Source organism: Diospyros lotus, chromosome 5 (assembly GCF_014633365.1).
Source record: "Diospyros lotus cultivar Yz01 chromosome 5, ASM1463336v1, whole genome shotgun sequence".
Classification (NCBI taxonomy): Eukaryota; Viridiplantae; Streptophyta; class Magnoliopsida; order Ericales; family Ebenaceae; genus Diospyros; species Diospyros lotus.
In genome coordinates, this window is record NC_068342.1 from 17,760,177 (window position 1) to 17,832,265 (window position 72,089).

At 35.7% G+C, this 72,089-nt stretch overlaps 2 protein-coding genes, 1 long non-coding RNA gene and 1 other non-coding gene across 12 annotated transcripts; 1 reads left to right on the forward strand and 3 right to left on the reverse strand.

The window, feature by feature from the left end:
* Positions 1-1,313: 1,313 nt before the first annotated feature.
* On the reverse strand, positions 1,314-19,210 carry LOC127801627 (uncharacterized). 7 transcript variants are annotated; one of them, XR_008023098.1, is made up of 8 exons: positions 19,051-19,210; positions 17,808-18,945; positions 9,743-9,808; positions 5,905-6,319; positions 4,898-5,164; positions 4,512-4,599; positions 3,000-3,147; positions 1,314-1,874 (listed from the first exon to the last, which is right to left on the reverse strand). It is a non-coding gene; the product is annotated as an uncharacterized LOC127801627 (long non-coding RNA). The 7 variants fall into 7 exon arrangements; XR_008023100.1 differs by having other exon boundaries at positions 18,809-18,945; positions 19,051-19,209; XR_008023099.1 differs by having other exon boundaries at positions 18,770-18,945; positions 19,051-19,209.
* A 7,979-nt stretch (positions 19,211-27,189) lies between these two features.
* On the forward strand, positions 27,190-27,333 carry LOC127802931 (small nucleolar RNA snoR145). Its single transcript, XR_008023381.1, has one exon. It is a non-coding gene; the product is annotated as a small nucleolar RNA snoR145 (small nucleolar RNA).
* A 949-nt stretch (positions 27,334-28,282) lies between these two features.
* On the reverse strand, positions 28,283-41,112 carry LOC127802798 (U11/U12 small nuclear ribonucleoprotein 59 kDa protein). 3 transcript variants are annotated; one of them, XR_008023347.1, is made up of 10 exons: positions 40,692-41,112; positions 39,984-40,323; positions 39,786-39,869; positions 36,470-36,535; positions 31,799-31,871; positions 30,825-31,213; positions 30,386-30,426; positions 29,438-29,580; positions 29,063-29,101; positions 28,283-28,627 (listed from the first exon to the last, which is right to left on the reverse strand). XR_008023347.1 is itself a non-coding variant. In XM_052338824.1 (8 exons), the coding sequence occupies exons 1-8, from the start codon at positions 40,886-40,888 to the stop codon at positions 29,502-29,504; spliced, it is 1,269 nt and encodes a 422-aa protein (XP_052194784.1). In that variant the 5' UTR covers positions 40,889-41,112; the 3' UTR covers positions 29,314-29,501. The 3 variants fall into 3 exon arrangements, 1 of the variants encoding a protein (XP_052194784.1); XR_008023348.1 differs by lacking the exon at positions 29,063-29,101; XM_052338824.1 differs by lacking the exons at positions 28,283-28,627; positions 29,063-29,101 and having other exon boundaries at positions 29,314-29,580.
* Positions 41,113-59,788: 18,676 nt separating this feature from the next.
* Positions 59,789-61,014, reverse strand: LOC127802546 (probable membrane-associated kinase regulator 6). Its single transcript, XM_052338398.1, has 2 exons — positions 60,205-61,014; positions 59,789-60,095 (listed from the first exon to the last, which is right to left on the reverse strand). Exons 1-2 carry the CDS (start codon positions 60,956-60,958, stop codon positions 60,088-60,090), a joined length of 762 nt encoding a protein of 253 aa, XP_052194358.1. The 5' UTR covers positions 60,959-61,014; the 3' UTR covers positions 59,789-60,087.
* Positions 61,015-72,089: the final 11,075 nt, after the last annotated feature.

Genomic DNA, 72,089 nt, shown 5'->3' on the forward strand with positions numbered 1-72,089 from the left:
TCAATGACTAGAAACGACTAGAAACGACGGAAAGAGGTAGTGATGGTGGCTGCCAAATATACACAAAGGCGGTGGTCGTTGATTGGTGGTTTGACGACTTATCATTTGAGAAAGATAGAGATATTTGAAAAAAAAAATGAGTAGATTAGAGAAGATCCAGCATGGTGATGATTGTAATGGTTGTCAATAACATAGAAATAGAGAAAAAATTGATGGGGTTGTGATGGCGACGAACTACCATGTCTAAGGAATGGAGAGGTAGAGTGGTGATAATAACAATGTAATGGCTCTGGTGCTAGACAGAGAAGCAAAGTAGGTTAAAAATGTAGTTTTATAGTAATGGCAAATAATGGCAATAGGTTGGCGACAAATTGAGAAAGAATAAAGATGGTGGTAACGATTTTGCCATCACTATGACGATATGAAGAGAGGTGAGTGGTGGGTTAGCGATGACACCAATAAACGAAAAAAAGTAGCAATAAAGGTTATTGGTGACCTAAGACAAGGCATAAACCATTACCATATGCAATCACACCCCTTCATTTCATTTCATCTCATCTCATCGCCAACATCACATTCATCCCTTCATTTCCACATATCTCATTATTCACCACCATTGTAATTCCCATCTCTATTTCTTTCTTTGCCATCAAGGGTCGCTACACACATTATTGCCTCCATTTTTCGTGCAATTTACTCTTTTTCCCTCTAGTAGATTCATTGCCCTTGATTTTCGCCACCCTAGTCAAACCTTTTTCTCCAATTTACTTGTTTTTCCTGTTTATTCCCCCCGACCTTCTACAATCTCCTCAAAACATTTTGGTCTCAACCATCACCACCATAATATGCGATAAACCCTAAATAAGGTTCAATCTCTCTCTAACAATAATCCATTTGATGCCTTGGATCATGGTTTTTTTTTTTTTTAAATCAAGTACAAGAAAGAAAAATAAAAAATAAAATAACTATTTAAGCATTTTGTTTAACAATAAAAATAGTTATTGTCATTTGTTAAATGTAAAAGAATTTCTTAAAATCTTGCCAAACCACATGATGTTCTCTGCAATTTATTCGACTTTTTTTCAATCTCCTTTGGAATAAGATATATTATAAAAATATAAAAACCCACAAATCTACTGAGATTTTAAATTTCACGATTAAAAAATTCAATTTTTACTTTATTTTAAGTGTTACGTTATCTGCTAGCAACGAAATCTTACTTACGAAACAGCTGAACAAAGTTAAGATGCAAAACGGCGGAAAAAAATAAAATAACTATATCCACAGAGCCTTCACTGCTCGTCTCTGCGAAATCAGCCAAAAAGGGACTACACTAGGGTTTCGTTGAGGAGAAGACAAAGCAAATGGTTCCATACCACCTTCTCTGGTTAACGAAGATATACACAAAATAAAGGATTTGAATTCCTTAATGCTAATCTAAACAAGGTAAAAGAGAGATTAAAATATCCACAAAACAACTGGGCTTGACAGCAGTTTAACTACTTCTAGGAAGACAAAGCAACCATATTTTAATTCCACAGTAAACAATAAGGCAGAAGCTGCAGAACGAAGCTCTGATGCATAGCAAGAAGCTATTTCCCTACCCGCATAGAGAATAGATACAAATTTCCCATTCATGGCCAATCAAAAGTTAAGACAGACACCAATTCTTAGATCTCACCCACTGTCGATAAGAATTAGGTTTATATCCACCAGGAACATAGTGAAGGAGGTGGCAGTTTCCGAAATGGACAGCCAGCAGTGCTTAAAAACTTTGTTCATGGCTTGGATTTGCTTCCTATACCAGTTGGAGAGGATTCTAGCGAGTTCTTCAAGCAGCTTCACGCCTAGCTCTCCTTCAAGTATCAAAGCAGCTAAATACTGATTGTCAGAGATCCAAACAGTGAAACAAGACTTCAAACAACCACCAAAAACTTAAAAAGAGTATAAAAGGTGAAGAAACAAACAAAAATCCCCTTGAAACTAGATGGAAATCAAAGTCTACAGTACACATCCAAAGATGCAGGCAAAAACCCCAGTATGGTTTTGCAAACAATGAGAGAGAGAGAGAGAGGCCTATGGTTTAGCAAAAAAGAAAGGAAGCGTATCATTTCAAAAGATCCATTTCAAGAACAATTTATCTCCCTTCTAACCACAAAACTTGTAGTGCCTGCAATACTGGCAACTTAGATATATTTCTATATTCCGTGTTCTTTACTTCAATTCGTTCCAGGTAAAACAAATCACTTGCAAATGAAAGCCCATAATGAGTAAAATAATAGAACGGCCGCTCTTGGATTCTGCTGCATAAGATAATTACTGGAATGGAACTCATTCCAGCACCAACGGAAATGTGGTATGGTACACTACATGCTGCAACAATTGACAGGACACATTGGTGTAAATCACTATTTAAAAATACTCCTACAAATTTCTTATGTATAAAATTTAAAAATTGTTTTATGTTGTTAAAAGTAAACTTATCCTATGTCGCTATCAATTAAAAATTGCCCATAAAAACTATCAGCCAAAGAAAGAAAAATTTGTCGACAAGAAGCATCTTCAAGCAATTTGTTTTCCTACAACAAATTAATACAATATAGTGATATACAACATATAATAACTGCAATTTTAAGAATTGAGAATATTTTTTGAAAAATAATATTAATCTGAAGACTGACACATTTGATTTCATTCATTTCACACATTTGTGAAAAGAGACAGAATCTTTGGGATTTTTTCATTCTTTATAACCGGTTATCCGTGTTATTTCACTTTACATGAGAATAACATGTTAAAATTATTTTTTTTGCAGGTGCATGAATGAGAACATAGGTGGCTCAACCACTCAAAGCAAATAACTTCATTATTTCTAGTTTCTACCATGTCCTACAAAATAGAAAATTCAGCATCTCATGTAATTGCCAATTCAATAACACAACCAGTAATGCAAAGCAGTGATTAAACTAAACAACCATATTTTCTATATCTATTCTTACCTGATAGTAGACAAACGAAACTTGCTGATTTGATCAAAATGAATTCTTGTTTGTTTTGACTAAAGAGTTATGGATGTCTGGTTGTACCATAACCATCAATGCCATATGGAATGAGCTTTCCTCCAGCCGCGTTTATAGCAAAATCCCCCTACACCAAAAGTAGGAGCATGAGAAAAGGTCAACAGGGCAAAAGATTAAGCATCAAAATAAAATTTCTTTAGGTTCATTTTGTCTTGAGTAGATGCCTATTCAACAACAGAAGGAATTCCAAGTAGAGGGATTCATATGGAACAGCACATTGAAATTAAGCCTACCAATAAGGTAATTTAATCCCAATCAGCACATATGGATAGAGTAAAAACTCTACAGCCTATAAATCTATGGAAGCATGGTAATACTTGACCAACTCTATCATCAAACTATACCATATCTAAAAGGTGATTGCAATCCCATGAAGCTCTGTACAAATTTGATGAATCCAAGAAATTAATAATCTGATGTGAAGGTTCAACCATGGGCAGGATCACTTATGGGAGGATCCATAATTGGAAATATAGATTGGAACTAACAATCGGTTTTGCTTTCGATTACTCAATATAGCATGCCTCTTGCAAGAGGCTACATTAAATGGGCTAGATAAATGGCATTTCGTGCCTTGTCAAAATGAACTTTTTTGTGAGTTTGCACTAAACATGGAAAAAACAAAGAGAGAAACCACGGGCTTAAAGGCAAATTATTCCAAAAGGAAAGTTAACGTGCAAAAAAGTAAAACTTGTTGCAACTCATTATCAATTAAAAAATGCCCATAAAAAGCTATAAGCTAAAAGAAAGACAAATTTATTAACAAGAAGCAACATGATGCAGAGAACATCGTGCAAGGATAAGAGACCTCCATGGTAACATTGCAGGTGAGAGATTCTACAAGCGAGCAAAGGCCACAGCACAACAGCCTTTTCAGTAGCTGGTGGTACAGCTGAAGTTGTGTTGGAGGAAACCGAGTGATGAGGCTGGAGGAGGGGGGACAACTGAAGACGTGTTGGAGGAAACCAAGTGATAAGGCTGGAGGAGGGGGGGCAGCCAAAGAAAGCGGTGGTAGCACAGGGACACGTCATGTAAAATTCATATTGGGTGGAGGAGAGCAGTTGAAGATGATGGTTGGTAATAAGAACAACATGCCGAATACTAGATTTGTTGTTGGTGGTGCAGCATCATTTTCTTCTCACGCAACCAGGTGATGGTGATGATGTACCTCGAGGTGGGTATATATCCAAATGTAGTCATGATAGTGGTGATATTTCTTTTTCTAGTTTTATTTTCAAAAAGATGTGGACGAAGGAGAAGCAAGTTGTTATACCATGCACAAATTATTGCAAATTCTCCTATAAGTACCTTGGGTTAGTAGGTCAAGGAGTTTGCAAAGAAAATACTATAAACCATGCAGGATATGTTAATTTACAGACAAAATCCAAGAAAAGAGCGCTGAAGATTTGGCTGCGTTTGACTTTTGATCACCTGCTCAATTTCCCGGAGAGTATGGGATAGCTTGTATTTCCTTCAAGGTAGAACGGGAACCATGAGAACAGGGGAGTCTATGGCATCCCTGTTGACAGTAGAAGCTTAGATTTATCAAAATTAAACTTGAAAAACAAAAAGTTCAAAAAGAAGCTTTAAGCATTGACAAACCCTATTATGGGAAACCAACCCATCCACCATAGGACAATGGCAAAGTAAATTATGACCTTTGATGGGCTGGAATGAACCATTCAATCAAATTCATAATTTTCTCTTGCGCTACCCAGGCTAGTGTTCAGGTTTTATAAATGCTTGAAGAAAGAAAAACACCCACAAAAAGAAAGAAAACAAAATCCATTTTTGATAGGAGAAAAGAAAACCTATACCATATTGACGGATTTCCACAGGCTTTCTTGAACTGTTCCGGCCACTGTGCATGTGGCGCTCGAAGTAGTTCTGGCCAACCACTAGACCCCAATTATTGCCGTCGGTACTCCGAAACCGGCTGGCCTCAGGGATCCATGGCCGCTCTTCCACTTGGGTTAACCTAGAAATTGAGACACCCGACGAATTCCTTTGACCTTCTAAGAAGCAAGCGGTCGATTGTTCGTGACTTCCAATCAATCTGAAACCCTAAAATCTCTCTCCACTCGCTGAAGAACAAGAAAGAGGAGAGTACAATTAAAAACAAGTTCATAAACAATTAGAAAAAGGAAACAAAGAAAGAAAGAATGAAAGAACGAAAGAAATTTATACCACCTCCTCCTCCTCGTTCTCCTCAGTTCTTCCCCCGACCGATGCCAGGGAATCCCGCAACTCTCAACTCAGTTCATTTGGTTTTAACCCAGAAAGATCTATGCATACACGACACGAATTGGGTAAATGTTTTCTTAATTGCATTATCCTCCCCCATGTTTGGTCTATTTCAGCTGGGCCTCTCATTATATATTTCTACTTTTTCCAATACTATATCAAAATTTCCCTTCATTGTATTTGAGAGCTCTTTGTTAGACTTTGACAACATAAGAAAAATAAGAGCTGTACTGTGAAAAACAAATATTTTTTTAATAAGTTTATTGACTATTTTATATGTATTCTAAAATTTTCTAGAGGCAACCATGCAAAACCTATAAATATGGGAGACTATTACCTGTATAAATAATAATACAACTAATGGCACCAAAACAAAGGTATATTCTAGATTATACAAATAATAATATTCCCTTATGATACTCAAAAGCACAAAGGCTAAGGTATGAAAACATTGCCAACCCATGGCAAAGAAGAATCTCATGGGGTGATGCTTTTTGATTTCTCAAATTCCATATTCGAGCCTTAACCAGGAAAGAAAGCTCAACAGTCAGAGCGATTCTGAAAATTAAAAATCACTTACCGCCCTCACGTTTGCAGAAGCACTAGGGATTGAACTGACCACTGAGTCCTCTGATTTACATCTCCTACTGATATCACGGGGCCGAACAGTGAGGGCGCTCGTAATAGTGCGTTAACAAAAAAAAAAAAAACTGCCACCTGAGCAGCTGTGTTAGAATATAAAAAATAGCATTTCAAGACATAGACAACTCCACACCAATGTCAATCCATAGCATAAAACAACCTAAAATAAATCAAAATCACAGAATTATTCCCTACTACTTCCATAACACACAGCAAAAACACACTTCCATGCACAACTACTAGTAGTTCATAGCTCTGACCCACTTCCAGAACAACATTGCTGCTTTTGTTCCTTTTGGCTATTAAAATAAATCATCCGTCGCCAAAGTTCGCCTATGAGACAACATTTTTCCCTGCAAGTAGACATCCCCCTTGAATAATGATTACAACATTAATTTTTGTGACAAGACTAAATAAAAAAAAATCAAAAAGAAAAACTACCCAGCCATGTAAGATTTGCATGTACCGATTCTGTATGTATGTACATGTACCAGTTAGTTCCAAAAATAGTACTTAATAAAATCATGACACGATTATCACAGAGAACACATTCTAGTAGACATACAGTACATTACCACCTTGGCTAAGGCTAAGTGGAATTGCTAAAAGCATTTCATTTAGAATGAATGCTAAAAGAGATTTTGTTAAATTGGTTGCCAAACCTCTAGGCATGTCACTGAATGAATTATTTATTAGGAGAAATCCACAAAGTAAGTATATGTAGGTGTAACCATTATTCATAACGTTATGGAACATTTTTCTAAGCAACGTTTATGTCCAAGTTCTTAACACAAGGTATCTCAAAAACCGTGTGAAACAAGCTTATATCAACCACAAGAAAGAAAAAGAACATGCATGACAAACAGAAAACATCCAAATCATGCGAAAGTATTGCTGATCAACCATGGAAGGAGTAAGAACACGCACACAAAATTATTACCTCTAATAAGGATAACCTTACCCTATTAGATGCTAAATTTGCCAAAGTTAAGACTCAAGTGCAGCTGTGGGATAACAATTGGGTGTTTGAAAGGTCAAAAGCATCGTCGAATGCTTCGTTGGAGTGAGATCTCCTCATCTAAAGCAAAGTTGTAGAAAGTGTCTTTTGAGCATTCTCAAACCTTATTTTAGGAAACTCCCATTCATTTGCTTTGAAAATCGTGTGGTTCTATGAAACCATATGCTATGCCTCGAATTTGTAGTCAATCCTATTTTTTATAGGAGCCAGTTGACAATTGAATCCAATTTTTCCTATGAAAGGTAAGAGGATAAGCCAATGAAAAGAAGTGCACAAATAATTCAAAAAAGAAGAAACAAATAAGAGTTATGTTGTCAAATAAGAGTGTGGATTAGATTTTACTAGAATTTGACAAGATAAGAAAATAAAAGTTATATAGTGAGAAAAAAACTCTTAGAATAATACTTGAATTTGTGTTCATTTGTGTAGGATTCATGGTTCATCTGACTGGTTTTACACTAGTTGCTCCATTTTATCTGGACCAGAAACTAATTGTAAATAAGAATATCTTCAACACTAGAAGTCTTTAGTTTTCAATTAGACGTCTTAATAAAGAGAAGCTACATTCTTACTAAGATGTCTAACAAATAGACTGAAAGACATATGAGAGCTCAGATAAGGAACTTTTCCCTTCAAACCTACAATATTTCTAAATTTAGACTTGGGAAGCAAAGGGGTGGGGGTGGGTGCAACAATAAAATTAGAGTAAATTCTTTTTTTTTTTTTCAGTTAAACATGAAAAAAAAAGCTTCTTGGATTATTATTACCCAATATTTTGTAATGCCAGAACTCTAATTTCTCTAAATTTTCTTAAATCAAGTTTTTTTTTGGCTTAGAAAAATGTTGAAGGAATAACTAAGAAAATCTTTGGGGATTGCTTTGGATAGCTAAAGTCACCATCTTGAAATGAAGGTGTAAAACATTCTAAAGAGGAACATTTTAAAACATAAATCCCTAGGATACAAGTGTTTCCTCATAACCTCAGTGAAAGCAACTCTATAACAAACAATAAAAGTGGTACAACATCAAGTTAGAGGCTTTATTGAATTTTCTTTATGAAAAATAAAGGGAAACAAGAAAAAGAAAAACAAGAAAACTGACTAAAAGTTTAAAGCATGAATTGTGAATTATGCCATCAAGTATAGAAATAATGAACCATAGAAGTAGTACAAAACAATTCTTAGTCCAATAAAGCCATCAAATCAGTATGCCAGCATTGTAGAAAACCAAAGCGAAATCATCACATATTAAGAAAGTTTGCTGAGCAGATGGATGAATTTCAAGCATGACATATTCTATAAACCATGTGATTTGAGGTATCACCCCTTTTTATAACATGTCATATTAGCCCAACTTTTCATCTATGCGCAACTCAATCAGCTCAATTCTGTCCAAGGGAAGGGAACATTAAGAAAAAAGGAGAAATTGAATAGACAAAAATAGTAATCTCCTAAAATTTGAATGAGTGAGATGAGAACAAGAAATGTTATATAAATGGATAAAAAGTTAAAAACATAGGAGAAAATAAGAAGTAAGCTAAAAAGAAAGTAATGAATATTATGGTTAGTTAAAGACAGTTTTCTTTTTTAGAAAGAGAAAGAGTGAGAGAGAGAACTATATTTTAACTCGTTAATTTTTCCCTAGAATATTAAAAAAATAGTTGCATTTATATAATAAATGATTTTTAACATGTTCAAAACAATATACATAAATGATAATAGTCAATTTAATTCCTAAAAATAACTGACAGCAAAGGCCACAATCAACTAATGCAAAATTTGGGCTAATAGAAGACAAAATGGCATAAGTTGAATAAGGATCAGTTCAAGCAATACAAGTGATGATTGTCAACATGCTTGTTCATGCGCACACAATACATATTGCATCTACTGCACCTTTTCTAGCCATCCTAGTTTCGCTCATATATTATTGAAAGAACTGTAAAATTTACATGTAGATGCAATCATGTCTATAAACTGATAGTTGAACATCCAAAATTAATGTTTTGGATCCTATTTTAAAAAATGAAAATATAGCCCATGTTACAATGTAACTTTTTTCAACTAATTAAGAAGATCCTGACATAGTTGGTGATATGATAAACAATTATAAAATCATAAAATGACCATTCTTGAATCTAAACTTAAGCCTTTAAAACTTTAAAACTCTCTCGTTAATGCATTCTTTCATCTTCTTAATTTGATTATGGTACCTTTTGATTGTCAAGGAAAGCATGTTGTACTAAATAAGTGGAAGCCCAGTTCATTGTATAAATACAAAAATTCAGTCAAACAAAAATTGCAGCTAAACAAGAACCTTTCTCCATCAAGATGCTATTGAGGAATCATGTGACTAGAAATATTATTGGGTGCAATTTCAACCCACGTGCTCTTTACTATCTGCAATTTGAACCCACAAGCTCCTTACCATTTCCAATAGAGACAAGTTAACCAAGGTTGATTTCCTCCCTCATTGAGAATCTACATAGTGTTGTTCATACCATGCTCACTTCTATTTGTTTATAGACCCATAATGGAGTAGACTATAAACATGTTAACTAGCCAAATCACCAAATAGAAATATGTAGCCTCTTAAAGGCATTAAAGAACCATTTCTTAACTCAAAGGCATGCACATATATATTTATATTGCTACGCAAACCAACAACAAGAAGCATGTGCTGAAAAGAAAAAAGAGAAAACAATAAAAAAAAATGCAAAAATTCAAAAATGCAAATAAAAGAAGGATAAAAATCTTACTATGTGCGTTCTTCACCTGTTGTTGTCCCTGATTCTGGGGACCTCTCTTCCATGCTAGTGCAATATCTGGGAAATGAGAAGAAAGCATTCCTTGTGTTCATATTAGTTAAGAAAAAGTTCAAGTTGTCTAGAACTATGTGGAAGCCTCTCATTCCAATGTATAATTCGGGAAAAAAAAACAAAATTGTCCAAGAAACAAAAGTTGGAGAAAAATAAGAACTGTTCCTTCACGATGCGCAACTTAAACCCTATTGCACTTTACTATTTTTAGTACAGACAACTCAACCAACATCAAGTTCCTCTACTGTTGAGAATCTACATAGCTTTGGTTTTACCATGCTCATTTTCTCTGTCTCTAGACCCATAATAAAGTTAAATAGGACCATGTCAATCAGTCAAATCATCAAAAAGAACTAATGTTGGCCTCTTACAAACATTCCTTCACATAGTGTGTATCCATAAGAGGGAGGGGCTGCCATGGAAATCTATCTTCTTATTTTCTCCAATTATATATCAACAGAAAAAACAAACTAATTTTATATCTGCTCCATTATTCACCACATTATAGGGCCACATGGACTAAGATATAATAATATGTCAACCCCAAAACAGAAACCAACTATTCCTAATCAAAAACAGATATAAAAATAAGCAACCAAAATATATTTTAACTCGTTAGCCTTTTTCACTAGCACAGGAAAGCTGCATTGTGCAATAAAGGATTTCCAACTTCAGTGAAACTAGATACATGAATGATAATTTTCAAACAATTCCTAGAAATAACCAACATCAAAGCCTGCGATAAACTAAGCAAAATTCGACCAAATAGAAGACAAAGCCACACAACCATTCTACCCATCCTTAAAACACAGAGACCAAAAAACAAACTTATTGCTTCGAATGAGAGCATTCTAGATATCACTCCTTCCCCATATTTATAAAAGAAAGATGGGTTTAGAACTGGTAAAATTACATACACACAAAACCATGTATGAAAGTTGATAGCCAAATATTCGAAAACAACATCTTAGATATTATTTTAGGAAAGAAAATATAGCTCATGCTACAATCTAATTTTTGTTACTTCATCCAAATGGAACATCTTTGGTGAGCTTTATATCAATCACGAGCAACCAAATGAGACCCATTTGACTTGTCCCACTGCCTATAACTAAGGGGAGAGACCTATTTACATGTGACTAAATGGTGTCGTGCATGTGAATAAATTTATGCAAGCCCCAAAGATCAACTGCCAAGTGGGAATAATTTCTTTTCCATTCAACATGCCACAACGTCAAGTATCTGTTATGGAAAGGGCAAGAGTCAGAAATGCACTTGCTCACACAATTAATATATAAATGTTGTTTGCCTTTCATGACATGATAACATGAGTCTCATTTTATTTGACGTAGAGAGAAGCCTATTTTTCATAAGAAGCATGTTGAGAACATTTATTTCTTTGCTAACCATAGATGTTCGAGTGTGGGCACAGATAAAATAATAAAACAATCTCTTTTGAATTATCTTGTTAATAAAAGTAATATAACAAGTATTCCACATTTCAAAAGAGAGTAAATGGTTCCATTGGGACTCTTCTAGCCATGCATCCTCCCTCATATATTTTTGAAACAAAAAAAACTATCGTACTCATAAAATTCACATTCATGTACAACCATATTTAGAAACTAGCACTATTTTGGAAAGAAAATATAGGTTATGTTACTGATAAAATATATTCTCTATTCTCCTTATTTATCTTGTATTTTATCTATCTTGTACTTTATCTTTATCTTATTTCTTTTTTGATTAGATTTATTTATTTTTTCTTTGTTGTAATCTAGTCCTATAAAATAGGAATGTAATCACTAAAAACTAGGAGAATTCTTAGGAAACTCTTATATAAATATTTTTCACTCGTATCAATAAAACATACGGGAATACCGCTTCCCTTCCTCCTTTTCTACATGGTATCAGAGCCTCGTTAATAGGCTGATATAGTAAACTCTAGTGCCTTCATTGCACAACCATTTTGTTCTTCCAAAGTGCCTTCATTGCACTGTTCAAGTCGGAACTCCTCTGTCCGGCCATCATCTTGCAGCACCACCACCACCATTAGGTTCGCCATCTCCAGATCGGTCAACCCCAGAAAAATCACCGGCAACCGGAACACCACGCGCCGCCATGCGCCGATCGACGCGCCGCCGTTCAAGCTCGCTCCGACTCCACGCGCCGGCGCGTGAAAGAGCGTCCACGGCCCTTTCGCCTACGGCTTCTCCAGATCTGATCTCCAGCGTCTCTCTAGCCCATCCTTGGTGTCAAAATCTTCCGTTGCTGTCAGTTTGCTTCTTCCGTTGCTGGTGTCAAACTGCCTGTTGCTGTCTTATTTTTCTTTATAGTGATACTGTTGCTGAGTCTTCACCATGATGAACACTTTTGAGACAAAGAACGGTGCTTCATCTGACATGTCAATGGGGAGTTTGTCTAACAGTGACCTTCCAGGGTTACATCAGTCTTATAGGCTTGATGGAAGGAACTACTTACAATGGGCGCAGCTTGTGTGGACTTTCTTGAAAGGAAGAGGAAAGATGGCCCATCTGACCGAGCCTAGTCCAGATGCTAAAGACCCTAATTTTGCTGCATGGGAAGTAGAGGATTCATTGATAATGTCTTGGTTGTGGGGCTCAATGCACCCTAAGGTAAATAAAAATTGCATGTTCTTGTCTACGGCTAAGGAGATTTGGGATACTACAAAGCGTACTTATTCTAAAGTGCAAGATGCCTTGGTTATTTTTGATATCAAGATGAAAATAAGTGTTACTAAACAGGGTTCTCTAACTATCACCGAGTACTATAATAAAATGAATGGATATTGGCTTGAGTTGGATCATTATCAAGATATCAAGATGAAATGTAGTGAAGATGCAGCCACCATAACTGCAATATTTGAAAGAGATAGGGTAGTTGAATTTTTAGCAGGCCTTAATGCTGATTTTGATCAAGTAAGGGTGCAAGTCCTAGGGAAAGACAAAATTCCTTCTTTAAATGAAGTCTTTGCTATTGTTCGTAGTGAGGAGTATAGGAGAATTGTTATGCTAAATGAGACTTCGCTTGAGGGATCTGCAATGGCAACTAACAAGAAAGATGCTTCTCGGTTTAGGTCACAACAAGGTGGGAATGTTTTTAATCCTAAAGCTCAAAATAAAGATGGTTTATGGTGTTCTTTTTGTAAGAAACCCAGGCATACCAGGGAGACATGTTTTAAACTCCATGGAAAAGAAGCAGTACTGAATACGGTAGGAGGAATGAAGAATCTTCAGAATTTTCAACCCTGACAGCAAGTTCAAGCCTATCAAGCTGCCAAAGAGGAAGAGACTGCATTGGAGAAGACAGATTCAGTTACAATTGATTCATCTATCATGACTGAATAGCTTAATGCTGAAGAAATCAGCAAGTTTAAAAGTTTCCTAAAGACTATTCAAGGTGGTTCTTGTTCCATGGCCCAAACAGGTATTTGCTTGAATTCTAAATCTAGTATTGCCTCACATACTATTAGGAATAATCTATGGATTCTGGATTCGGGGGCTACTGATCATATGGCCTTTGATATAAATGTCTTCGATTCCTATACCCCACTAAGTAGCTCCAAAAAGATAACGGTGGCCAATGGTAATACAATTCCTATAGCTGGACATGGTAATGTAAATTTTAATTTCTCATTGCCTATGCAACATGTTCTTCATGTCCCAAATCTTTCTAGAAACTTGATTTCTGTTCATAAGCTAATCAAGGATCTAAATTGTTGCGTTGTCTTTTTCCCAAACAAATGTGAATTTCAGGCTCTGGACACGGGAAAGAAGATTGGAGTTGGTGAGGAATGGAATGGGTTGTATTTTCTGAAGACATGCAGTGCTGATCTTAAGGGGGAGATACCTTCAGCCTACTCTTCTCAGCTAGCTTCAGCTTCTTTGACTCCTATTCAACCAACTGTTTCAATTAATGATTTTTGGCTTCAACATTGTCGTTTAGGGCACCCTGCTATTAGTACTATGTAGTCTATGTTTCCAACTATGCTTAGAAACTTGGACATTTCTAATCTTCATTGTGATGTGTGTGAACTTTCTAAACATCATAGAGTTTCATATCCTGTGAGTAACAATTTATCTTCTCTTCCATTTACTTTGATTCACTCGGATGTGTGGGGACCATCTAAAATTCCTAATTGTTCTGGGGCTAGGTGGTTTGTTACCTTTATTGATGATTGTACAAGAACAACTTGGGTTTATCTCTTAAAGAATAAGGCTGCTATTAGTTCTATCTTGCCTATTTTCTATAAGATGATATCTACTCAATTTGGGTCTAAAATTAAAAAATTCCGAACTGATAATGCAAGAGACTACTTTAATCATCACTTGCATAACTTCTTCCAGCAAGAAGGTATAATTCATGAGTCTTCATGTGTTGATACTCCTCAACATAATGGTGTAGCAGAAAGAAAAATGAGACATTTGCTCAATGTTACTAGAGCTCTCTTACTACATCATTTTGTCCCTAAGTTTTTTTGGGGGGAGGCAGTTTTGACTGCTGCCTACCTAATTAACTGAGTTCCTTTTACTCTTCTAAAACATCAAAGCCCAATTCAGTGCTTGTCCACCTATTTTCCAGCAGTGTTTTCTCATACTCCTCTTCCTTTGAGAGTTTTTGGTTGTGTTGCTTTTGTCCATGTATCCAAACATCATAGGGATAAACTGGACCCTCGAGCCCTCAAATGTGTGTTTCTTGGTTATTCGCCCACTCAAAAAAGGTATAAGTGTTATCACCCTGCTACTAGAAAATTTTATGTGACCAAAGATGTTACATTTGTTGAAAATCAGTCATTCTTTGGTCCTCCTAGTGCTGATATTCAAGATACATATATATCTTGGGCTGATATAAATAATGATCTTCCCATTTTGGAAACCTCTCATGATTTGCAGATTCATGCTCCATCTAACCTCCAGAAGAACAGCTGCCATCCACTCTAATTCGATTTAAAGGATCTCCCTATGTATTTAAGAGAAGAACACAACAACAGTGGCCCATTCCAGAACCTCTTCCAGCACCAGTTTCCTCTCCTAATCCAGGTAATGAAACCTCACGTTGTTGTCCCTCTGATTCTCAGCCCAATTCTGCCACATCTAATTCACTACCTGCATCAATTACTAATGACCTTGATCTACCAATTGCCCTTCGCAAGGGGAGCAGAAGTTGCACCCAACACCCTTTGGCCAATTATATGTCCTATCACCGCTTATCTCCAAATCATAAGGCTTTTTTGACTTCCTTAGACACAATTCCTATTCCTAAGACAGTTAATGAGGCTTTCCAAGATCAGAATTGGGTTCAAGCAATGCAAGAGGAGATGAGGGCCTTAGAAAAAAAATCAGACATGGGACATTGTCCCTAAGCCAAAGGGAGTCAAGCCCGTAGGTTGCTGATGGGTTTTTAACCTCAAATATAATGCAGATGGGTCCCTAGAAAGGTATAAGGCAAAGCTAGTTGCTAAGGGATACACACAAACTTATGGTATTGATTACCTAGAAACTTTTGCTCCGGTAGCCAAAATGTCAACTATGCGTATCCTATTAGCCCTGGCAGCGCACTATGGCTGGAAGTTGCACCAATTTGATGTAAAAAATGACTTTTTGCATGGAGATTTAGAGGAAGAGGTGTTCATGGAACCTCCTCCTGGCTTTGATAAAGGGTTGCCCGGACAGGTATGCAAATTAAGAAAAGCTCTTTATGGCCTTAAACAATCTCCTCGGGCCTGGTTTGATCGTTTTTCTAAAGCCATGAGACATACGGATTATTCTCAAAGTAGGGGTGATCACACTCTTTTCTTTAAGCATTCTTGCGGGGGAAGGGTAACAGTTCTTTTGGTTTATGTGGATGATATTATTGTCACTGGAAACGACTGTGAGGAGCAAGTACAACTTAAGGATAATCTGTCCAAGACTTTTGAAATTAAAGATCTTGGCATTTTGAAATATTTTTTGGGTATAGAGGTAGCTTATTCTAAAGCAGGTATCTTCTTATCCCAAAGAAAATATATTCTTGATCTATTGCATGAGACAGGTTTGCTAGGTGGCAAAGGTGCACGTACTCCATTGGAATTTAATGTTAAACTATGTGATCAAGGTAAACCGGTGGATAAAGGGAGGTATCAACGATTGGTCGGCAGACTAATCTACTTATCTCACACCAGACCAAATATTGCCTTCGTAGTAAGTTTGGTTAGTCGGTTCATGCATTGTCCTACAGAAGATCATATGCAAGCTGTACGACGAATTCTGTGCTATTTAAAGACAACTCCAGGTAAAGGAATCTTGTTTAAAGCTGGGACAGATTTGGATATCACAGGATACACTGATGCCGACTATAGAGGGTCTTTGGTTGACAGACGTTCTACCACAGGTTATTGTGTCTTCTTAGGTGGAAATTTGGTTTCCTGGAGGAGTAAAAAGCAAGGGGTAGTCGCGCGATCAAGTGCGGAAGCCGAATTTCGGGCACTAGCAATGGGCCTATGTGAGTTGCTGTGGTTGCGAATTATTTTGGAAGATTTGAGGATTTTCAGCCATGGGCCAATTAAATTGTGTTGTGATAATAAGTCAGTTATAAGTATAGCCCATAATCCTGTGCAGCATGATCGCACCAAACATGTGGAGATAGATAAACATTTTATTAAGGAAAAATTGGAAGCCGGATTGATTTGCATTCCGTATGTGTCTTCGGAAGAACAGCTGGCTGATTGTTTGACCAAAGGGCTGCCTCCTAAACGGTTTGAAGACTTGGTGTGCAAGCTAGGGATGGTTGATATCCATTCCCCAGCTTGTGGGGGAGTGATAAAATATATTCTCTATTCTCCTCATTTATATTCTCCTTATTTATCTTGTATTTTATCTATCTTGTACTTTATCTTTATCTTATTTCTTTATTGATTAGATTTATTTGTTTTTTCTTTGTTGTAATCTAGTCTTATAAAATAAGAATGTAATTACTAAAAACTAGGAGAATTCTTAGGAAACTCTTGTATAAATATTTTTCACTCGTATCAATAAAACATACGGGAATACCGCTTCCCTTCCTCCTTTTCTACAGTTACAATACAAACTTTTGTTGCCGATTTGATAAATAGTTACACAACCATAAAATCACCATTCTTTAATTTAAACTTAAGTCCTGTCGATGTATTCTTTCACTTTTCTAATTCAATTACACTGCTTTTTTGTCTTAGGTCAATTACACTACCTTTCAATAGGCAAGAACAAAGATCATGTTTTACAAAACCAAGTGGAAGCCTTCTCATTCCCTTTTATAATTGAAAAAACTAACAGTCTCATGAACAAACATTGCAGTAATACCTTTCCTCCATCAGGATGCTAGGAAGAATCATGCAAACATAAATATTTATTGGTGCAATTTGTCCCATCAGCTTTTTACATGGCCAGCCTCCTCCCTTATTGAGAATCTATATAATTGTGCTTGTACAATACTCATTCTACCTATCTTTGGACTCATAACGTACCTAAATAGAACCATGCTAATTAATCAAATCACCACAATATAACTATATAACCTTATACGGTCATTTCTAAACATGTATTCTATCCCCATAGGGACTGTCATGGAAGTCCACCTTTGTTTCTTCAATTATTTATTTTAAAAGGAGGAAAACTCATATTGTATTTAGTCCATATTTCAAACATTGTAGGGCGTCCATTGACTAGGATCTAAAAGCATGTCAATCGCAAAACAGAAAACGGCACTTCAAAATCAAATCCCATTCCTTAAATGTGCGTGCATAATCAATGTGCAACACCCTTATTAATTTCAAAGAAGACTAAAGCTTGATGCAGAAGGATTTAAAATTGCAAAACCTCCCTTCACTCAAAGGTATGTACACATTCATAGATGTGTGTAATTATGTTACAAAAGAAACCAACAAGCATTTACTCTAAAGCAACAGGAGAAGAAAATAACACAAAATGTGAAAAGAATTCAAAAATAGAAAGAGGATAAAAAATCTTACTATGTGAGTTTTTAGCCTTTGCCATTCCTAATTTTGAGTAACTCTCCTCCACTGTGGGTGTGATTTCAACAGAGACAGGAGAGAATTATTGGCAGGGATTTTAGTGTACTGGTGGGCTAAGAACTTTCAATTTTCATTTATCTCTCCCATCCCAAATTTGGTCTATTTTGATAGTGCCTTTTATATTTTAAAAATTAGGATAAGTAGCACATATAATCCATACACCCCACTATGCCAAGCAATTGGAAATCATTAGAATGTCATGCTCTGCTATACAAGCAGCAGATCCCATTTTACAACTATAGAACTTGTATAGAATCGGCTGTAATTCATCATTTACAACTACTATAAAACTTTACAAGATTGTACACTAAGCCCAATTAGAAAAAGGGAGTTTTTCAAATAGCCAAAACAAGAAGAATAAATAAATGCCGAAAACAACTAAATTTGGTAGTTTGAAGCCATTGGTATGGAAGCACAAACACAAAATATAAATCACAACCCCTTCAAAAGCATTCATATTTTCTAACTTGAATAAAGTTGTATATATACAAATTTCCCGTTTATGGTCACATAGAAAATTTAGACTTATACCAACTCTGACATCTCACTATCTATGAGAATTACCTATTTGAAGCCATTGATACCCCAAAACAGAATAGAAAATACAATTGACGGCCTTTTCAAAAGCTTTCATATTTTCCTACTCGTACAAATCATAGATATGGATTTTCCAATCACGAACTATGAAATAGGGTTTAGTCTCAGGTTCATTAGTAGTGTAGTGTCTTCATCCTCGGTAGCCTGGTTTACCCTATATGCAGGTAGATGGAGGAGAGACATCAACCCAAGCAGTAAGCTTGGGATACTCCTTCAAAGCCAGCAACAGGTAACCTTGAAACTGATTCTTCAATTCTAATCAGTACCAAGGTAAAGGCCATAGAAGAGAAAAAAAAATCAACCTACTTGGAGTGATAGCAAAGGTTGTCCTTTTCTACAACCTTTGTTATCACTTGCCAACTTGACCTATTGCTGAGCTTCAATGCAAATGTGGTAAATCATTGATTCAATGCTTAGAAATAAGCAGTTCCTCCCTTTTTTACTCGAAATCTGGATGAGTATGGCCATAGATTGGTTCCTGGATCACGCCATACAAACAATTAGATGAAATCATAGAAAACCAAAATCTACATTCAAAGGCAATTTACTTGAAAAAAATAGGGTAGAAAGCAAATCGACGAACCAGATAAATACCCGAGGGGGGGAAAAACTAGGATTGGTCATTGGAGTTGGGAATAATGGACGATTGATGTGTCTCACGTCCATTATCTAACCCTAACCCTAACCCTAACCCTAACCCTAAGCCGATTAGAAGCAAGTCCCTAATTCGATCGCGTGATCATGAAGATAACGTTCCCTTATTGTTAAAACCAAGCCCAAACCCTGAGAATTCTCGGTGTGAAGTCGCTCACCCCGGGTGCTCCCCACACTCGGCTCGATAGGACGTGAGAGGAGATTAATCATGGTGATCCAGCCGGACGCAGTGGCTAGACCCAGTCTCACCGCGTACAAGGAGCCCCCCTCACTTTGGAGAGAGGTACCCTCACACTGCCACTTGCTAGACTCGATCCTCGATCTTGGTCCAAGATTCACCACGAAAAGCATTTTGTACTCCCTTCTTAACCAACTGGATTGCCCGTGTAGGCCTAACCCTGAGAATTCTCAATTCAACCCAACGTGAACCTTTTATAAGGACTCTGACCAGAATGTTTTAAGTAATATTTTGAAATATTACCAGAATCTTCTCCAAGATTTCTAAAATTCTGGAGGATTCTAATTTTGAAGCATTTTCTAAATGTTCAAAGTAAGAAAAAATAATAATCTATAACCTTTTCACTTTTGAAATAAATTTCATTATGACTTTGTGATATATACATATATATATTATTTTATCATATTTTTTCATGATGAAAATGAATTATTATTTATTTTTTATAAATCAACAATTTAAAATCATATAAAAAAAAGAATGGGTGAGATATGCGTGCATGTTGTGCGGAAAAGCTGTCTCCGTCAATACATGCAAAATTTGTTATAAATGCGTTGTGTAATGTATTTATATCGTACGAAAACAGAGATAATAAATAAATATAATATAAAATAAAAAACAAAAAAATAAAAATTTTAAAATAATTGAAAATGAAAATACGGGAAAAATATTTAAATAAAAAATATATAAAAATCTTTTTACAAAAAATAAATTTTAATATAAAAAATAATTATTCAATCAATTACTTACAAAAATAAATACACTCATAAAAATAAAAGAAATCCCAAATACACAACAGAGAAACATACATTCATAAATATACTCACCCACAGCTATATACATATGTATACATATGTATACATATACTTACAACTATATATTATAATTATACATATACTCATATATAACAATCGTTGGTCACCGATCAGATGAGAAAAGATGGACGAAGTTGTGATCACCAGTTGAAGAGCAAGGAGATGGTGGTTGTTATGGTTTTCGGTCATTGGCAAGAAGACGAATAAATGATGGAACGATGAGAAGACAGAAGAATGGCAATAGAACGATAGAACCACGATGAGAAGATAGAATGACAACGATGGTGATAGAGGAAGTTAGGGCTAGAGATTTTCCAAAATGAAGAAGAAAGAACAAGATTCAAGTTTAAACTTGAATCTTAATTAGAGACGAAAAAGATCATTGTTACAGGAAACACGTTTATAAAATTATTTTAAAATTGCATAATAATCTTGAAATGTTTTCAAAATTACAAAAAAATGGCATGCAAATATTTTTTTAGTGTTTCTTAACATTTCGGAGAACGAAAAGTTTTGAAAACAACAAAACAACATTGTTTCAATTCTCTCAAGTGAGAGACTCTACCTCAATTTATAGCACCCCTCATTTTTCCCATAAAAAGCCAATTACTATGAAGAATTTGTGTTTAATTTTTATTCTTGAAACTTTCCTTTCTCATGAATTATGCTTAGATATACATGTGAAAAAGGAAGAAAATGAAGGGGTCAATAGGAGATGGCTTCCAAGCTAGGCCTCACCATGGTTTCGAAATCGAACTATCCATAAACAGTTTTGATTTTGGTTCCTTGATGGTTTTGTTCCGGTTCCCAAGGATTTTGGTTCTAGTTTGAACCAATTTAATAAAAAGTGAAAGATCACTCAAGAGGTGGTTGAATTGGGTGTTTTGAATAAATTTTTATGATAATTAATAAAATATCTATTTTAATTGATTTATAATAATATTTTCCTCAACATAAAAGGTGCAACATATCAATATAAAATTATATCGAGTAAACTATCATTCATAGATATTATCCAAACATATTTTAGATATAAAATATATACATATCGAAAAGCAATTGCATTTTAAAAAATGACAAAGAGACTGATATGATTCCAACTTATAAGGATCATTTTCTTTTTCTAAAATTTATCTTTAATTTTAACAGAAAACTTATGATTTGAAAAGTATGTATAAAAGTAGTGATGTTAAAGATCTTTTCATGTTTGCAATGAAAATTGAAACAGTTATACTGGATACTAATGAACTGAATTTAAATGAGAAATCACTATATGGAAGATAAAGAATAATATCATTAAAAATAAGAAATAAACCACATGAACACAACATTTTTGAGTGGTTCAACCAATATGCCTAGTCTACTACTTTAGCTTCCTACTAAAGATTTTAAAAACATCCACTAAGGAATTTTAGCTTTTAAGGATCAACTATAACACATACATAATTTTTACATATTCAATTGAAACCTTCATTTTTCATGGGCTAAGTAAGAACCCTAGCTTTTATAGGAACGATTGTAACCTTTGTTTTTACAAACTAAGTAGTAACCTCTATAGTTGGCCTTTTCACTTTAGGCTCAACCACAACCATTGCCTTTTTAAAGGATCATATGTAACTTATTACAAGTTTCACATAATTTGTGAAAGGATTTCTCAAAAGAAAAATATGAGATAATATAATGATTGCTGACATTCTCTTGAACAAAAGAGAATTTTGATATATGAATGAATAAAAACACTCAACTCTCTTGTTTCTAACTTCTAATTTTAAGAAGATCTTTATAGAACTTGACCAGATAATGGCTTAAAGTGAAAGAATATGAGCATGAAGGATTATCACTCAATCAATGAACTTTGGCCCGAAAGTAATTAGACTTTGTTATGTCTAGATTTAGATTGGTTCTACATACTCACAACTTCTTTTGATTTGACTGATAACAGTCAAATATCTAAAGAAAGATATGCATATTATATTGATGGACATTTTGCACAATATATATAAGCATATTTATCATCTTGTTATAAGAGAACATAATCAAACTTCTTAAAATAAAGAGATAAAGCTCAAACGGTCGAAACAGTCCTTTCTTTCTCCTCTAAGTAATGGCTATATTTTTCAAAATTTGATAGAAGATACTCGACTATCGCATAGGCTTACTTGACTATTATAGCACCTTACTTGATTGTACTTTTCATGTAATCAATTATATGTCATGCTCACTTGAGTCTAACTAAGTCATTACTTGACTAATTCAAAAGCCACAAAGACTTTGCATTATTCACTCAATTACAAGGCTAAGATTACTCGATTAACATAAAACTTCACTTGAGTACCAACATTTGATTACTCAATTGCATTTGAGTCCAGAGATTTAGCCAGAGATCAATCTATCTTCACTTGACTAATACATATATTTACTTGATTTATAAAATACATTAGTCAATTGAAAAATAAGTTTCACTCGAGTATAAAGATGCTCAGATTATATAACTTTAGAAATACTCAATTTTTCAGAAAAGTTCACCTAAGTGATGAAAGATCGTTATTAGATTTCAAAAGCACCATACTCGATTTACGATAGTAGAACTTTGTATAACATACTAGAGTAAGAACTTATAATAATCGATTGGACCAATTCATATACTCGATTGTTTTTTAAAGAATGCTGAGCAATACTCGATTGATTATACTCGATTGATTATAAAGAAGGTTTTTTCACAAATATGTCTTGATAGGTGTTACAGGTATTCCCCGCTCTACTCCTTATAAGTTGAACTTAATTCAGCGGGCCGGCCCAATCGCATAAGGTCCAGTAGACCTCGAGCTGAGCTCATTGAAGTGAGCTCACACATTGTTGGAGCCCTTGCTTGGATGACGGGGCCAAGCGAGCTCCCGGAAATGCCTCTAACTCGTCAGCTTATCCGAGCGAGCTCTTAACTACGTTTCGAGTTAGCTCCCAGCTACTCTTACAGCTCGTGGGCCTAGTCGATCAGTTTGTATAACAAAAAGGTCATACGCCAGAGAATAGTAGTAGGCTAGGGGCAGGTCCAACCTGGCCCCAGTCTTTCGGCCCATCTAATTGGCCCATGTTAGTCCCATCCTGACCCCTTACAACAACATTATTACAGCTTCGTCTGGATTTTCGCGCGTTCACCTTAGATCACATCCTAATTAATGACAGATTCAATCCACATTAATGAAGGTTCCATCAGCACCTTGCTGTTGCATGGGCGTTCCCACCGGCGCTAGGTATTCTGTCCCATCACTTGTAAACGTACAGCACATACAAGAGGACATCTCCTCCTCCCATATATCAACTAGCTCTTCCGAGAGTCATGGTAGGTTTTTTCAGACCAACTTATTGATACTCTGCAATTTTACCTACTCGTTCACTGATTTGAGCATCGGAGTATATTGCAGGGACCAGCCAGCAGACCAAGGAATCGAACCAGATAACCCATTCTTTCTCTCTCGGATTCATTACACCAGTGCGCGCCAACGAATCGAGGTCGACCAATTCCGAACATCGACAATAGATTATATATATTTTAAGGTTGCCTTTGTTAAGGAATCTTGATAGGTTTATCTTTTAGTATGTTTTATCTTTGAGGTTCTCATATGTACTAAACTTGTTTTAGCCATATGCCTTATTGATATGTAGTTTAATATGCTTCATCTTAGGGTTATCCTAAAGTCCTTAGGGTTATCTTAAAGATAATGGATGAGTATGGAGCTCATGATATGCTATGTGTGTGGCAGCATAACTCAAAGTTTAAGAGTAATGTTTTCTATATTTCATATTTGATGTTTAAGTGGTAGACATCAAGATTTTTATGTGGATGATCATATACTCAAGAAAAGGTACTTGAGTTTTGATTTATAAGATTTATTTTGTCTTATCTTTCATATTAAAGTTGTGTTTACAACCTTAGTATATGTGTGTTTAATCCTGCTTTTGCTTATGTGCTTAATATGATAATAAGTTGCTATAAGATTTCAAGAGATATCTTAAGTATCTCAGTGCATTAGTATCATGGATAAATGTCATATATCTTTATGACACTTAGAGTAAGCTTAAGGTTGAGATTATCTTAAGTACTCTATATATGTGAAATAATTTATTAAATCTAAGAGCAATGTGTTTTATTTGATTTCAATTATCTTTGCTCTTGAACAAATGAATATTTGCTTAGACAAGTAATTCTAAGTTCCAAATCATAGAGCCTAAGTTATCTATTTGGTATTAAGTATCAAATTCCTAAGATTCTCAATGTTATGAAATTTAAAACACTTGAAGAATTTATAATATTGAATGCATGTTTCTTGATAAGAAAGATCATTCAAGTATTTATTTTGTTGATTTCAAGCAGCATTTGATTAAGCTACTAAAAGTTCATTTTCTTAGGCTGATAAATTGAGTGCTAGTTAATCACTCAAATAAGAATGTAGATCCATTTAAGGTGCTATCTTAAAGAATCTAGAAATGTTGTATGTATTCCAAGTAATACTTTCTAGCATTGCTCATGTTTAAGTTCAATGCATTTGAGTAATAAAATCCTAAAGTTTCTATCTTTCTAAAAATACTCAATGTATGCATTGGTAATATATGTGTATGATAGCTTAGAGTTTAAAGTATAGAAATTATATATGCTTTGTTTAGCTTATATGTGTTCTTGTTTTTATAAGAATGAATGAAAAATCATGATGCTTAAGCTATAGTGAATTGGATAAATCCTTGTTAAAGAGTTAAGGGAATGGAGTAGGCTGATTGTGCCGAACCACTCTAAAAATCTCTACGTGCTACTTTGTTCATTTCTTTATTTCATTTTATCGCTTTCATTCTTCTTTCAACAATTGTTTTCTTTGAGCAAAATTGTTATTTATTTTATTACTCCCAATAACATATTTCTAAAACTCTAATCAGATAAATCCTTTTTTGTATTAAATATATTTTATATTTATTCTTTTTAGTTTCTATCAAGAATTCATTTGAGACATTAGTTTGAAAATGTCCAAACTATTTTCTTAAAGTCTTTTTAAAAACAAGAATAATTCTTTTTAAACTCAATTCATCCCCTTCTTAGGTGTCCATCAATTATTTCAAACATGTTAAAATTTGGGAGTATAGTCGTATAAACACCCTTTACACCTTAAATGGACAGTAAATATCCTTTCGGTCAGTGTTTACACATCTCAAGCTATTGGTTGAACTTCTTACTTTACAACACACTTTATTCAACACCACCATCTTTGGCGCCACCAGCCATCTTCCTCCTATTCGTTCTTTGCTCAACCTGATACCAACCCGCAATTTCTAGCATCGCGAGTCTCCATTGACTATTGCACTGCTCTGCCATTTCCATTCTCTATGGATTTGAATCCTTCCTCATTTGCTTGGTATATCAACACCTTCAAACCTTTTTGTTTTTTTTGGTCTTCTAACATTTGTTCTATATGATTTTTGTTGAATTAGTCGCATGACTTTCAAATCATTGTATGATTTGTAGCTCGATATTTTGATGTTGAACAAAACACACAATAAATGTTTATGATGATGTATGTGTTAAGTATTTGAACATACTCTCAAGAAATGAATGTTCTTAGACTTTTGTATTCTTAAGTAAAAATAAATAACATATGTAGATTGAGAAATGTTATAATAGATTTCAAAGTATAATTGAATAAAAAATAAAAGTTTCAAGTGTTTGACAATGCATTCGTCGAGTATTACACATGAAAACTTCTATTATTCTTACGCTAATAACATTATTCAAGTATCAAACTTCATTAATTGAGTAATTGTACCGTAACATTACTCAAGTAAACATCCACTATTAAAGAGGATAGTGGATGTTACTTTTTGTTTCTCTTCCTCTACTTTGAAGATATCTATAAAACATTAATTTGAAGGGTTTATTTTATTATACTTTTTCTTTTTCTCATTTTTTTTTGCAGGTAAGCTCAAGATGTTTAGATTTTTTGTTTTTGTTTATGGTGTTTCATTATTTGTAATTTGATTTGTTTTAATGTGGTGAGTGATTTATTGAAAATGTATTAATTTGTATGTTTATTTTTGGTGTATAGTTTCTAATAGAGATTTTTCTTTTGTTTCTGATGGACTTTTTTATTTTGGAACTATAGAAGATTTCTTTAAAAAGTTGTGAAACAATTTTTGAGTTAAATAGAAAATATTTTTTCAATGAGTTATATAAGAAGATTTTTGTTTTTAAATTGCATAAAAATATTCTAATAAATTTGTAAAGTAATTTTTTAAATGGGTCAAGTCTGGGTTTTAGGCCAGACCTGTGTCTAGATGCAACGGGGGTCTGATTCAATTAAACCTGATCCGTTTTTAAATGAGTCGGGTCTGGTCTGGGTCTACGTTTGATGGGTTTGGCCCAAACCCGACTAATTGACACGTCTAGCTGCAACCACGAACGCTATAAAAGCCGAGCGTTGTATCAATTCCTATACTGGGAGAGAGGACTTATAGGTCTAGGGTTTTGCTCTCGCCTTCTCTCTCCATCGTAGCCGCTCGAGCGAGTTTTATGTATTTGTTCTTAGTTAGACCTGTTTAATATACACGGAGAGAGCACGAGATGCGATGAAGAGACCTGAAAGAGAACACATGATTGCGAGATTGCTATAATCTCGCAAGGTGATCCTCTTTACCATGGTTCGTATTCACTGAGCAACCCTCCTCTCCTGCACTTGAACTCATTCAGATGCATTTCTTTCGTTCTTTTTTTCTTTTTTTTTTTTGGTTTATGTTTTTCCTCTCCTTTCTGTGTGTTTGGATTGGTTTGAGTGGCACGAAGGACCTATGGAGGAAGTGCGATATACACATGAGATGCGCTTTCGGCCAAGTTTGCCTTCGGATATTGAATTTGGGAGTATAGATCGCCGAATTCGGGAGTTTAATCATTCGATTCCCTTTCGGTTTCTTTATAGATCTGCGATCTCTATATATGTATTTGTGAAGAAAAACGTAATCTTCATACTAAGGCTGTTTTAAAATGCGAAGGTCCCCTGCAGAGAGGAAAGGGCTCCAAAACGAGACCTCCCTAACACTTGCGACCTTCGCAAAGCTAATCGGCCGAATCGTTGGATGCGCCAATCATCATGGTTTTGGTGCGTCTACATTATTCGGCTATAGTACACCGCTTGCCGTTCATTGTTTTATTAGCTATTTTCTACTAAATTTAGCCCAGAAGCTACGATTTGAATTGGGCGCAAAAGAAGATAAAAAGGAAACTGAATGCCCTGAGTTGAAATGTTAAAAAATATACCTTTTATTTTTTTCACAAAATTGCCGATTCTAGGAATAGCCAGCTGTGGTTATTTAGGTCTGATTTTACAAAAGCAAGGAAAATGAAAATAAAAATAAAATAAACTTATTTCTCATGCAGCAGTCGCATGACTTTTTCTTTTTCTTTCCAAAACTAGTCATATTTGCCGAATTAATTGACATTAAAATTAACCTAGATAAGAGTTTGTTAGATCAGTGAGCAATGGTTTGTCTCAAATTCTTAGGTTCTTGTAAAAAAAAAAAAATGATGGTTCAACTTGAGTTTTATGCTGAAATGAACAAGGAGTAGTATGTCGGAAAATAGTTTTGAGACTAGTACTGATTTAATGGCTCTGATTTTTTTTTTAAATAGTGGCATTAAAAAAAATTATAGTTAGAGACCTTATCATGGTACATAATTGTAATTAACAGATTTAACAGCAGGTATATGACATTCTGCATCTACACAGTGCCTCTGGACGCAGTTGGCAGCAATTTTGAATCATCAACTGAAGATTAGTTTGGTGCTGACACCTTTCCACCCTTTTTTATTACATATAACCCGACTAAAGAGATGTGGTACTGCCTGCAAATGCCCCAGGATGACATGGTTTGAGTCACGGTCCCCAGGATGACATGGTTTGAGTCTCACTAACAATGATTATGCTAATCAAGAAATGAGTTGAAACCCCAAGACATAACACGAATGATTCATAAGGTGAAAAATTACATCCAAAGATACAAGTTCGAGTTATGGTAGCTACAGTATGAGAATTTCATCTTTTTGTAGGGATGGTTCCTTGTGAGCATTATGCATTGTATCTCTTACCTTGGGGACTGCCGTGTTCTATGACTCCTTCTATGTGCGTGGGACAATGTGTGGAGGACCCTTTTAAGGCGAGGGATTTCACCTTCTGCACCTAAAAAATGAGCTGAAATTTTTTGTCGCTGCATTGGGGATTGTGCTAATATATATCTGCTTTCTTTTGTCATTTTTTTTTTTCGGTAGGGCTTCGCATTCACGCGATATGGTAAAAAGGCTGAGGCAAGCACTAGCTTAATTTGGCAGGGAAAGCAGAATGTTTGTTTCTACAGCTTTGCTTTCCCATTTCTCGCTTGTGCTATGAGGCCGCTTGATCGGGCACTATGCTTTCGACATCCGGCACCTGAATAGAACATGAACATTCAATTTTAGTTACTGGCAAGTCAACTGAAACTGGACCAACCTGATAATAAGGATAATGATTTTTTTTTCCCCAAGTTGTAGTTTTAATTGGTGTTTCTACACAACAAAACGTCCATTATTTTGCTCATGTATTAGAATCCGAGTCATGTTGATGGACAAAATGAACTTTTTGTTGTGTAGTAACACCAATTCAGTCTACCATTTCTTAATCTCTATCATTATCTTGAAAACAAAAATAAAAAATAAATAAGTTATACTTAAATCTCCTATGATCTGAACTATTTGTACAAAAATTTTTATGATCTAAAAATGTCGTTATAAGGCTCTCGGAATATGCACGGAAACTTTTAACGGACTATTTGCAATACACTTTCAGAACCATGGCCAATTTTAAGACTGGAACTGCTAGGCATACCTCAGATTTAAACTTCCAATTGATTGCCTTGGAAGAGATCTGCGAGTCAAAGGACTTAAAAAATTCAAGCAATCACGGGGGTTGGCTATTGCATTTTGGATTCTTAGAGTCAAGTTGAGAAGACTGTAAGGAGAGATAGGCCCATCTACAAATGAAACTAACATATGTCGCTCGCATTGTTTTTCCAAATCCGGGGTCATAAGGCTCCGAAACCTATGCACGGTGGTTGTCAAATCCAAATGCACTCATCCTTAAAATAAGCCATCTCAAAGTTATCTTATATTAAAATTCAGAATGCCCTAGACAACACAAAAAGAAAAGGCAAGAAAGAATAAAAGATCTTCAAGCTCAAGGAATTATGTTCAAAATGCATACCAGATACAATAACAGTTATCCATGTCCATTGTAATAACACGAGCACCAACTCGACAATCCAGATTCATTCCCGCCGAACCAGGTAGGATGCCCATATCTCATCTGCCGGAGGTGGTGGCTGAACCCAGTGCCCTGGAATTCGGCTGCATCAAAGCACAAAAAGTTGAGTAATCCAATCTAAGTGAAAACAATAAATTAAGCATATAATATCATGAGTATGATGGCGATTCCTTAAGATGTAAGATTTCCACTAGATGGAACACTGCCATTATGTAGTACCATCTCTCAAGGGCAATGGGGCAAATTCTAGTTAACCATGTCTCTTCAAGGAACCAGAAACTATCAAAAAGAATTGCCAGGAAATACATGACTGCATTCTGGTTAATTTTGCCTTTCAGAAGAAATGCAATTTCTACATCACAAACAGACACCAACTGGTTTCTTAAGTTTCTTCAATTACATGCAAGAATTTGTATATGGCAGGTGGCCCATGTGAGGCATCATAGATGCAGAAGTGATAGCTGTGTTCTTAACTAGCAGAAAGAATTACGGCTGAATCCTGGCAACAAGATAGGCATGAGGTGTTGGTCGTGGATGTGCCAGTGAAGGTTGCTTTATAAGGTTATAGCTTTTCTTTTTCTTTTTTGAGTAGTTAATACAAACAAAGAAAATGCTACATACAAATACAACCCTCGCAGAGGTGGGAACCTAATAAACTGGGACGCCCTTTTTAAAGGAAACACAGGTTTGTATGGGATATGGATGACCTTACAGAAGATACAGGAGGTAGGTTTGGTGCATTTTTGTTGTTTAGGTAATACAGCTTTTCTTTTTGGCTTTACCTTCATGACTACTACATGTCCAATATATAAATATTTGATCCAAGGACTGTCAACATAAAAAGGAAAATGAAACATTTTTGTGGTAAGAAAGAAATTGTGATCTCACCTTCCTCCTGGTCTTATATATTGATCCCACATTCTTCTAACCTGCATCCATGATGAAATCTTTTCAGATCAAAGAATGAGGACTGAAGAGAAACTGAAGAAAAAAACACAAGGTCATAGGAAATTCTAGTATCTGGTAAGAGCAGTGTTGTACATAACAGCAGCAACATGTAAAACCTTAATCCCACTTTGTGCTGTCAGATACATGAATTCTAGCTTGCTGGTGTGCATAATGCACTAAAATGTATACAGTTCGAATAAGAACTATCATACTAAGAAATAGTCGCAGGTAGAAAAGATACCACTTGATGCATAGGCTATTCCATCACAGATATTCACATCATTAGTAACCACATATTCACCCCCCTACTACTGACAACAGATGGAATCAATATAATTATCTTAGCAGAACCCTAAAGCTCAATGACAGTTGAAATTACCTCTATAAGTGTTCCCATGTCCGTATTGCTGCCATGATAATAGTGATAAAACTCAATTGGTAAACTTGCCACAGCATCATATGCCCCACCATGACTTTGTCCTTCTGATCCTCCCTTCCCCAATTCCCTGACATTGACTGCACCTGAGTCATCTCTATTTTCAGTCTCAGCTGTCCTGTCTTGACTATTATCATCTCCACCTTTACTGTCCTTTACAACTTTTGAGTTCGGCACACGACCTTGAATAATTTTTCTAGATTCCTCAGCAGTTGCAATTGCATCCTTAGCAGCATCTGTGTCAGCTGCTGCCATTGCCACACGCTCCTCTTCCTCAACTGCTGCCCGTACTCTTTCAAGGAACTTATCGTCCTCCTCTGGGAGAAAATGGCCTGCACAATAAGGAAACAACCATGATTTAGATCAAATGAAAATCCAGGGGATATAATTGGTTTGATAGAAGATTGAGTTTGTCTTATGAGGACGACATTTAGCTACCTCTTCATGGAGCAAATTGAAAGACCATACAGGCAATAATGTTCATCATTTACATTGGAAGTTATTTAACATGAAAAGTATTAAGTCTCTTGAGAATGAAATTAACAATAAATCTAACAACTTGGAGAAGATTCTATGAGGAGGCACACCTACCCCTATTTCCATATAACCATATAAATTACCTTCAATGTCATGTCACATGTTGAAGTGAAGTAAAAAAAATTATATCTTCTAGTTACAATATTTGTTGAGGTTAAGTCTCAGAAATTGTTCAACCAAATTGTAATAGCAAAAAGAATTATGCAACTGAGCTCATCCATGCGTTCATGTATACTTAGAAAAATTCAAACAATACAAGAAGTGAATGCGGAGATAATTAGTTCCAAAGGAATGAACGAATCTGGAAAAAGGACACAAGAAACACTAAGCCAAGCAACATAGCAAGTAATCTAGTAATATAAATGGAAGGAAAGGCACACCTTGTTTTTTCAATTTTTGGATCCTGAGAGATCGAAGTTCTTGCAACTTCTCGACAATCAATACAAGCTCAAGCTGAAAACCATAATCTTAGTTAGAATTGAGCTCAATAAGGTAAAACATGAAACAACAGCAACAGCAGTAAGCAAATGGAGATAAAACATGGTAACATGACCAATGACGATATTAAAGCCCCAGACGTATGGACATTTCAGCATTACCCTAGGAGGGTTTAAACTGCTCCCAGTTTAATGAAGTTTACTTCACCACTATGTCCACTATATCATTCTACCTTGAGAAAAAAGGGCATAAAAATAAATACAAAAAAGAAAAAAAAAAAAAAACATACAAAAAAAAGTGTATATAGTTATAATGCAGTAGTTACTCTTACCTCTGACCCTCTCCTCCCCAACAGAGCTTTCTTTTTCCTAATGAAGTGTCACAACCCTAGGGTTAGTTAGGGTTGTGATAGGAATTAGGGGAAGAAATCAGAATTGAAGGAAGGGGGAAATCAATAGAAAGAGGGAGAGATATTGAGAGAAAGGGGGGAGAAACAAGAGGGAGATTGGAGAGAGATGTAGAGAGAAATCAGATCTTTCAATCAATCAATTCAATCATAAATTCTCTCCTCTTACAATTGGCCTTTTTATAGGCATAGCTAGATGCTTAACTAATTTCTAACAGCATCCTAACAGCACCCATATGCTTCTAACAACTTGTAAAATATCCCTAACTAATTCTTATACCCTATTACAATAATGCCCCTTTATTGCTCCTAGGGTCATGACAATTCCCCCACCTTGAAAGGTTTCTTGTCCCCAAGAAACTTATTACGTTGAGCTATTCTTATTCATCCAATTCCAGCTTTCTCTATCAGTTTAATGCTTCTTCCCTTCTTTATCCTTCTAGGCTTTTTCCTCTTTCCCTTTCTCTTTTCTTTCTCCTCAGCAACAACAACATTATGTCTTGTTGCCACACCAATGGAAACATGAATAAGCAAAATAGCAAGGGTCTCGGTCCCTTCAACAAAGAATCCCTTCCCTTTCTTCCTTTCATCTTGTTTCGCTTTATCCTTCTGCGTCTTCCATTGCTCCAGATCAGAAACATACTGCTGGAAGGTTTTAGTGTAATCAATTTCATGCAAGCATCCTCCCTTAACCTCTAACCAATCCTGAACTGCCCTCCATTGGTTATCCACTTCGATTAAGGCACAAGTTTCCTCCCAATTGACTGATTTCTTAGTTGGAGTTACCTGATCCATAGTAGGAAATTCAGCAACTCCTTCCATTCTTATTCTTTCAAGAGAAATACATTTAAGATCTCCACAATCTAAAGCTATTGTGGTCGTTTCCATTCCAAGATCTTTGGCTCCCGGATTGCTAGCGAACATCTTAGCTTCATCCTCAACAATTACCTCCTCCAATGATGTCATATTGAGAGTTTTAGCATCTGGATTCTCAGTACCAGTGGGGGTGCTTGAGATGCTGCCAACCGTTGGACTGCCATCCCCCAATTCTTCAATCCCTTCTTCCATGTAATCCTCAGCCCTTTCCACAGCCAAGACCAAGGAAGCAGTATGTTTAGACCCTTCCATATCTTCAGTAGGGGCCTCCTCAAGTGGAAATACTTTTACTTGCTGGTAGTTGAATTTACTTTCAGCAAGGCTCTCCGCCTTCAGCTGCTCCACTTTAAGAAATTCCTCTTTGTTAAAATTTCCTCGATAATTGTCGAAGTATTCTGCGGGGAAGTTGTAATGATACTTCTTAGTCAGTATCATTGCAAACTCTTGCAGCTTCTCGCGGAACATTCGACCGAATTCCTCGCACTCTTCATGTATCCCATTGGTTGTTTCCTTGCGCCTTAGATTGAATTGATTATCCATTTTCTTTTCCCATGTCCCATGATTCCGGCCAAACTCCTCATGGTTTCTGTTATGTTCAACCGAGATTATAGAATTTTGCTTCATGTATGCACTGCCTACCCTAGCTTCATGAGTAGGACACCCCACTGAAAATGCAACCTTCTTTGATTTCCATTGAAGCTCCATTCCAACTGAAAATGAAGAATTATTTTGCTGCAATTGAGGCTCCAATGTCTTATGCGTGCACTGCTTTCCATGGCTGATTTTTCACAAACTGTATACTTCGAAATCTAACATTTCTGCTGTGCAAATAATTCCGGACTTGATTGAATCGGTTCAGCCTCCAGATTCACCTCATGAAATCCCTGAGATCTAGATCTCCTTTGCCTCCAAATCCGATTCAATTCCGATTAACTGAATCGGTAATGGACCTCAATTAATTGGATCGGCTTTGCCTCAATTCACCCTTCTTGCCCAATCATCAACTAATGGTTGGAGGACCCCCACACTCCTCGAGTTCACCTTTCAAATCTGTCTCACTCTTCACCCTCCGACGGACTCTAGTCACCTCGAAACGTTAGTTCACCGTCTGAGTTGGAATCCCCAACCGATCAAAGTGGCAGCATCAACAATGCACTTGATTGAATTTGCGCTCGCCTCCCCTAGAATCGTTTCTCACCGTTTGGGATCGGACTTGCTTGCTTGTGCTCGCCCCACCCAATCACCGTTTGTTTGGGTCGGAATCACCTCCACTCTAATTTGCTAGAATCGCTTATGACTAGCAACTCGCTGATATTCAATAGTGGCATAGGAACTTGCTTCAAAGGCCGCCTGAGTTCTAGCAGAAAAACGATAGGCTCGCCACTAGTCACCCACAACGAACGTTCCTATGTTCGCGTCGCCTCCAACCTGCTACTTGAATTCGCTGGAATGATGCACAACTTCTTGTGATATAATTGGCTACCAAATTTGTTGAAATTGCTTTGCCCTTCCACTTCGGCCAAGAATTACTGCAATTCGTAGCGAAGCATCACCTCTTGCTTCACCTTCCAAGTTTGCCTAGCTTGTTGAAATTCACGGCCAAAATCATTGGCCTGTTCCTCTAGTCTCTACGAGTCTCCTCTACATCAGCTTCACTAATTCGCCTTTATCATCCTCTAGGATCAAGTTAGATTCACTATTTGCACTCGCCTAACAACATCGAGGCCTACGGAAATTGTCGGAGCTCTTGAACTCGTTCAAATCTCCTGAAAGCATTGCTTAACTGGTTCCGCACCTAGTCGTCTTGCTTTGCCTGTCCTAACGTGTTGCTGAGATCGCGAGAATTACCTTTGGAACCATTCATCTTCAATTCCGAATAGAGTTACCAACACTCTTAGCCGAGAGTCACTCTTCCGTGCGTCGGAATCAAATTTTGAGATTCAACTGCATCAGACAACATCTGTCGGAATTTAATCAACAAAGAAAACCGCCGAGGAACGATGCTCTAATAACATTTGTCACAACCCTAGGATTAGTTAGGGTTGTGATAGGAATTGGGGGAAGAAATCAGAATTGAAGGAAGGGAGAAATCAATAGAAAAAGGGAGAGATATTGAGAGAAAGGGGGGAGAAACAAGAGGGAGATTGGAGAGAAATGTAGAGAGAAATTAGATCTTTCAATCAATCAATTTAATCATAAATTCTCTCCTCTTACAATTGGCCTTTTTATAGGCATAGCTAGATGCTTAACTAATTTCTAACAACACCCATGTGCTTCTAACAACTTGTAAAATATCCCTAACTAACTATTATACCCTATTACAATAATGCCCCTTTATTGCTCCTAGGGTCATGACATGAAGTTTCTTGAATTGGACAAGTAAAAGATATTTGATTCTCTAGTCATGAATTTGCTGTTTTTAATTGCAAAAATACAGCAGAATCTATCAACAGCAAAACAAACACAAGCCTTAAACCCACCAAGTAGGGTTGGCTACATGAATTCTAGACTGATATTCTCACCCGCCATGGTAAATTGATTGAAAGGAAATCAGACAGATTATAATTAAGTTAGCCATGCTTACATATAATGTCAGTGATAAATTTTCAATCCACACCAAAAATTAAGATGTAATTTAATTTCTATAGCAGTGGCCGCATTCATTTTTATTTTGCAAAATACAACTTCCGACTTCTGATGATATTTAACTGAATTAAACAAGATAAAACCAGATGTTGGCCATCAATATTACAGCATGTAGATAACAACAAAACTTGCATAGGCAAAAGAGACTATAAAAGTGGTACAATTCCCTACCAAATCTGAGTTGATGCAAAAGTACTACAAGAGAATGCAATAAGTGGAACTTAAAAGAAAGAAAACAAAAGGTCTCAACCAGGCAGAATAGTTGTCTGTTCTCCACAAATAGATTGTTGAATTACTGACTTATAGTAATTACAGAGTGAATTGATAAACAACAATGCAAAATGCAATCAAATAGGAATTGCATAAAGGGGCAGCTGCTCCACAGGCTAAGAAAGTACTCAGTTCAAGTTGAAGCTGCCAGGGATAGAAAGACAAATGTATGTAGATCATACTTGGAATGACGTCATGGCAAAAATTGAAGGAAAGAAACAGTCCTCTATGGACAGATATTGAGCACATAATCTGTACCACCATGTTTATTTGAAGTCAAGAATAGGATGTTTTACAAGGACATCAGATATGCTAACATGCATATGTGAGAAGCTCGTAGATAAAAAATTGGACTATAGAAGCATATTCAGTTGTTCCTACTATAAGTCAGTTCTAATTGTAATGCATCTCTCACCTCAGATTCTAATATCTTTTTCTCTTCTTTTGCTTTGAGTTTTGCAATTTCCTTCATCTTTTCTACCTGCATCCACACAAGCCTCAGTTACCAAAATAAATAAATAAATAAATAATTAAGCATCTGAAAACGAAAAGTAATCTCTATTATTTAGACACATTTCACTGCACCTATGTTTCCATCTAAAAACTAATGTTAGCAATTAATATATTACAATACAAATCTTGAACAGTCAAAAGTAACTTCAGGTATCTCACAAAAAGAGATGATGGTGAGAAAAGAGTTTCCCCAGTGAATAAAGCTCCCCACTTTGCCAGGGTCAGGGGTGGGTTGTTTTTAGCCCTGCATTACCTTAAGTAGATTGTTCCTCCAACTTGAACCCATGACCTTCTAGTTACAAAGGAGCAACCTTACTGTTGCTACTAACTTTCTAGGGCTTCCCTCAAGCAGATAAATGATGGTGAGTTACATGAGTATACTCCAAAATTGCTCCTTATAATATAAATATAAATGGAGGACAAAAAATATAAATGGACAAACAACAAACAATGTATTTATTTTGCCAAATACCAAGAGAGTATTATATCCAACACTGGACATTTTCCTTTCCCGACTTCCTTATCATAAAATGGAGGTAAAAGGATGATAGCAAAGCCCAAGAATCAATTGGTGGGATTTAAAAGGCAAAGAAAACAAATTATTTTCAAGAAAAAGTGTATGGCAGAAGAGATGGAATGGTAAAAGGAAAGGCGAGTTTAATGTGGAATGGGATCGCCACTACAATTGAAACACAAGAAAAACAGTTTTAGAGTCATTATGGAGGCACGGTAAACTAAAAAAAAAAAAATCATGACCAAGAGACTTGCTACATCACTTTGCATGCATGACCTAATGAGAAAATTTGAAGATGAATGTTCTGGCTAAAAAGGAAGCAAAAAATTTATCAGTGAAGTAGAGTCAAAAGCTTATAAAAAATTGTACAACCACAAATTTGACATAAAAATGAATATATATGTATAAGTTGGTCAAAACAAAAGAAAGAAGAATAAGATATTTGAACTAAGTAAACTGTGCACAAGATGAAAACCATAAGATATTGGCAAATGAGGGGGCGATCAAGAATAAATGAAAGAAGTATTTCTTCAAGCTATTCAAATTGAAGAAATTGAGAGAGAGAGGGAGAAGTTGAGTGAAAGAGCCTAAGAATGCAGGAAAACCAAAACCATTTTTCTATTTAGGCATGAGTATATATACATGGAAGACTTTTAACTAATTCTAGGTACAAGTACATATCAGCACTATATTACTAAAGTACAACACCTATAAGCTATTATTCTTAACACAAATATTACGTTGGGTCGTCTTAATAATTCTATAGAATGTAGGAATTAATTCTCTGTTTTATAGACATCTTTGTTAGAAAGAAGTGGAGCAAGCCATGAAAAAGATAATAATGGTAAAGTGATAGGATCCAATGATATTCATATAGAAGCATGGAAATATATGGAAGAAAAATGCATTTTATGACTAACAAAACTATTCAATGTGATCCTTGAATTGAGAATGCTTGACAAATGGAGAAAGAGCACTCGAGTGCCTATTTTCAAGAATCAAGGAGATATTAAAAGTATAACCATAATATGAAACTTTGGATGATGGTGATTGAGCAAATATTAAGAAGAAAAATCAAGGTGTTTGAAGATCAATTTCATTTGATGTTTGATAGGACAACAAAAAAAGTAGATATTTTCTAAGGCGCTTGATGGAAAGGTCTAAGGATAAACAAAATAATAACACATAGTGTCTATATATTTAGAGAAAACTTATGACAAAGTCCCCTAAAGATCTTATAAAGAGTTTTATAAAAAAAAGGAGTCTGAATTGCTTATATATAGGTTGTTAAAGACTTATATGATAGATTAGAAATACATGTTAGAACTTGTGCAAGAGATATTAAGAAATTTTCAGTTGTAGTTGGATATCTTTTTGCTTTAGTGACAGATGAATTCACTAAACACATCCCATTAAAGGTGCATGGGTATATGCTATTTGTAGATGACATTTTCTTTGGGGATGAAATGAAAAAGATGTGCTTGAGGCATGGAAGGACACACCTTAGAATGCAAATACTTTTTAAGTTGATTGAAAGCTGCATATATATCTGTAAGTTTAATAAAATAGAAGTGTTGATGATATTATGATAAGACTTAAAAAGTAAGTCATTTAGAAGAAAATATCAATTCAAATATCTTGGATCAATTATTCAAAAAGATGAAAAATTTATTGAGGATGTTACTCAAAAAATAAAGATCCAATGGTTAAAATAGAGGATTGCTAATGACATTTTATGCAATAATAAAATCCCTTCAAATCTAAAAAGGAAAGTTTTACTAGACGGCTGTAAGACCAACTGTGTTGTATGACACAGAATATTGGCAGTAAAATACTAACTATGCAAAATATGAGTATAAATGGGATATGAATGCTATAGTAGATGTGCAGCCAACAGAAGAGCACAAAAAAAGACCAATAAAATTATTTATAATAAGTTCAGAGTGGCTCTTATTGACGATAAGAAGTGTGAGACACAATTAAAATATTTTGATCATGTGAGAAGACCAATAGATGCTCATGCAAGGAGAGTGGATGGAATTGAAGACCTTAATAATAAAAGACTTAGAGAAAGATCCAGAGAAATTAGGTGAAAAAACTCTTACACATGACATAAGCAATAACGACCTTACAAGAGATATGGCTACATAGATGATTGGTGATGATGAACTAGAATCCATGTGGCTGACTCACTTAGTGGGATTAAAACTTGGTATCTGTTGTTTTAGATTATCACCAAACACTTTCTTTTTCAAAATTATGAACCCATGGATCTTAATTTTGTTAGTCCGCTCTATGGTGCAACAACAAATTCAGTAGTGTAAGTTCAAGTTAATCATGCCAATAGCTGGTTAAATACCCATTCTAATCCAAAGTGGGTGGAATATCCAACTCAACTTTTCCTAAATGGAAACCCAAACAAATTTCTGAAATTATCATTTGAATAAACATCTAGGCAATCAAGGGCACATAAACTACAGAACTTGCACTCACACATATATATGTTGTATAAAATGAAGCAGATGACTACATTGAAATTAGATACCGTGAGACCAACTCCATCATTATCACAACAAATACTATTCAGAATATATATTAATTTCAAAAAGTTGATATAATGAGCTTTGATTTTTAGTACTTCAGGCAATTAACAAGGTCCAATTCCTCTTACATGCAATTACTAAATATCTAGCAAATTTTGTACCTTTCTTTTTGCAATATCTTTTGCAATTTCTCTAGCCCTCCATTCATCAGCTTCTTGATCAGCTTGGTCAAAAAGTTCACGCTCCTAACACCATTTGAAGATATATCCAAGTATAAGCAAACAACAAAATTATTTTCCAAATATTAGTCCAGAAAACAAAAGAGTAAGAGAGCAGGAGCAGATTGATGATGAAGCTACCTTTGCAAGCATTTCTGCAATCCTCTTCCTCTTTCTCTTCCTCCATTTTTTGTTTCGATTGTACTTCTGGATTTTATTAGATAACCTCACCGCTGCAGACTTTTCCTCCCATGGATATTTTTCATCCGCAGCAACTCTAAATGGCTCAAGTTGAGCTCCTAGCTTTGTAATTACAGCATTTGCAGCTTGCAATGAGCGTGAATCTTGTAGTCTCATGTCAATCCTATTATCCTCAAGAAACCTAAAGAGCATTAGCGCTGAGGTCTCGGAAGTATCATCTTCACTCTCCAAAGGTCCTTTACTTTCTTTGATTCTAACCAATGCCTCTAATTCTTTCTGCCTGTTAGAATTAACAGCAATAGTCAATCACCCTATGAATCACAACTCTAAAACCAAGAAAAATTTTCCATCAACAAACACAGGTAGATTAAAGAAATTCAAATTCGTGTTTGGAATGAAACTACTAGGCATACAAAAAAGTTTCTGACAAATATTTCTAGATTCAATCCTTTCATTTTCTTTTAACCATATATTTCCTTCACTTTTATTTGTCCCTCCAAAAATTCCAGAAATCCAAACGCCGCATTCGCGGATGGTCAAATGAGAATAATTTTCTTGACAGACACAATTAGGATACGGAACGAAATTATAACTCCAAAGCCTAACATTCTCTCTTCCTTCTTCTATGAAGTTAAGTTAATTGCTCACATGGCTTTAGCGAGATCGATGGTGTGGCGCAACTCCTTAAGGCGATTCTGCACATTTACGGTGTTCCAGAAAGCGCTGGAAGGCGGAGGAGCTGGAGGCAGCATCGGAAACCACGGTTGAGGAGCGTTTTGAGCGAAGGGAACTGGATTCGTCGGAGCCATCGGATGCATTGGGATCAAAGAGTTACCACTCTGCATTTTGATCCGTCCAGATTCAAAACCTAGCAAAGATGAATTTCCACGGGGCTGATGTAGCAGGAAGAAGAAGTTGGAGCAGGAGTGCCGTCCCTTGGTTTTCACACAGAGAATTGCCGTCTGTTTTGCAGAGAAGCGTGGAAGAGAATTGAAGCTGCGGTTGCACTGCGTTTGGTTCGCCAGTAAGAAGAAAGGGCAAATCAGAGACTGCGCGACCAGGAAGCAAATAAAATAATGGGAAATTTTATTTACAGCCATCAATTTTGTTCTTTGCAATCTATTTTTAATATTTTTAAAATTTTTTTAGATAAAATCTCATATTTATCCTTAATAAATGCTGTACACTCAATCACCTAACATTTACTCTTTCAATCACGCATGCACGCAATTTCTCACCCACCATCACTACAGCCACTTTACTCACCATATCTAAACACCTTTACTCACCCACACCGCGCAGTCATTATTATTCAACATACAACAAGAATTACAAAACAATTATTACTCAACACGAAAGATTGCTAAGCACAGTTCTGCTCGTGATAACCAAGTTAAATATGGAAGATTATCATAAACAAATGCTTACAGAGTTTTACAAAAAAGATAATAACTATTCATGTTCTGGCGAGAAAGAAGATAATGAAATACATGAGGTATTTGAAAATTTATTGTATTTCTAAATTTATTTATAAGCAAAGTTGGGAAACTCTGAAGGATACTCCAAATCCTCGAATTCGGGGAAATCAGTGTGCCCTGAATCCTTCGGTTCAAGGGAGTCAAGTAACCCCGAATCTAATGATTCGGGATATTCATTACTTTAAATTATTTATGTTTTTTATTTACATAATTTTTATTTTTTGTTCATTTCATCAGTCAGCTGTTGAACCGTTTACTAACAATTAGGTATGATACATTATTAAACTTTCATTTAGTTATTATTTGAACAATGTTTTTAAATTATTTATGTTTTTTATTTACATAATTTTTTTTCATTTGAACAATCATTTGATGCTATTGAACCATTTACTACCAATGAGGTATCATACATTTTTATTAAACTTTTATTTCATTATTATTTGAACAATATTTGAATTCTATTTTTTTATCAGTTGTTTAGCAGTAAAGAAGAACTTATTGGATGGGTTAGATAAGTTGGAAAAGAAAATGGAATTATTATCGTGATAAAGGGTTCTGAATGTGGAGGTCCCGGAAGGCCATTTAGAGTTATCTTTGCTTGCGAAAGAGGTGGAAAATATAGACCATAAAAAAAAGAGAATAATCAAGGGAAGAATTAAAACGTAAGTGTACAGGTTCAAAGAAATGTGATTGTCCATTTCAATTAGTTGACCTCAAAATTTTAGACGAAAAATGGAAGTTAAAGATTACATGTGGATTTCACAATCATGCACTATCAACTCAACTTGAGGGTTATTCATATGCAGGGCGGCTTACAGAAGAAAAGAAAAAAATATTGAATACAATGTCTAATAATCTTATGAAGCCTGGAAATATTTTGATGGCTATAAAGGCACAAGACGATAGAAACGTCATTACTATCAAAACTATATATAATGCACGTCAAAGATATAGACTTATAGAGAAAGGTTGTAAAATGCAAAGTGACCAAATGGTCCTTGCTTTATTGAAAAAGGTAAGGGCAATTAGGGAATTTCATAAATGGTTATTATTATAAATGAATTTATAGATATTATGGAGTAGAAAGGAAAATGAAAAAGAAAAGAAAAAGAGGTAAATGACCAAAAGGGGTTTAATGAGTTATGGATTGTGTTTAAAAGAAATGGGCAAAATGGTAATTTAGCCAAGGGGAGTGGTTGGAAATCTGATGGGCGGACATCTCTCCCCCATGCTCCTTTCATTTCCTTGTTCCTTTTTCTCTTTTCTCTTTCCCTCTTCTCCCGATCAATCTTCTTCTTCTTCTTTCTTCTTCTTCTTCTTCCATTTTCAATCTCTATTGAAGCTTCAAAGGTGAAGTTGCAGCTGGGTGCATTCTTCTCCATTGGGTTTTCTTCATCAAAGGCAAGTTCTTCTTGCATCTCTTTTTAGTTATGCAAGTCTATCTTCTATTTTCTTTTACATTGCAAGTTCCCGTTGATTTCTTTCTTGTTAATGCAAGTTTGGATTCTCTTTCTCTTGGGTCATTTTTGTGAGTTTTCATTAGGGTTTAGTTCACCCTAAATTCTCAAAGGAATGACACTTGATTGATTAGGAATGTTAGAGGAGCAAGATTTGGTGTATCTTGCTTGGGGTGTTGATTTTTGTGGGTTGTCGTAATGATTTTTAAGTTTCAGGCCTCTGTTGGTAGACCAAGTTTTTCTGTCAGTCGACCAAGTATGTGTTTTGTTCTTCAGTCGGTCGACCAAGCATTTCGATCGGTCGACCAAGTAAGTATTTTGTTCTTTGGTTGGTCGACCAAGCATTTCTATTGGTCGACCAAGTATATGTTTTGCCTTCTGTTAGTCGACCAAGTGGTTCAGTCGGTCGACCAAGTGTTTTAGTCAGTTGACCATGTGGGCTGTTAGTCGACCAAGTGATTTCAGTCGGTCGACCAAGTGACAATATAAGCCTCTGTTAGTCGACCAAGTGATTTCAGTCGGTCGACCAAGTGAAAATATAAGCCTCTATTAGTCGACCAAGTGATTTCAGTCGATCGACCAAGTGACAATTTAAGCTTCTGTTAGTTGACCAAGTGTTCTTATTCGGTCGACCAAGTCCCTATTTAGTCGACCAAGTCTTTTTCATCGGTCGACCAAGCCTACAGTCGGTTGACTAACTCTTTTATTCGGTCAACCAACAGAATGCATTGATCATTTCTTTGTAGTCCGATTCTTTTCTAACGCTTGTAATTCTTCCCCAAAACTCTTGTGATGTTCTAGTTGGCCTCAAAAATCATCTCGTCGATATGTAAATGTTCCCAAAAAAAAAATGGGGAAGTTATTTAATGGTGGGAATTAAAAATGAAAATCGTGAGTTTTAATGGTGAATTTATGTAATCAATTTATTTGACCTTGGAAAATGGGTATGAAAAAGAATCTCAATGAATATTACCAAATCATATGATGAAAATATTATTGACTCATGAGAAAATAAAACCTTGATATGTTTAAAGTGTGCATGATGTCCATGATGAGAACATTTCTAATAATGAAGCATGCCAATATGTTACTTGAAAACCTTCATGAGTATTGCATAGTACTATCAATTGTGATATGGAAAATGAATCTCAAATAAGGATGCGAAATCATGTGATGAAAATACCATTGGCTCATGTGAAGATATAGTCTTGAAATGTTTAAATGCGCATGATGATTATGAGGAGAACATTGCTAATAATGTAGCATGTTTGATATGCTTACTTGAAACCTACATGAGCATTGCATGGTATTATTATTTGCGCACTTATTATTTTGTGCGACGGTTACGTACCGCGGGTTGAGAAAAGGATATCCTAAAGAGCGCCTGACGTGGGAAAGGTGGCCATAGACCCGGTCAACGATGCTCAAGCCAAGTGAATGGCTAAATGATTTTTCTATGTATATGTATGCATGCATGTGAATGAAAGGCCTTGAGGGCCGATATGCTCCATGGAAAATTATATATTCATGAGAAATGAAATGATGCATAAAATGCATAATGCCAATAGCATGAAAATGATAACGATTGAAAATTGAAATGATGCATGAATTGCATAATGCCAATAGCATGAAAATGATCATAATGATTGAGAAATGAAATGATGCATGAATTGCATAATGCCAATGGCATGGAAATGATCATAATGATTGAGAAATGAAATGATGCATGAAATGCATAATGACAACGGCATGGGAATAATAATAGTAATGGGATCTAATGGAAAATGTTACTCGTACTTGGGAAGTCGGGTTTATTCCATTTTGGTTTATCCATACCTTGACTCTATTGTCTTTATTGTTGTAAATATATACTTGTTGAGCTTTGTGGCTCACCTTGCTTATTCCTGTCATTCCAGGTATGGGATAAGCTATTGTTGAGGGCGAGTCCAATGAGGCTAGAGCCCGGGTTTAGTTGTGTACAGGGATGTCCCAGCCTCAAGATCCATGGGTGTAATGTTGAGGGCAGGAAATAGAGGGTTCAATGTGTAGTTAGAACCTTAGTCCCCTTTTATTTGAAAAATGTATGGGCAGTAAGCCCAAGATGATAATGTAAAGGGTGTGTAATATTTAATTTGAGCTCCTATTGATAGTGAGCAAATGTAGAGATGTTTTATTTTGGCTCCTGATGATCAGTGAACAAGTAAAAAAAAAAAAAAAAGAATTGGTGTTTATTTTGAGATTATTGTTCTTGTATCCATTTTGTGACCACCTCCTTTCAAATTTTCTTTGCTAGCGGGATTATCTGGGAGAGGGCCGCTACAAAGGTGGTCGATCACAAATACAATAGTTGATGAAGAAATTAGGAGAATGTAATTATGTGGAGTGGCATAGATGTGAGAGATCAACAAATTGTATTACAGATTTATTTTGGGTTCATTCGATGGCTATAGAGTTATTAAAGGTATTCCCCCATGTTTTAATAATGGATTGTACATACAAAACTAATAGATACAGATATCCACTGCTTCAGATTGTTGGTGTAACATCCACTGAATTGACTTTTCCTGTTGCATTTGCATTCATGGATCATGAATACGAGGATAACTACACATAGGCAATGGAAAGATTACAGAGTTTGATGGGATCTAATATATTTCCGAGAGTAGTTGTTACAGACAGAGAATTAGCATTGATAAATGCAATACATAAAGTGTTTCCAAATGCTACCACCTTATTGTGCAGGTGGCATATATCAAAAAATGTACTCGCTAATTGTAAGAAGTTCTTCGATAGAAAAGAGACATGGGAGAACTTTATATTAGGTTGGCAGCTTGTTATGTTTGCCTCAACTCAGAATGAATATGAACGTCGGCTTCATGACTTAACAGTTGAGTATCATGTATATGACAATGCACTTGATTATGTGAGAAATGCAGGTTGAATAATTATAAGGAAAAATTTGTTGTAGCGTGGACAAATAAGATAATGCATTTTGGGAATGTTACTACTAATAGGTACTATTTATAAAACTCAGATCTCATATATCTTTACTTATTATTTATTTTATAATATACTAAAAAATTACGATATCTGATATATCAATATGATTTTGTTCAAGGGCTGAGAATGCTCATGCGAAGCTGAAAAGACATCTTGGATCATCTCAAGGTGATTTTGAGTCATCATGGACAATCATCAACTCTCTTATTGAGTTATAGCATACTGAGATCAAAGGATCGTTTAAGAAGAGCTTAACATTGGTGCAACATAATTTCAAACCAGAAAATTTAGAGAATTACGAGGTATTATCTTTAGAAATGCAATAAATATGGTGTTAAAGGAAACACAGATAGCTCGGAAAATTGGGGTGGATAAGATTTCATGTGGATGTGTGATAAGAAGTACACATGGTTTGCCTTGTGCACATGAAATTGCAGAGTTCATTATTCAAGGACGACCAATTCCCTTATCAGTTGTGCATTCTCATTGGAGAAAGTTACATTTGATACAGACTACTTGTGATGAAGATATCTCATCTCTACTGATGATTGAGCTAGAGATAGAGACCATATATAAGAAGTTTCAGTTAGAATTAGAGGCAGGTAAATTGGTATTGAAACAAAAGTTGAGAGAATTAGTTGATCCTACTACAACTTCATTGATGGCGCCAAGTGTTAAAGTTAAAACAAAAGATAAGCCATCCTCAAAGAAAAAACATCATTTTGATAGTTCTACTAGGCGTGATCCATCGTATTTTGAAATAGTACAGTCTTCTTATGCTAATACAACTTTAGTAATACAGACTTCAAGTAAGATAGGGAAGAAATGTAAACTTTCAAAATCTCGCGTGAATGTGAAATATAGATTGCGAGGTTATGATGATTCTTTCCCACCAAATGTACAATATTTCATACACAATATTGTGAATGTAGATTCTGATAGACATTGTGGGTTTCGTGCCATTACGGCATTACTTGGCATGAGTGAGCAAAATTGGGGAGATATTCGTCTTAACCTGATTGAAGAGTTATATGTTTTTCGTGCTGAGTATTCTTAATTATATGGATCTAATATGCGTGTAGATGAGTTAATGCATGCACTCTTTTGCTTTGAGTGTGTTGCACCTCCCCAGCACTGGATGATATTACCTGACATGGGACATTTGATCGCTTCAAAGTATAATGTGGTCTTGATCCATTTGTCTAGACTTCAATGTCTTACCTATCTTCCGCTGAGATCAGTACCTCTTCATTCACTACAACACAGAATTATTAGTATTGGTTTTGTGAATAATTGTCATTTTGTTCAGGTATTCTTATTTATTATGTTGTGTATTTGGATTATTATATAGTTATTAGATTGTTATTAATAATATATGTTATTATTATTTTTCAGGTGTTTCTTAAACCAAACTCGCCAATACCTCCAGTTGCACTCAAGTGGCATACATATCGAGCTGATAGTGCACGAGAATGGAAAACACCATATATAGCTAGAATTGAAGCATTTTTGTCTATGATTGACAAAAATGTGGCAACTAAAGATATTATTGATTTAAGTGATGGATGATAAAAATATGAATGTAATGTTATTGATTTAAGTGATGGATAAGAAAACTGTGTGGTAATTTTTTTATCAAGTTTTATTTTTATAAAATTATAGTTGTATTAGTTATAGTTGTTATTGTGTATTAAATATGTGATGTTTTTATAAAATGTGATTTGTATGCAAGCACCATTGATATGTTTTCAGTTGCTTTAATTTAGGTTTTTTAAGTATTATTTAAAGTTACAGTAAAATTTATATTTATTTTGTTTTAATTATTCTTCAATTACTTAAATTTTAGTTTTTTTAGTACATAAAATTGGGAGATTAGTGACGTCCGAACCCTGGGATTCGGGGACGCTCAGAATCTCCGAACTCAGGGATTCGGGAATATCTCCAATCATCGAAGGTAGAGATTCGGGAGGATTTCCTAAACTCAGAGTCCGGGGCTATCTCCAATCACCGAAGCCAGAGATTCGGGAGGATTTATATATCTCAAACTTGGGGATTCAGGGACATCCCCAATCACCGAATCTAGAGATTCGGGGATATTCCAAATCACCAAACCCAGAGATTCGTGAATATCTCAAATGACCGAATCCAGAGATTCGGGAGAATTTATAAATTCCGAACTCCGGGGCATCCGAGTCTGTTTGGTAAATATCTTTTTATTTTTTAATAATAAGAAATAAAAATACATTATTTTGTAACAAAATAATATAACGTGAGTTGTTTTAAGTTGCATCAAAATTCATATTTTATTTATATTTTTTTAATTTTAATATTTTAATTTTAGTTTGTTAAGTTTTTTTTAAAGTTATATCAAAATTAATATTTGTTTAGTTATAATTTTTTTAAAATTACATCAAAATTTATATTTATTTTGTTTTAATTTCTTTTCAATTGCTTTAATTTCAACATAAAATTAAATTAAAACTCTCCCGAACCTCAATATTCGGGGGGACTCGAGATATCCGAATCCTGTGATTTGGGAACGCCCAGCATTCTCGAACTTTGAGGTTTAGGGTCATCTTCAATCACCGAATCTCTAGATTCGGGAGTATTTGAAAATTCCGTACTCGAGGGTTCGGGAAAATTCTCAATCACCAAACTCATAAATTCGAAAGTATTTAAAAATCTCGAATTTAAGGATTCATGGCTATCCTCAATCACCGAAGCCAGAGATTCTGGAATTTGAGTGATTCCCGAACTTTGGGCTTCGGTACCTCTCTGTCAGTAGCATTTTTAAGTATATTAAATTTATATTTTTTAAGTTACATCAAAGTTATATTAAATTTATATTTCTTTATTTTTAATTTGTTTAGTTGCTTTAATTTTAGTAATTTTAAAAGTTAAATTAACATTTATATTTATAATTTTTTTGAGTTGTTTTAATTGTAGTTTTCTTAATTTTTTTTAAAAGTTACATCAAAATTCATATTTTCTTTTGTTTTTTGTCTTCAATTGCTTAAAATTTATTTTTTTTAGTCAAATATAAAAGAGAAAGAAAAATTAAATAAAATTACATTAAATTAAAACTAACAATAAAATATTATTACAAATCACTTAAATAACTTGATCCATTTTAGAAATACAACAAATAAAAGTATTAATAAAAATAATAAATTGATTCAATGTTCCATCCTGCTCGTGCTTGAATTAGACTTGCTCATCGTGCTTGAATTAGTCTTGCTTATCTTGATTGGAGGGTTGAGAAGCACGAGATATGAAGGCTCTGGCAGCATCACACAGGGGTGATGGATTGAAGCTTGTAGAAGATGATAGAATACGATTTACGTGGATACACGTCTCTTTCCATGCATCTAAGAATACGAGTTCTACACTTGACATGGTAAGATTGAGAGCACATAATGCAACACGATTACGCTGAAAAAAAAAATATATCAATTTATTTTTTTAATTTAAATAAACTATATTCAATAATAACTTAAACAAAAACATAAAATCTTACTACTTCAGTAAGATTAAGTAGATCTTCGCCACCTCTATCGAACCCTGATCTATGTTTAGGATTTTGTATCAATGCATGAGTAATAGATCCATACCACGGTAAGTAATCATATGTAAAGTGTCATGAAAATTCACAAGGTTTACCGCGTCGATGTGGTGGTAATAAATGAATATCCCACGGATTCCAACTATCGTCAATAAATGCATAAATTACTCGATATGATGCTGTACCTGCACCCCGCTTAGCTTCAATAGGTGATAATGGAGGTGGAGGAATAGTTTGTACATACCTAAACTGTCGTAAGACCCTCTCAGGATGATATGGTTCGATAATACTTTCACATTTCAAACAAGCCGAGAAAAATGTAATCTCTGGTAATGGGTGATGTGCACGAGCCCTCCAATACAGCATCCAAATTACCTGCAAGTGTTTTTTTAATGTAAACATTAATTTTAGAATATATTAATTAATTTATAAAATCATAACACGAAAATAAAATATCTCGTCTGGTGATAAATCATCAATCTGCTCCCTCATAGATTGTAAAGTATCATTATCACGAACAGGTAACCAACGAAGAGCCCGTGGTTGTTCCTCACTATATAACAAATTGTATTTATTTCTACTAAATTGAAAATGTTTATATACCCATGCCTGTAAATTTGATATAAATAATTATTAATATATGTTAAATATATGTACATACATAACATAGAGTTATGAAATTAAAATAATTACCTCAAGTAACGTAAGATATCCACTGATGCTCTTCACCTCTCGTCTACTCGCAATGCCAAACTGTCTATATAAATATGCTAGGCATGCAGCTCCCCATGCATAATTACCAATCATACTCAAATCATCCAATAATGTCAAATAGGTCACTGGAACTAATGTACCGCTTTTATCTACAAATAAGGTACAACCTAATAAAAATAACAGATATGCTCTACTAACATGTTGGATTTCTTTGTTGGAAACTGAATCTGGTATATGCATGAATGTTTTTCTCAACCAATCTAACTTTATAAATGGTCCTCTATTTTCTGCTATCTGTTGGGCTACTATATCTATTGAAATCCCAAGTAAACTAGATAATAAATCATGAGCTTCATTACCACTCAAATGATAAGGGATAGATACAGGCCTTCCAGTGACTGGAATCTTCAAAATAGACGACACATCATATAATGTTATACTCAACTCTCCAAATGGTAAATGAAATGTATTCGTCTCTAGTTGTTATCTTTCTGTAAATGCTGACACAATCGTAGGATTTATAAAATGATACGTGCAATCTATCAAAGGTGATAAACTAGAGGCCATAACGATATCACGAACACGTTGATTATTTAATGGCCATTCGGGAATTTTTAATCCATGACTTCTACATTTTAATACACCTCTTTCTTGTTAAAATAATAAAATACTTAATTATTTCAATTATGATAATAACATTGGTGTAACAAAAAAATAAATATAACTTACCTTTCATGGCCATATTGCAAACAGAACGTGATTTTTAAAACTTTTCAGAATGGATGGATCCTTAGGGCCTCTAGGTAATGGTCTAACAGAAATATCATCGTGATCGGATGGTTGCTCTTATTAACTGGTCTCAAGAGCATCAGCAGCAACAAAAAAAGATGGTGAGGCATGTGGCTCTGAAAGAGATGGATCTACTGTCTCTGATACATCTAGTGGCTTACTAGTACCCTCTACTCTTCTCATTCTTCTCGATGCAGTGGGGCGCTGTCGAGACGAAGAAGGAAGAACTCGTTCTGCTTCATTTCTTTTCCCGTGTACCATATCTATAAAATATAACACACAAGTTATTAATATTTTCTAAAACACAAGATTAATTAAAAATTAACATTAATTAAAAAATTAAATAGGTAGCCCCGACAAATGAGTTTTGGGGGGTTGGGGGTTCCCCGAACCTCGTGGTTCGGGGAACCCCCAACCCCCCGAACCGTGAGATTCGGGGGAACTCGCACCCCTTGAATCTCAGTGTTCGGGGGAAGCTCAACCCCCCGAATAACGAGTTTCAGGGGGCTGGGGCTCCCCCGAACCTCGCTGTTCGGGGGGAAATGTGGGGCTCCCCGAACCGAACAGCGGGGTTCGGGGGAGCCCCAGCCCCCCGAAACTCGTTGTTCGGGGGGTGGGGCTTCCCCCGAATCTCACGGTTTGGGGGAACCCCTATCCCCTGAACGCCCAGGTTCGGGCGGTAACCCTGTTGGCCGGCTTCTGGGAACTTCAACGAGTCCCAACTCATATTTACCATGAAATCAAACTAGAAGGCAAAAGTTTTACCTGGTTATGCGATTTGGGGGACTCCAACAACTTGGATGAGGCAAGCAAAGTCGGCGGCACTGTCACAGAAGAAGAAGAAGAAGAAGAAGAAGAAAGAGAATGAGAAAAAGAATAGGGTTTGATGCGCGTGGGTGTAGTTTTTGAGGGTTGAGTGTGTGAAGGGTATATTTGGCATGTAAATAGTTGCAAAAAATAATAAGTGTGGTTGCAAATAGTAAAATTTAATATTTTAGTTAGAATGGTTATGAAGAGCAAATTCTATGGTTGCAAATAGAATTTCCTTAAAATAATTTCTCCCATTTCAGAAAATTTAATTAATAATCAACATATATTAAAATTATTAATTATTTATTTTTAAAAAGATTTAAGTCCGATTCTCTTTATTATTTTCATACCGTTTTCATTTTTTTAAAATAATAAAAACATGTTTATTTTTATATTTTTAAAAATAAAAAAAATTTATAATAAAAAATATTTTTACTATTTTCATCACAAACACATTCAAAACGCAAAAAACGTTATAGATAAAAAAAATTATTTTTAGTAATTTTAAAATAAACATTCAAAACATAAAATTAAAAATAAATTTAAAACTCGAAACTAAAAATTAAAATACAAAAAAGAACAATCTTTTACTCTTACATGAAGATGGCATCTATCTATCTTGAGATTGATAGTATTTTGGCGAGAGTCCCTTTGAATTATTTATCTGTGTAAATTGTATATAATTTATTAGGTTTCTAAGAAAAGAATGAGCTACTTAAAAAAATTAATTTTAAGATTCCTTTTTAAGACACTTAACTCTCATACTATTTGAACCACCAACCGGAAAATTTGAATAATTTTTTTCTTACCCTATTCTAGTGGAATTCACCAAAAATATATTTTTCATTACTTGAATTACAATTTTTTTATAAAAATGACCATCAATTAAAGTACGAAATAAATTCCTAAATCACTTTATTTTACTCAAATATTACTTGTAAGATGATAATTATTTTATCGAGAGAAATGGACTCGGCATGTTAGTTAAAAAATGATGAAATTATATCTTTTTCAATAAAATTATAGTTTTACCTTTATTTTATTTTAATTTATTTAAAAATAAATAGGGATGAAAGTAATTTTAGTATCTCTGCTCGACCTATTTTCTTGGTAAAATAATCACTATCCATTGCCTATATTATGTATTTATATATTGTAAAAAATTATAATTTTTAACAAATTGTGGGGCGGCCTTTGTTGACTTTTTATGGCTCCCTCCCATATCCCACATCGGTTGGGCAGTGGGAGGGAGGTCCTCCTTAGCCTTATTTAATGCTCCCTTCCCCTTTGTTAAATGCATCCCAACAAGTTTGCATTTATTGCACTTGTACCCCTCATTTGTGTGTGTATTTCTCTTACACACTTTGTATTTTCTCTCTTTGATATTAGTGAAGATTTGGTGGTGTCCGAGAACGTAGGCCATATTGGTCGAACCTAGTTAATTTTCTGGTGTTCTGTTTATTTTTATATTCAATAGTTTTTGTCAGGTATTATTTTGATGCTTTTGATTTTGGGGAAAATTGCCCAATTTTCTCAACATTTGGTATCAGAGCCCAAGGTTCTTAGTATGCTCTGTGGTTGTAGTTGAGTCTGATCTTCCACATCAGAAAAGATCATTTTTTTTGGGCCAAGTTTTTCTTAGTATGCTCTGTGGTTGCAGCTGTGTCTGATCTTCCACATCAAAAAAGATTTTCTTGGATTGTTCTGCTTTGATAACTATTGAATATAGAAGATGTCAGAGACGGCAGGCGAAAAGAGTTCAGAACAATCCACATCAGGAGCTTCTTCTTCATCCACTTGGGCAAGGAATTTGGCGAATACAAGAATTGTAGTGGAAGTGTTTGACGGCTCCGGTCATTTCGGCATGCGGCAATGCGAGGTTTTAGACGCTCTTTTCCAGCAAGGTCTAGACATCGCCATTGAAGAAAAGAAACCAGAAGATGTTGAAGAAAAAGATTGGAAGACCATCAATCGATTGGCGTGTGGTACAATTCGATCATGCCTGTCTAGAGAGCAGAAGTATGCATTCTCGAAGGAAAATTCTGTCGATATACTATGGAAGGCATTGGAGGAGAAATTTTTGAAGAAAAGTGGTCAAAATAAGCTCTATATGAAAAATAGATTGTTCCGCTTTACTTATGTTCTTGGTACCACGATAAATGATCATATCACTACCTTTAATCAGTTGATAGCTGATTTGATAAATTTAGATGAAACGTTCAAAGATGAGGATTTGGCTTTGATGTTGTTGGGATCCCTTCCCGAGGAGTTTGAATTTCTTGAGACGACTCTACTTCACGGGAAGGTTCAAGTGTCTCTTAGTGAAGTTTGTGCTGCTTTGTATAGCTATGAGTTGAGAAAAAAAGATAAAAAGGAAACAACGCATGGCGCAACAGAAGCATTGATTGTAAGAGGCCGTTTGCAAAGTCAGAAGAAAGGAAGGAGAGGGAGGTCCAGTTCGAAACCCAGACCGAACAAAGATGAGTGTGCCTTTTGTCGGGAGAAAGGCTACTGGAAGAACGACTGCCCAAAGTTAAAAGCTAAGGGCAAATCTGACAAAGGGAAAGCCGTCTCAAATATTGCTGAAGTTAATGATGAGGATTCAGACCTTTCATTAGTTCTTACGTCTTCAACAAGCTATTCTGGAGCTTGGCTTTTGGATTCGGGTTGCAACCACCATATGTGTTGTTTACACAGCAAACAACACACCTTGTGAAACAACCGGAGTTGGCACAATCCATTTGAGGAATCATGATGAATCAACCAGAATACTGACAGATGTAAGATATGTGCCGAGTTTGACAAAGAATCTCATTTCTGTGGAAACATTGGAGTCCAAGGGATTGAAGGTAACTGCAGAAAATGGAGTTATGAAGGTGTTCTCTGGCGCACTTGTAATATTGAAAGGTATACGAAAGAAGAATAACTTGTATTACTATCAGGGTAATGCAGTTATTGGGACAACAACAGCAGTAGCTTCAGATGATGACAGGGATACAGAAGTAACCAAACTGTGGCATATGCGTTTGGGACATGCAGGTGAAAAATCTTTGCGAATTTTAGCGAAGCAAGGATTATTGGAAGGCGTCAAGACCTGCAAATTAGACTTCTGTGAGCACTGTATCAAGGGGAAGCAGACGAGAGTGAAGTTTGGCACTACAATCCATGATACCAAGGGTATTCTGGATTATGTTCACTCAGATGTGTGGGGACCATCCAAGACAGCATCTATGGGAGGTAAACACTACTATGTAATCTTTGTTGATGATTATTCCCGAAGAGTATGGGTGTATTCTTTGAAGAAAAAGGATGAAGTGTTGGGATGTTTCCTTAAATGAAAAAATATGGTGGAAACTCAGACTGGCAGAAGGATCAAACGACTCAGAACAGATAATGGTGGTGAGTATAGAAATGATCCATTTGATAAGGTCTGTCAAGATGAAGGTATTCTTCGACACTTTACAATTAGAGATACATCACAATAGAATGGGGTGGCAGAACGCATGAACCGAACGTTGCTGGAGAAAGTTCGGTGTATGTTGTTTAATGCTGGGTTGGGTAGACAATTTTGGGGTGAAGCTGTGACTTATGCGAGTCATCTCATTAACCAGTTGCCATCAACTGCTATTTGTGGAAAAACACCTTTCGAGGTATGGTCAGGAAAACCTGCTAATGATTATAATTCCTTACATGTTTTTGGTTCCACTGTATACTATCATGTTAAGGAATCCAAGTTGGATCCAAGAGCAAAGAAAGCTTTGTTCATGGGGATCACTTCTGGAATAAAGGGCTATCGGCTCTGGTATCCAGAATCGAAGAAGATAATCTTTAGTAGGGATGTTACCTTTGATGAATTTGCCATGTTGGAAAAGGTAACAAATAAAGCTGTGCAGCAGTTTGATGATGCTCCACAGCAAGTGGAGAATACTCCAAAACAGGTGGAATTTGAAAGAAGAATTGACCCAGCAGTAAGTATCAAATCAGGTGGAGACACTCTTGCGCCAGAGGAGTCGTCAGATGAAGAAGAGGTTTCAACCCAAGAACCTCCACAGCAACAAGAATCAATAGCAACAAGAAGGCCACGACGAGAGATTCGAAAACCTGCTCGATTTGTCGATTTGGTGGCCTATGCATCTCCAATTGTAAATGATGAAGTTCCTGCCACTTACAATGAAGCTGTCCAAAGTTCAGAAAATGAAAAGTGGAGGAAAGCTATGAATGAAGAAATGCAGTCTCTTAAGAAGAATGAGACATGGAAGCTGGCCAGCTTACCGAAGGGAAAGAAGGCAATTGGATGCAAATGGGTATATGCAAAGAAAGATGGATTTCCTGACAAGAATGATGTTCGCTACAAGGCAAGGTTGGTGGCTAAAGGCTACGCTCATACGGAAGGTATTGATTATAATGAAGTGTTTTCTCCAGTTGTGAAACATTCTTCCATTAGAATTTTGTTGGCCTTGGTAGCGCAATTGAATTTGGAACTAGTTCAGATGGATGTGAAAACCGCGTTTCTACACGGTGACTTGGAAGAGGAAATCTATATGACTCAGCCAGAAGGATTCAGAGTTGCTGATAAAGAAAATTGGGTTTGCAAACTAAACAAATCGTTGTACGGATTGAAGCAATCTCCGAGGCAGTGGTACAAGCGATTTGACAAGTTTATGTTGGGGCAGAGGTACACAAAAAACAAATATGATCATTGTGTGTATTTGCGCAAGCTACAAGATGGATCTTTTATTTATCTTCTCTTATATGTTGATGATATGCTGATAGCTTCTAAGAATAGTGGAGAAATTGAAAAACTGAAGGCTCAGTTGAATAAGGAGTTCGAAATGAAAGATTTAGGTGAAGCCAAGAAGATTCTCGGCATGGAGATAATAAGAGACAGGAAAAGATGAAGGCTTTGTTTGACTCAGAGATCATATCTGAAGAAAGTACTACAACGTTTTGGCACGAATGAAAAGTCAAAACCTGTGAGTACCCCGTTAGCTCTTCATTTCAAACTTAGTGCATCTTTATCTTCGAAGAGTGCTGCGGAACAGGAGTATATGTCAAAGGTTCCGTATGCAAAAGTTGTTGGTAGCTTGATGTATGCTATGGTGTGTACAAGGCCCGATATTTCACAGGCAGTTGGAATTGTGGGCAGGTATATGCATGATCCTGGAAAGGAACATTGGCAAGCTGTGAAATGGATTCTACGGTATATTCTGAACACCGTAGATGTTGGCTTAGTATTTGAGCAGGATGAGAAAATGGATAATTGCATAGTTGGTTATTGTGATTCCGACTATGCTGGTGATATGGATAAACGTCGATCTACGACTGGTTATGTGTTCACATTAGCAAAGGCACTGGTCAATTGAAAGTCTACCTTACAGTCTACAGTTGCTCTGTCTACCACAGAAGCGGAGTACATGGCAGTTACAGAGGCTATGAAGGAGGCTATTTGGCTTTATGGGTTGCTTGATGAATTGGGAATCGGTCATAAGTACATTAAGGTACATTGTGACAGTCAGAGTGCTATTTATTTAGCAAAGAACCAAGTTTATCATGCAAGGACAAAGCACATCGACGTAAGATATCATTTTGTACGGGAAATTCTGGAAGAATGAGAGATTCAGATTCAGAAGATCCCAACTGCTGAAAATCCTGCTGATATGATGACTAAGGTTGTAACAACAATCAAGTTCCAACATTGTTTGGACTTGATTCATATCCTTAGTATTTGAAGTTGGCGCTTCATAGCGCATTTGAAGACACCTACTGATGATTGATTCTTTGAAGAGATTGTTGAGGTTTTTGGTTGGGATTTGGGAGATTCGTCAAGGTGGAGATTTGTTGACTTTTTATGGCTCCCTCCCATATCCCACATTGGTTGGGCAGTGGGAGGGAGGTCCTCCTTAGCCTTATTTAATGCTCCCTTCCCCTTTGTTAAATGCATCCCAACAAGTTTGCATTTATTGCACTTGTACCCCTAATTTGTGTGCGTATTTCTCTTACACACTTTGTATTTTCTCTCTTTGATATTAGTGAAGATTTGGTGGTGTCCGAGGACGTAGGCCATATTGGTCGAACCTAGTTAATTTTCTGGTGTTCTGTTTATTTTTATATTCAATAATTTTTGTCGGATATTATTTTGGTGCTTTTGATTTTGGAGAAAATTACCGGATTTTCCCAACAGCCTTGCTGCGGTCCTGGCCGCGTGAGAGGGCCAGTCTTCCCCGTGGGGGCGCGCGCGGAAGCCCCCGCGGGCCATCTAATGTGTTGATAGTTCCAAAGTCTAGATTTCAGGTTTATCTGTCCACCGACAAAATGCATGCCCTTTCTTAAGAAAATAGTAATTCTACTCTCCGTGCGGTATCTCACTCCAACTGCAATGGCAAAGCATGTGAAACCAAGTCTGTGAAGAGCTACCAGTCATCTGCTTGCTGCCGCTGCCACTGGCAGTGGCAACAATAGTGACCAATCTGCCCAACATTTCCAACCCAAATAACATACGATGTCTTTGCTCCCATCATGGGCTACGTCTTCCTCTTGCTCGATGCCACGGCAATGATTGATTTCTGTCAAATTTGGTGACGGAAAATAAAAAAACAAATAAAAATAATTAACAAATTAAAATTCATATAATTTACTTGACGTAAAAATAAAATAAAATTTTAATATATTATTATACATGATTGCACGTCAAAATAAAATAAAGCTTTGTGGGTAATCCATGATACCCTAACAAATTATGGTAGGATATGTATTACTATATTTTGATTCTTTGTTACTTTTTGGTTTGGTGGGTTTAGCATTGTAATGATTGTTTCGATGGGAATGAGGTCTCAAATATCACCTATGATTGTTGGGTCCAAGACATAATTGAATGGTGCTGGGCTAAAGAACCAATGTGAGGTGCTTTTCATGAGGCCATAATAAGGTTCTATGGTGACTGATCAACAAATTGAAAGGACACCAGCGGACTTAGGGGACGGGTTGATGTCCTATGGAAACAAATCTTAAGCTGTGGTGGTGATGCTCTGTTTTGGCATATTAGGAGGAAGAAGATGCAACGAGGATAATGTTGAAGATTCACATGCCAACAAAAGGATGACGCTACAAATTCAAGCTTATGTTTGTCCCCTAGTCTCCTCTCCATGCTTCTTCTCTCTTGTCACTACTTGCAATCCCTCCCCACTTTGATCTGTGTGAAATATTTACCCTTTGGTTGCCACTAATCTAAATCAAATAGAGGAAGAATTTTGACTCGTGTCCTAGAAATTCTAACTATCTACTAGTACCACTCACACTTTATATCTGACTTCATTGAGTTACATTTATTTATAGATAATAGGTAGCAATTCTGAAGGGGGATCGAGTTCTCTACCTCTATCCCTATTCTACCAAACGCAATATTAGTAGGAGAGAAATAGATTATGTATTGCTGACTTGAGTTGAATTGACTACCATAATATCCAAAGAAAGGAAGAGTCTCACATGGCATTGTCGTGGTGGAAGCAGCACCAGAACCGGTTTGGTTGCTTCAAGAATGAGCGCAATGGAAGACACAAGAGAACAAAAAGAGAAGACGAGAGGCCATGTGAGGGCCCTTTCAATGTCCTGTATCATTATAAATATTGTTGCTTTGTCATCCTCCACTCAACTAAATCCCAGAACACGCCAACAAGTTCTCTATATGTGCAATAAACTGTCATCCGTCATTTGTGGCCGAGACCAAGAACTGGACCTCATATATATATTTCCTTCATAAAGACTACATTATGAACTCAAAATGGTTTAGGTAATTGATTTCTCTTCAAGTTCAACTGTTTGAAGTTTCTAAAGTTTACTGATAAAAACATACCAAAAGTGAGTAATATTTCACTTTAATGGCCACAAAATATCATAAAAGAACCAAAACAAAGAGATCGGAGAGAGGAGAGAACAAGCTGGAAAGAAAAATCCCTTTACACAAACAAGTACAAAGACAAGTGTATCGAACTATTTTAGAGTAAATTCATCAGGAATACAGCACCCTGGTTTCTATAATTGTTTTCTTATAGTTCCAAAGAAAAAAAGAGCTTTAGCTATACTGCCAAAACCAGAAAGAAAGAGGAAACAGAAATGATGAAAGAAGTTCTTGTAGGCTTGATGCTTGATGATGATGATGATCTCTCCCAGTGTTTCAATAAGCTCTGGTTTCATTTCTTCCTCCTATTCTCTTCTTATCCTAAGCAAAATAAATACTCTCATTTTTCTGAAAATTAAGAGAAAAAAGAGGTCAATCAGAGTTGAACTCTCTATATACAGATTCAATGATTGATTATTATCAAATGGTTGCCGAAACAAAGAGAACATGGACATACCAAAAGATCTTTTGCAATGGAGAATGGCCTCATAAATCGAGCTGTCGATACTCCAGTCACCCGTAGGATAATATGGACTGTGTTGTGGAGATGCCTGTAGTGAATTGCTCCAACTTTTAGCCTTTCGGATTAATCCTGTATCAGAATCATCAGTGGTTTTAATGCTTTTTCTCTTGATGTCACACCAATTGCCCACATAATTTCCTTTTCCTCTTTGGGGAGTTGAACTGCTCAAGCTCTCCTCTTCCCACACTTCCCTGCCGTCAATATCATCCACTCTAATGCCTCTTCTTGAGCAGCCCACCTCCCTGCAAAAGGGCCTGAAAAAGCCAAGGTACTTCTTCAAGATTCTCCTTGATGATTTTCGCCATCTTTTGAGAAAATAAGTGCGGATTCTATCAGATGGGCAAACAGTCCTTAAAGAACTTGAAGGAGCCAAACTCGAGGCATCGGAGGCCCCCTTATTTCCCAGGTCACCAAACTTTGGCAAGATGAGTCCATTAGAGAATATTTCATCGGCATGGACAAGGGTTGCAGGAGCCTTAGGGAAGGAAGTATCAAAGTTGAAATTCTGGGCTTCTTCCAAGAACTTCTTTGACCTTGCTATTTTATGATCAGATTCTTGTGAGATATCTTCCCCGGGAACATCTAAAGATGTTCTCAGCGGCTCACTGAGGCTATCGAAAGAAAATCTCTTGTTTGTCAACCAACTGCACGAAAAGCTCTCAATGGCAATAGCTTGTGAGGTCTCCATTCTTTCCAACAACCAAGGGGTTGACAGGCAAGGAAATAAAAGAAGCAATGCTTACCTACTCACTAAAGCCAATATTATGAAATGCAATATATAACTATATAGATCATTACTAGAAATTACATAACACTGATAAAGCAGACATAAATTTATGTAAGACGGTGTTCTAGAAGCATATTTGTAATATGATTGTATTTATAAAAATAAATGAATGATGTGGCGGCCCGTGGGGCAGGGGTCCAGAAGGAAAATATTCCATGTCCAAGCTATTGTCTTATGTGCCTTCCTAATATATTATTGAAAGGAAAAATTGCAGAGAGATGAAACATTAATAAAAAAAAAGAGGCAATGGGGCATGCTTGAAATAGTTAATGCCCATGCTACAATGCTGCAGCTGTAGCTTGTGAGCCCACAAAGACAAACAAGAAAAACAAAGAGATAGCAAATCAAATTTATCAAAGGTCGGCTGCAGTGTCCCACCATCCCATAGAAAAGAGAATTTTAGTTTTCTCACGGCAAAATGAATCTGTTCAGACTAAATCCACCAGCTTCGGTTGCGTCAAGCCTCTAATTACTCCATAAAACTTTCATTCCTGCTCTGCGATGAGTTCATAAAATTGCAGTGTGAAAAAAGAACTAAAAGAATGAGACTCGTGCTTGATCTTCTGCTTCAAGCCTTTCACGAACACCAAAAGAAGATCATCTTTGATCCATATTCCTTGTGGACAATTCAAACGCACTGCTGTTTAAAAACAGAGGGTAAGGAAGAAACTTGTTCATGTGATCGGGCATGCAAATGCATCAGATACATAGGAAAATTCTCAAATTAGCCAGGCAATCAAGTTTCAGGCTTTCGCACACTTCAACAATATAACAACAACAACAACATATCCAGTCTTTATCCTACTATGTGGGGTCGGCTACATGAATTCTAGACTTCCATGTATTTCTGTCTTTTGTCATATCCTCATTTAGATCCATATATTTTATATCAAATTTTAATGTCTCTCCCAAAGTCTTCTTGGGTCTACCTCTACCTCTTTTTGTGACTAATTGTTCTATTTCATCAACTCTCCTCACAGAAGCGTCTCTTAGTCTCCTTCTCAGATGACTAACCCATCTTAGTCTAGTCTCTCTCATCTTTTCCTCGATTGGCACTACTCCTACCTTATTACGAATAACTTCATTTTTAATTTTATCCTTTCTTGTATGTCCGCACATCCATCTTAACATCCTCATCTCCGCTACACTCGTCTTTTGCTCATGCTGGTATTTGACTGCCCAACATTCTGAGCCATACAACAAGACTGGTCTTATAGCTGTCCTATAGAATTTTCCTTTCAATTTTAATGGGATTTTACCATCACATAACACCCCCGATGCATTTCTCCATTTTAGCCAACCTGCCTTAATTCTATGTGCGACATCCTCGTGGATTTCTCCATCTTTTTGAATCATTGATCCCAAATATCGAAAATGGTCTTTTCTTTGTAAGATTTGGTCTTCTAATTTTATTATAACATCATCCACTCTTGCATTTTTACTAAATTTGCATTCCATATATTCTGTTTTCTTTCTACTTAATTTAAATCCCTTAGATTCTAAATTGTTTCTCCACAACTCAAGCTTAGTGTTCATTCATTCTTTTGTTTCATCCACCAACACTATGTCGTCTGCAAATAGCATACACCATGGCACATCTGTCTGAATATCTTTAGTGAGTTCATCCATTACTAGGGCAAATAAGTATGAGTTTAGTGCAGAACCTTGATGCAGTCCTATTGTAGTTGTAAATGGTTCAGTATCCCCTCCGCATGTTTTGACCCTTGTCTCTACACCATGATACATGTCCTTAAGGACTTGTATATAGGCTATTTTGACTCCTTTCTTCTCTAAAACCCTCCATAATACTTCTCTAGGGACCCTATCATAGGCCTTTTCTAGATCTATAAACACCATATGTATGTCCTTCTGATGATCTCGATACATTTCCATTAGACGCCTCAGTAAATATATAGCTTCCATTGTTGACCTACCAGGCATGAAACCAAACTGATTTTTTGATATCTTTGTTTCCTTTCTGAGTCTCTGCTCTATTACTCTCTCCCAGAGTTTCATGGTATGACTCATTAACTTAATTCCTCTATAATTTTCACAGTTTTGAACATCTCCTTTGTTCTTGTATATAGGAACCAAAGTACTCTTCCTCCACTCATCTGGCATCTTTTTTGATTTAAGGATGGCGTTAAATAGTTGCGTTAGCCAGGAGATGCCCTCTTCTCCCATGCATTTCCATGCTTCTATTGGTATATTATCTGGTCCCACTGCCTTATGATTTTTCATCTTTTTTAATGCTTGCCTTATTTCATTTGAACTTATGCGTCGATAGAATGTATAGCTCACATTCCATTCGGAGTTACTAAGATGTCTCAACCTAACTCTTGTGTCACCACCATCATTGAATAATTTTGTGAAATACTCTTTCCATCTCTCCTTAATCGCTCCCTCATTTACTAAAACATTTTGATTGTCATCTTTTATGCATTTCACTTGATTTAAATCCCGTGTTTTTCTTTCTCTTGCTTTAGCTAATTTATATATATCCCTTTCTCCATCTTTTGTATCAAGTCGTTTATATAGATTCTCATATGCTTTTAACCTTGCTTCACTAACAGCTCTTTTTGCTGCCTTTTTTGCTTCTTTATAATTTTTTGATTTTCTTCATTGTTGCATTGATATACCGCCTTATAGCAAGTTTTCTTATTTTTAATTTTCAATTGTACCTCTTCATTCCACCATCAAGACTCCTTAAGGTTATGGGCTCTACTATTTGTCTCTCTAAGGACTACCTTTGCCGTGTTTCTCAGAGCATTACCCATTTCTTTCCACATTTGGTTTGTTTGTCTTTCTCCATTCCATTCTCTTCTACCCCTTAATTTTCTTTGAAGATTAGTTGTTTCTCCCCTTTTAAATTCCACCACATGATTCTTGGATTTTGTTTTATGTGATTTTTTCTCTTCCAATTTCTTACTTGGACGTCAAGTACTAGAAGTCTATGTTGAGTAGTCAAACACTCTTCCGGTATCACCTTACAATTCCTACAACATAACCGATCCTCTTGTCTCATGAGGAAGTAATCTATTTGGATGCTTGAGGTGATATTTTTATATGTGATTAAGTGTTCGTCCTGTTTTTTGAACCTAGTATTGGTTATAATGAGCCCATATGCCATAGCAAAATCTAGGATAGATTTACCCTCATTATTAATTTCCCCGAATCCATACCCTCCATGTACCTCTATATATCCGTTTTCGTCTCTACCCACGTGCCCATTTAAGTCACCTCCTATAATCACTTCCTCTCCTCTTGGTATCATTTGTATGAGTCCCTCTAGGTCCTCCCAGAATTTTGCTTTTATCTCATCACCTAACCCCCGCTTGTGGTGCATATGTACTAAATATATTCATAGTCATTCTTCCTAGACTAATCTTCACCATAATAATCCTATCCCCTATTCTCTTTACATCCACTACCACATCTATTAAGCTTTTAACCATAATAATCCCCACTCCATTTTTCGCTCGATCAGTTCCTGTGTACCATATTTTATATCCAGCTTCTGATAAAGTTTTTGCTTTTTTCCCTACCCATCTCGTCTCTTGAAGACACATAATATTAAATTTTTTCCTAATCATCACATCCACCACTTCCATAGCTTTGCATGTTAATGTTCCTATGTTCCATGACCCAATCCTTAATCTATGATTTTGTTTTTGGTCTTGACTTTGGATTTGATTTTGTTTTTGGCATTGACTTTGAATTTGATTTTGTTTTTGATTTTGGTTTTGGTTTTGATTTTGATTTTGGTTTTGATTTTGGTTTTGATTTTGATTTTGGACTAGCTTCTTTACCCACATCCGTCCAAGCAAATGCGGGAACCCTTGCTCATTTATCACTACATCCGGGCGCCGATGCAACGGCCCTAGCTCACTTGTCACTACACGGGAGTAGTGTAGCGCGTCGCTATGAAGGGTTACGCTCACGCCCAAACGATTTTTCATAATTTGTCTAGAGTTCATGTTTTGGATCCGACTAAGTTTTACGTTGGCTGTCGGCTACCTAACACAACCCTCCTCCTTTATCCGGGCTTGGGACCGACAGTGGATAACATCCCCAGACAGAGTTACAGTTCAACAATATAGAGATGGAAAAATTCGAGTCGTAGCAAGGTCTGAACCAAGCCAAGAGAAAATTTCTCTCTTCTTTCTTTTTTGTTTGTTGTTATTCAATGTCCTTTAACAATTTTTCAAGGACAAACCGGAAATTCATCCGAACAAGCTTAAGGAGGTCTCAGGTCTGTCCCCATTCCTAAATAATTCTCCCTGTAATTTGTTTTGTTTTGTCAAACAACACCCCCCCCCCCCCCCCCCCCCCCACCCCCCCCCCACCCCCCCCCCCAAAAAAAAAAAGGAAAAAAGAAAAATCACTATTTTGGATACAAGGAAAAAGCTAGTATCTCTCCACTTGAGCACCAAAACGTTATGTTACCTTCAACATGAATGGTGGAACTTGTATCTGCTAATTAGGACTGGCCAACCATAAAATCATATATGCTATGGCATAAGGCCCCTAAATTGGAAGGCCCTAAATTTTTAAAATTTGTAATATATATTTTTATTTTTTAATAATAAATATTTTATTAAAAATTAAATACAAAATATTATAAATATTTTATTATATTTTTTAGTTGATTGAATTTTAATTTTTTTTAATAAAATGATAAAATGTTTCTATAAAAAAATATATTATTTATTTTTTTATAAAAAAAATTAATACTCAAAGACCTCACAAATCTTTTCGCCGAGACCCTTCAATTTTATTGGGCTGGCTTTGCTGCTAATGCTGCTAGCTAGAGAGCTTCAACCATATGAAGCACATGATGTTGCAGTTTGAGAGATAATGCAGGAATCAGTCATGTTGATTACAATTACCACTTTGCACCAAGTTGGTTAGGAGAAGGCATATAAAACCCGGTCTTGTATCAGATGAGATCCTATCATTCTCAGCCAGAGGAGCTTGCAGTGCTCCAGATAGAATAGAAGAGACAAGAAGGCTAATACCGATCACCGCCAGCCGAACTCCGGTATGAACGCTCCTCTAAGAGGGTGTTTGGATTACTGATTTGATCCTCATAAACTATATCAACAACTTATAAGTTATTAAGAAAAAGAGTGTTTAAACTAAATAGCTTAAACGCAAAAGATGATGAGAAAGAGCTTTTGTAAAACGTTTATTATATATAAGCTACGTTGATCGTTAAATTTATCATTTTATCTTCATCATTTTTACTAATTTCTAGCCATGCCCTTCTTCTTCAACCTCTGCCTCCTACTACTGTAGCCCCAGCTCTTCCGGTTGCCATTGCTGGCCATCATCGTCGCCCTCACTGGCCTCTTCCCATCAGCCATTGCCCCTATCAGCCGCTGCCCCCATCTACTTCAACTTCTCCACCGTCGCTAGTCGTCTGTCACCCCATCGACAGTTGCCCCCACCCTATCTCCTTTCTCTGTGCCCTTATCGCCCTGCATGTATGTATATATATATATAATAACATAACAATACATTATATATATAATACAAAATAATATATATTATTGTTATATATAACATATATAATACATATAATAATATTATATTAATATATTTTTAATAATTATGTATCATTTATTAATATCTAATGATAAAATTTTATATCATTTAATACCATATATATTTTAGTCTTTTTATCAAGTTTTGATAATTTATTAGCTCTTTTAAACCAAACACGTAACTATTAATTGATAACTTAAAAATATATTTATTCAAATACATTATTAGCTTAAATAGTATCAAATTTTTAACTTAAAAGCTAAATAACTTAAAACAAGGGTAAGCCAAACACCTGCTAACCTTCACTTGAAAGCTCACCTGGCTTTTCTCCGGTCGTTGCTGAATGAATCATAAGGGCTTAAACCCTGGTTTGGAACATGGGCCTCGACCCATGGCCCCTTTTTGCCTTGGCACGGTCCCCCCCCCCCCCCCTCCCTTCTTAATTCTATTATTGCTCTTCTAACCCCCTATTTTTTCAAAGTTGACAGAAAAAATACTAGGTTAGTTTTAGGCTAAAATTTTAGCAAAAAGTTTATATTGACGACCTATTGTTGGATGACAATATATATACAATGATTAGGTTCGGAACATATATGCTTTAAAATTTATTCTCATGTATAAATATAAAATGATTTATTGACATGGTATCATTTGTTCTCAATTTTAGTTAATATTAAAAACATGTTGGATTATGAAAATATATTAAGGATCGTTTAGATTTGAGAAGAAAAAGTATTTTGGTGGTGTTAGCATAGGAATATGAAGTGAAATGACTGAAAAACTTTAAAGTACACTTGGGGGGCATCGATATCCCACCCTTTGCACCACAACCGTTCATGTTATATTACAATCCCCGTTGTTTTCCTTATAATTTTGCATAGCCTTCTTGATGTGCACGACATCTCCTTTTACACTGTATCTCGATTTAATTTGAGACTTCAAGAAAAAGGTCAGATCCACTCATATAGTGCCTTAGTATACGATGTGAATTGGTAGGCCACTGAAAGACCATTGAGATGATTTTATCACTTGATTATCAATTATTGATTGCCATGTATAATGATTGATTCCTTGGATTATAATGTTATGTGCTCAACACACTCATAGGAGATAAATGCTACACTTCCGTTCCTAAATGCAGAGTTGGTACTATGCCTACTTGGTAGAGGGTCCGACAGATATGTTGATACTATGCCTACTTGGTAGCTTCTGCTGAAGAGTGAAGACCTCCTCCGAGACCGAGAGAGAAAGGTGTCGCCTTGAACCAAGTTTAATCTGCTGCAGCTATTACTGCACGGATCAGAATATTACAAATCTATATGAACCACTGCTGCTTTTATTCTCTCTCCTTCAAATCTGAAAATTGGTTTTCTTCCCCAAGTAGGTTGATCAATTGAGATAACTGAATATCTATCAAGTCTCCGTGGTTTATATGGAGCAGTGATCTGATCAGTGAGTGATAGCTGTCAAACTTGAACCAATAATATTGCCTTCAAAATTGTCATCTATATATATATATATATCTAGCTGCAAGTTGTTGAAGATATGATGTTACTTTGAGCTCAAACAGTTTCCAGGTTTAATTTTCAGCTTCATTTTTATGACCAAAACAGCTGGTTTGGCTGCTGTTGATGTGGTCTCTACCTCTTCATAATTTAGAGGAAACAGGCAGGATAAGCATGATGCCAAAGCATATATACGCTTTTGGCATTTTCTTTGGACACCACATATCATATTCTATTGTCATTTAGTAACAGTATAAATTCGAGTTATGAAAATAGTTTCTTTATAAAGGAAAAGAAAGATAAAGTTGTACGTATAGAAAGACAACCTTTATAGTTCAAACTAAAAGTGCCCTTTTATCATCTAGTAAAATCTTTATAGCAATTGATCCCAAAGAGAAATTCGATCAAATCTTGACATTGCCCATTCTCAGATCATTACCATTTCCTAGTCCAAAGGCTAACAGTAGAAGACAATCAGGGGCAATGGACAAGAGCTAAGAAACAAACACAATTTTGTTCCATTTCCGATACAAACGGCTGCGCAAAGACAAGACCATTAAGTTCAATTCCAATTTTTTGGATACAATGATAAGGATAAACTGCCAAGCCACGTATGGCTCAAAATAAGCCCAAATCCTCTTCCTATAAGAGCCCTGCACCTCTAGCATGACTAAGCATTTAGCATTGAACCAAAGCTTAGCTTGGATTAATGGCAATTCTCAATCTATAACAACTATTACAATTTAACTAAATATAAGTTAAATATATATGTATATATATAATTTAAAGAAATTTTTAATATAATCGAGTTAGATTGGATTCATTGACCCGTGGTTGAAAAGTTTGGACCCTATTTGATGTCGATACGATCCAATTGAACCACCAAAGGGCAAAGAGTTGAAACTTGAATGGGCATCAGACAGGAGGAGAAGAAAGGTATTTGGAAATTGCCCCGGAAAAGAAAAAAACAACAAAGAAAGATGTCTAGACTTTAGCATTAATAGGCCAAATAGATAAATATATTCTGAACTTTAGGTTAATTTTTAATTTTATCCTAATTTGACATTTGCTTCAATTTGATCATCGAACTTTCAATTTTATCATCGATCTAGCAAGTGTGTGCCTAAGTTTACGTGGTTGGTGATATATCAAATAACTAACAACTTAGCTAAAACAGGGTCGTTTATGTCATTTTTGTAATTGAGCATGGCCAAAACGATGACGTTTTGGTTGTGCATAAAACACCCTTCTCGACATCACCCATTTTCGTGATTGTTGACTAAGGTTTCAAAGAGGGCCACGAGACCATGCCGACAACGACGAAAACTCACTGTAATCGAAGGCGACGCACGGGTTCGATAATGACGGAGGAGCATGGGTTTGAAGGTGACTGAATCGACAACGGCGATGGAGTTGACGGATTTGGAATCGACAATAGCATGAGTTCAAAGGTGACCGAATCAACGACTACGACGATGGAAACCATTGGCACTGGCTAAGCATCGACTTTTCTCTCTCTCGAGTATGAGCTTCTCTCTCTAGGCTATGTTATGTCTCTCAACCCACCCGTCTTCTATCTCTTGGTGGAATCTCATATTGGTTCCTATTGCCTTATACAAGCAACACAAAATTTTGTTCATTTCTTGTAGCTATTTTTCAAATCAAATGTGTAGCCCTATTTTCAATTGTTTCTGACTTCCATTTTTGTGCTTGTGTTTGATATTTAGAGTGAATAAGTAGTAGTTTAGGTAGGCTTCCACTAAATGTAATATATTTTTTTGTTATGAGTTTATTTGCTTTTGTTATGACTTGATAATATTTAATAATCTATTTTTATGTATAAATTAGTTTAATTTAATAATGTTGTATACATATTTTATAGCGCATAAATTAGAGGATATCGACAATGTTGAAACTTAAGGCTAATCATCAAATTGAATCAAATTTTACTATCTTGTCTCAATTAAGATGACATCCAATTTGGAAATGGGTGAAGCTTCAATCAATTTTGTAACGACTCGCCTTTCCAAGTTGTATCACTATTCTGAGATTTTTTTTTTTTGAAATATATATATTTTTTCTCACAATACTATCTCAAAATTTTTAAAATACCATATTTAAAATCCCTAAAAATATATATTTAACATTCCAAATGATAAGTTAAGGAATAGTAAATTAAATACTTACGGAAGTAAAATTGAAACTTAAAGGAATATTGTAATCATAAAGGTAATTAATCCATATAATATTGTTCTCAATAACCATAAAAATTACAATATCCGACAGAAAAATTTAACATAATAATAGCTGTAGCATGCCACCTATCAAGATTTTCACAACTTATCCTAGCACGAGTGTAAAACTTATTACATAACTACCAATACAATCACATCTCAACAATCTTTTTTCCTTTCTCATTGCTTGTCTCACCTGAAATGTTAAATATTCCAAGAATAAAGTCCAAATTAGAAAATAAATATTCTAAATAAGGGTTTAAAATAATTTTCATGAATGTATGATGCATGGACATAAAATCAACTGACACCCTAGGGTAGCTTTTTGTTAGCATTTTAGCTCTGGCACAGAACCCTCAACACTCATCCCGACAATCACACACAACACGAGATACTTCTATAGTCATTCCGATAAAACTCACTTGGAGAAATGCAAATCACGCTACTAGGACAACATCCCATCCCACCTTGCTCAACATGGATGACACAAATAACGATATGCCAATAATTTCATGCCAAATGCAATATCACAATTTTTTAGGCAATATAACACACACATATATGATAAGATGCACATAAATCGCATTTATTTTGGCAACCCTCATGAAATTCACACTCAATTTAGGTAAACCATTTCACGTGTAAATTTTTGGGATGAATCGCTCGACCTGATTTAACTATTTAAGCTTTCTCGAAACACGTGCCCTAATATTTTTCCTCACCAAAATTTTGAAAAAATTAATACAAAATAAATTCCCTGATTTTTCAAAATTTTTCCCATTTTCTCTCTTTTTTTTATTTTTTATTTTTTCTTACCTTCATACACCCACACCCATGCGCCTTGCGCATGTTTTCCATGCTCCTTCTCCGATTGTCTTATTCAATTGTCCTCCCGTCGCCAACCATTAGTTTCTGCTTGATTTCCTTGTTTTTATTCCTCTTTATTGCTATATTCTCTATTCCGAACACAATAGACCCCCTGATGGCTTGAAAATTCGGGCAAAATCCCCTCGATTTGGCTGATTAATTCTTGACTCCGATGAGTACTCGATTTTCAGTGAGACTTCCAAACACCCTCAAAACTACACCAAAATTCCTCAAACTCTCCAGAAATTCCCTCTTTCACTTGGAGAACAAAAACTCTCTATCCATTTTCCCCAAATGCTTGAATTTTCAACTGAAAATTTTGATGAAACCCTCGGCCAAAAACTCCCTATTTATATCTGATTCCGGCCATTTTTCTGGCTAATTCGGTGGCTCCATTGCATCGGTAACCTTACCTTAGGCCATAATGGCCCTAAACCCCTTCCTAGACGTCGATTTGATGTCTGTTTGTTTCCATGCAATTAGAAACATTTAGTTGTTTCCATATTTTCCAATTGCAGTTAAAAAAGCCTTACCTGTTAGAGTCTTTAAGAAAGCACCATCAACACTGATAATAGGCCTGCAACCCTCAATAAACCTTTTTCTCAAACTGTTGAAACCTATATACAACCATTTAAATATAGATTCATTATTCTGATTATCCCTATCTATTCCCAACTCAAATGTGCCTTCAGGATCCACCATCTTTAACTCAAGAATATAATCCCTCAACCATCCATAATGTTCTTCTAGGGTTTGTCTAATTTTGTTCAAATCCTTTTTTCTTTCCCTATAACAATAAACTCTACTGATAGATAGGGCATATATTTCCATCAAATCCTTCTCTATTGCCTGCATTTGATAGTTCGGGTTCTTCCTAAA

Coding starts and splice junctions, on each gene's coding strand:
- LOC127802546 (XM_052338398.1), bottom strand. CDS start 60,958: ATGGAGACCTCACAAGCTATTGCCATTGAGAGCTTTTCGTGCAGTTGG.
- LOC127802798 (XM_052338824.1), bottom strand. CDS start 40,888: ATGCAGAGTGGTAACTCTTTGATCCCAATGCATCCGATGGCTCCGACG. Junction 31,214..31,798: donor CCAAAAATTGAAAAAACAAG/GTGTGCCTTTCC, acceptor CTTATTGTGCAG/GCCATTTTCTCCCAGAGGAG. Junction 30,427..30,824: donor ACATGGGAACACTTATAGAG/GTAATTTCAACT, acceptor TCATGGATGCAG/GTTAGAAGAATGTGGGATCA.